The 72,089-nt window shown below is 43.8% G+C and overlaps 1 protein-coding gene across 1 annotated transcript; it reads left to right on the top strand.

Moving 5' to 3' along the window:
* Nucleotides 1–31,944: 31,944 nt before the first annotated feature.
* On the top strand, nt 31,945–60,243 carry Dpt (dermatopontin). Its single transcript, XM_041662711.1, has 4 exons — nt 31,945–32,284; nt 43,551–43,676; nt 55,207–55,314; nt 59,156–60,243. Exons 1-4 carry the CDS (start codon nt 31,980–31,982, stop codon nt 59,220–59,222), a joined length of 606 nt encoding a protein of 201 aa, XP_041518645.1. The 5' UTR covers nt 31,945–31,979; the 3' UTR covers nt 59,223–60,243.
* Nucleotides 60,244–72,089: the final 11,846 nt, after the last annotated feature.

The raw sequence follows: 72,089 nt of genomic DNA, 5'->3' as shown, positions 1-72,089 counted from the left end.
GGTGTAAACCAAATAGTTCTCAGATCATTACAGGTAAAGTACTTGATTTTTAATCTTCAAAAAGTTACCAACTAATATTGTACTTTGATGAAGCACAGCAAAGATTACTATCAGAGAATGAATGTGAAAGATGCCAGGCTGTGGCTTTGCACTCCGCATCAGAGACTTTGTCCCCAGCTGGAGCAACTCTCGAATGTTAAACTAAGAAGAACAGCATAACATCTGGTGCTTGAAAACCAAGGTGCAGTCTAGGACCTGGGAAAGTGAGAGATGAAAGAGTGGGGTGTGCCCATGGCTCTAGTGTACCATCTAATACAGTGTTGGGTGTGCATCAAATCCCCACAGAGTAACAGCCTCACAAAACTAGCCAAGGACTTCAACAAAGTTGCCAAACACATTATCAACAGGAAGTGACAATAAAAAAATGCATTCATAACACAAAGAATTCCTAAAATTCCTAAAAATAGAAATAGCGGTGAATGTACAGGAAATGCATAAAAGATTATGGATTGGAGTTTCTGTTATAAGGCACAAGAGAATATTTGGCAATGAACAGAATTACTTAGTATAAATTGGTCAGCTCTTCCCTGAGCTAACCACATATTCATTTTATTCCGATGTAAATTTCAACAGAATCTTCTGAGAAACTTTGGCAAGTTGACTCCACAATGAACCTCTCAGTTATGATTCACAAATAGTTAAGTCACACATACACACATACACACTCACACGCTCTCTTACACACACACACAAACACACGAAATGCAGAAGACCAAGCTTCCCATAGGAAACAGAAAACACCAGGTACCAGCACAGCAGAGGGTGCACCAAACATGGTTAAAATGAGCATCCTGCAAGAAAACGTATATGAATAAGAAGAAGGAAACAGAAAGGCTGTAAGGGATGGTTTTATGAAAACTGATTTATTTATATTACATATAAATAAACACCTTAGATTCTTATTTCATGCTATATAGACTTCAGATAGCTTAAATACCTAAATGTAAAAGGTGCAACTTTGAGCAAGTAACTGTGACCTCAAGGACGAAAAGGACTTTTAAATAAGATACTATAAGCATAAACAATAAGGATATTATTCTGTAAACCAGTGATTCTCAACCTTCCTAATGCTGTGACCCTTAAATATCAGAGGAGATGATAGCAAAGCTGATAATCAATGAGGTTATAAAATAAGTGCCCATTGATCATTGGGGAAAAGCAGGAAGATGTATAAAGGATTTACAAAGTTAATTCACAAAAAGAGAAATCTGAATGGCTATAGTTAGATTCTTAGTCTTATCAGTAATCAGAAGCATAGCAATTAAGGCAACAGCAATACTCCATCTCAGATTCACTCAACTGGCAAAATTTTAAAAAGTAGAGGGCTCCAAGTTATAAACAAGTTGGAGGATCAGGAGCCTACATTGCATGGTTGGTAGGAATTGAACCAGTCTTTCTGAAAAGTGGTCAGGCAGCCTACAGTGGAGTCTTCTTTGGGGGAGTTCTTACAGGGCTGATGAGATCCCACACAGGGAAAGGGGCAGCAGCCTTGTTTGTACACAAGCAGCTATGCATTGGCAGACGGGAAGTGAAGCTGCCAGAAGTAAGGAAGTCAGAGCACCTTGAGCACTGCACTGGGCGTGGACATGAGAAGGACAATACAGAAGCATAAAGGCTGTTTGTATGCACACTGCTGCTCCTCATTTTCCATAGGCATATGCACACAGCGTGACACACATTAAGCATCTTTAGGGCACACTAAACTCTAAAGGACCGTCATGGAGATGACAGGCGAAAGGAAAATGTAGAAGGAAGAAAAGGTAACTATAAGTTTAAACAGGAGTTGGCAAAAGAGGATGATGAACCAAATCTCTACCTAAATCCAAAATTCTTAAGACAAAAGCCAGAGATAGGCCATTTTGAACAGTCTAAGAAGGCATACTCCTCTCTGCAGGGTCTCATTAGCACAGGGAAACATAGGAGCCCCCAAAGTGCAGAAACGCTGATTGAGGGCCTACTGTTAAATTTATGGGCTGTGTTTCTCTTGACTGGTCCCCTTCAATCCCATGGAGCTCTTTCAAATTTTGCAATGTTGAAAATTAGCCAAGCAGAGAGAGGAGCGAATGGTTTTTCTTTCCCGGGAAGCTAGTGACAGAGATTCTCTGGCCAAGGTAGCCTAGAAACGCCTGCGTGTGTTCTTGCCTGAGTCGTATTTTCCATGTTCTCCTCTTCACGCTGGCAGTAGCGAATGTCTTCACGATGGCTGTTATCCAAAGAACCCGAAGCCAAAGCTCTGCTCTGGGAGAGCATCCAGAAGAATCATTTGGATCCCACGGTCAAGTAGTCCCAAACTTTAAGGAGGACCCAGAGGCTATACAAACTGCTTCTTTGAGCTTTGCATGTTGAAGAGGGAAAGGCTGGGTCCTCGGTGTTTCTGAGGATGGTCTGCTTCCCTTAAGGCTTGCTCCTGCTCCAGAATGCTCAGATGTTTAGGAATATCTCAAAGGCGGGCGATGCAACACCACTTAGAACAGAGGGTCAGAAGAGGAAGATTGCAGATTTGTGTTTTAGACTTTGCCCCACCTCCAAATGGGGTATGAGGATATGTTGGGTAGGGTTTTCCTCATGCATGCTGTGTTTAGGAAAAGGTTGCCATGGGCTCATCTCTCAGCATGGAGAAACACTGCAAGGACCTATAGAAAATAGTAAAACTCACAAAAAGCCTGCTCAGCCTCGTAGTCTATTTTCCGACGTGCCTAGAATGTGTGACTAACCCGAGCGCTTCTTTAAGCCACCACTTTAAGAGTTTTAAAATTTTTTTAAATCTCATTTCATAGTTTTAAGAAAACTTCTAAGTAGCTATTATTTTTTTCCAGTTAACAATAAACACTGTTAGAGAGGTAACCTATCTTGCCCGAGGGGTTGCAGTTGGGACAAACCAGAGCCCAGATATGATCCCGGTTCGCAGGGGTCACTGTGTGCAGCCTCCTCCCACCCCCATCCTGATATTGGTGTTGAAAGCTTCTGCTAAGAGTGAGGCAGATGTTGTTTATGTGACAGATGGAAAACTGAGTTATCCTCAGAACCTCAGTGCTATGAATTGGCTCTAATCACGCAGATGTGATCTGAAAGCTGGTCTCACAGCTACGTGGAGCTCCCATGACCTTGAAAAAGAAAAGCACAGATTTTTTTTTTTAAATTTTAAGTTCCCGAGTTTTAGTTCACTTGCTAATTAGAGAAAGTACAGCAGTACAGCACCCAGCAAACACATGATCTGGTCAATAAAAATTTCCTTCCGCTATCTCTCCATACATAAAGGTACAGTGAGATTTTAGGGGAGAGAACTGGATATCAGAGTCCTTAGGGGAGGGAGCTTAGAAGAATGCTAAGAGACTCTGCAAGGCAATAAAAACCTCTTTTTCCAGTTTCACCAAAGGCCAGGCCTTTCTCTCTGGCTATTTTCTGTGCCATTTCCCAGGTAGAATTGACTGCCCCCAACATGCTATGAGTTTTAAGTCTTTCTTGCCTCTTCTAAGTCTACTCGAAGATTCTGCTGAGAAGGAATCCATGGTTGGTTCCTACTGTGTTAACTGATGAATCCTGACCCTTCTTCCCAGATCTTAGTTGATTTAAGTCAGCTGTAAGAGTATCACCAGCTAGCTAGTGCTAATATATGATGAACAGACATGTGTTGCTCATGATTTTGGAAACTGGGAAGTCTGAGATTTCAGAAGGCACATTTGGCAAGAGCATACTTGCTGTATTGTAAATGGTAGTAGATAGTATTATACCAAAAAAAAAAGAAAGAAAGAAAGAAAGGAAGAAAGAAAGGAAGGAAGGAAGGAAAGGGAGAAAGGGAGGGAGGGAGGGAGGGAAGAAGGAAGGAAGGAAGGAAGGAAGGAAGGGGAGAAAGGGAGAGAGGGAAGAAGGAAGGAAGGAAGAAGGAAGGAAGAGAATTTATCCTATCATCAAGAGCCCATTATTCAGCCACTGGTGGGGACAGAGCCCTCATGAGCTAGTCACCTTTAAGGTCCCACCTCTTTACACTGTTGAATTGGAGATTAAGTTTCCAAAACGTGAACTTTGAAGTTAACAAACCACATAGAATGACATACTGTGCTCACAAATGTGCAGCTAGATGTCTTTGCTTGGCATGGTTCTTCATGAAGGCAGAAAGCAGTATGTTTGCACTGTCAGAGAAGTCCAACAATTGATTTCATTCCATATATTAAGACTGTAGATCCTAAAACGTTGGCTTGTCATTGAAGGCCTTGGTACTGATGCCAGGGTTCTTGCCTGTCTTCTCTGTGTGATTACAGATCTGTGCTTCAATACTCAGAGCCTCAAGTTCATCTTATTTAAAATTAGTATCAAAAGGTTGATATTTTTGAAGTCATATACAATTTTAAAACTACAGTTACACCACAGCTTCAACTCCACTTCAAAACTGCACACATATTATTACCCTGTATTATGCATGAGAAATTATCTCTGAGAGGTCGGAGAAATTGTTGAATACTCTGGATGAATCCATGGAAGAGCTGGGAATACAAAACAAACCTTTATTCCCTTAGTAAAGAACTGCCTTCCTCAACAGGAGCAGCTTGGCTCTGCTCACCTACAGGTAGCCTCTGGGAACCTCTCTGCCTGCTCTTGTCCTTCTTAAAGACACAAACCCGACTGAGGACCCTTCATTTGGTCTTACAATGATCCTTTTGTACTCTACTCTCTATAGGAACATTTTGTCCTTTTGATATTGGTAGGTCTCACCTCAAATCTTTATAGGTTCGTGTGCTATTACACAGACTAAATGATGTTGGATGTCCTTCTGTATATGTGTTGCTTTTATTTGTTAATGAATAATGCCTGAAACCTTTCTGGTAAGCCACAACCTTGTGGCAATACAGAGATTAATAGAAATGGGTTAATTTAAGTTGTAAGAGTTACTTAATAAGAAGCCTGAGCTAATAGACCAAACAGTGTTGTAATTAATACAGTTCTGTGTGATTATTCTGATCTGAGCAACTGGGAACAAAAGGGCAATCTCCATCTACAACTGAATTCTAGGTACACTACAAATTAGTTGGTTGACTATGGACAAGTTACCTAAACCTCTATAGCCATATTTTCTTATGTATACATGTGGGATAACACCAACATCAAATATTTGCTGCAAAAATGAGCAAGATGATATATGAAGATATTTTTATAAAACGATAAAATGTTGCATAAACTGTCACTTGATTTATCAATTACAGAAACAAAGGTAGTTTGAGTGGCAAGGCAGAGGAATGATTCAGACCTAAGGATACCCGCTAGGTAGTAACTGTGGCACTTTATTTATTTACTTATTTATATGATGATGGAAAGGAGTTCCCTATTCCTGAATCTTAAACCTCATCTTTGAGAGAAATACCTATCTCTTCCTTTTAATGTTTTTGTGATGATATCATAAAACTATGTGTTAAAACTCCTTACCTGATGCCTGGGATTCAATAGCTTACGTTGCTGCTGCCATTATGGCTGTCTTTGGAAGCAGAATATTTTCTCATACATTCAAGGCTCATCGTCACTAAAGACAGTATTTTGCAAATAATTTTTGAAAGAATGACTGATTTTTTTAAAAAGTTCTATGAGGTAAGAGGTGGAAAATGATGTAAGTTTTACAGGTCCTAGTCAAATAGCATGCCTTGGTGTTTTGCTCTAGTTAGGGACACCATGCTGTATAGCAGAGTGAATGAACCTAAATACAAACTAATTCTTGGGATCTACCCCAACCCTTTCCTCCACTGCTAAAAAATGAAGAATATGTATTTGCAAAGTACATCTTGTTTTCAAAGGACATGCAGCTTCTTTAGGTCCTGCCAAGCATTAGATGATGAGTTTCATAGGAATGGAATCCACATGTACAGTTCCTGGCATCCCCAGTATTCCAGTAAAATGCAGGCTAACGGGAATGCTCACTGAATGTTTGCTGTTGACCATGATGGTCCCAGAACCCTACTGCCCAGGATTAGGATTACATAGCCTCTAAGGCTTCTAACATAGACTCCATTCTCTTTTCCTCCTTTTTAAATCTTTTGAGAAAAGAAATGCTTGGATTAGCTGAAGGAGCTAAAACTCGCATTGATTATATTAAGTTGCCAATTCTCAGCTAATGAATGAGAAAGGAAAGCGTGGATGGGCATTCAATGTTAAATTAATTAAGTGCACAGCTTGGCCCTGAAGGCTCATCCTACCAGAGGTAATGAATTTAGCCACACAGCTTGTTAGTTCTAGGATCTCATGATATTTAATATTAAGTAATTAAGATTAAAAGGGCATGTCTCTATCTTACAATAGCCCTGGAGGTGATTTGTCTTACTTTTATGCAGCATATCATATCATATCATATCATATTATATCATATCATATCATACAGTCTTCATTTGTATACTAGTCAGGGTTCTCTAGAGAAGCAGAGCTGATAAAATGAATATACAATAAAAATAATGTATTAGATTCATTTATACAATACAGTTAGAGTTGTCAAAAAAACAAAATGGCCGTCTCACCCTGGAGATGCCCAGAACATGGTAGTTTCTCAGTCCGTGATGCTGGCTGTCTCAGCAGTACTGATCTGGTGTCCAAGGCCTTGAGGATTTCTGGGGAGCTGCTGCTGGTTTTCAGTCCACATTAGAAGCCTAAAGAATCTGGTTAAACATCAGCAGAGGAATCGTCAGGGTCTTCAGTACGTACTGGAAGCCCAAAAAAGCTGGTGCTGATATCAATAAAGGAGTTGGCTGTGACAATGATAGGATTGATGAACTTTCCAAAGATTGTGGAAGCCAAGCAAGCAAGCAAACAAATAAACAACAAAAATAAATAAGTAAAATGAAGATTATTTCTGTTGACAGAGGGCTGCTTGTTCATTCCTGGCTGCTCAGATCATGAAATAATTACATAGAAACTATATTATTTAACACACTGTTTGGCCAATGACTATAGCATATTCCTAGCAAGCTCTTATATATTAAATTAATGCATTTCTATTATTTTATACCAGCAAGGTTTGAGCTGGAAGCTTGTATCTTTCTCCTCTGGTGATTGCATGGCATCTCCTTGACTCTGCCTACTCTCTCCATAACTTTTCCAGCCTGGCTATATTCTGTCAAGCCATTGGCTGAAAGCAACTCCTTTATTCATTAACCAATAAAAGCAACACATATACAGAAGTACTTCCCACATCAGAGTTCCTTCTCCCATACCTTTTATCTGGACATCAGCCAGGAGCTGCTGCCTACATATAGGTTGAGTCTGTCCACATTGATTAAGGTAGCTAAACAATCCTCTCTAGATATGCCCACAAGTCAACCCAATGTAGAGAACCTCCCCAATATAGACTCTTTCCAAACTATTCTAGGCAGTGCAAAATTCACAGTTAAAGCTGACCACCACAGTTTGTATCATCATTGGACTCATATCGTCGCCTTATTGAGAGTATGGCATCATGTCTACTTTCCAGAAGGTGACTCTGGATAACAACAATTAACTCACTCACTGGTTAAAGCTGGCACAATCAGGTCACTGATAATCTGTAGTTGTATAATAAACTAGCCTGCATCTTAGTGGCTTAAAACATCAAACATTTCTGTGTCACAGTTTATTTGGGCCACTAACAGACTGAGTGGATTCTGACTGACAGACTGACAGACTGACAGACTTTGAACCAAAGGCATCCAGATAAACAGTTAAGCTTTTGCTGAAGGTTAAAGGGGGTGAGGTCTATTTCCAAGCTTACTGATGGCCATCAGCAGAATCAGTTCCTAGCAGGCTAGAGGCTAAGGGTCTCAGTTCCCTTATTAATGATTGAATAAGAGGATCCCTCAGTTCTTCCCCATGTGGGGCTCTTCACAGAACAACTCACAACATGGCGACTGATTTTTCTTAAAGCCAATGAGAGAAACAGAAATCCCAATATTTTTATTATGCTTAATTCATTAAAGGTAGGTCAATAAACCATGCATATAAGGAGGCAGGAAAACTGAAGGCCATCTTAGAGGTTATAACCATTGTAAAAAAAAAGGATCCAATCTAGTTCAATGTTCTTTTGGATATACTAGGTTTCATCAGCCAAGATACACTATTTATTCAATTCATCAATATTCATTACAAGAACTATTCTTGTCACTAGGGACACAGGCATGAAATAAGGATCCAGAGGAAGCCCACGATAATTGGGTGAAACATAGACAATTTACAAAACTGAGATCAAAACTACATTAAAGAAGATGGCAGCATTGTGGGAAATCAAATATAAGGCATGCAACCCAGTCAGGAGTAGCTTCCTGAAGGGAGGAACTGACTTTGGAGACCAGTGTTGATGGACCTGAGGGACTGGCAAAGACGACATAAGAGAAGTGAAAAAATACTTTCTAATATCCACAAAAAGTAGAGGTTTGAAAGAACATTATCCATTTAACAAAATGCAAACTATTTAGTTCAGTTGTTAAAAAAGAATCATTTGTTCTGGAGTCTAGATAATTAAACTGCATGCAATTGTTCTGAATCCTAATTCCACTGCAATAACATGGGGAACCTTTTAAAATGCCTGCCTGTTGACCAAGTTTTCTGTCCCACCCATTCCTGCATCCATTTAGTTTCAAAAAAATACACAGAGGTCTATATTAATTATAAACTGATTGGCCTATTAGCTCAGGCTTCTTATTAACTCTTATACTAGCCACATGGCTTGGTACCTTTTTCTGCAAGGGAGTCACATCTTGCTTGCTCTGTGTCTGGGTGATGACAGCAGACTGCCTCTTTCCCTCTCCCAGAATTCTCTTGTTCTCATTGTCCCACCTCTACTTCCTGCCTGGCTACTGGACAATCAGCATTTTATTAAACAAGTACAAATCTTTACAGGGTAAAACCATTGTCCCATAGCACCTGCCCCTTAAGTTAAATGATGAAATAAAACCCTCTGCAGTAGAATCTAGAACAGATTCATTTTAATTCACTCTAGGCAGTACAAAGGTGGCATCAGAGTGGAAACTGGTGGCCTTGCTCATGCAAGGGCCTTGCAGAACTTAAAACTTACCAAAACCTTCCTGAAAACATCAAGGACAGTGACTAAATGGAAATTGTGTTTCAGAAATCTTATTTACCTATAAAGTCTGGAAGATGGAAGAGAGGGGAAGAAATGGAAAAACAAGTGTTGATGGTGGGAGTGGTGGGCTGGGGCCCCGGCTCCCGCACAGCTAGCCTTACACCTGAAATAACAACACACTAATTGTATTCTTTTAAACACTGCTTGGCCCATTAGCTCTAGCCTCTTACTGGCTAACTCTCACATCTTGATTTACCCATATCTAATAATCTGTGTAGCACCACGAGGTGATGGCTTACTGGTAAAATCTTAACCTGCATCCATCTTGGAGAGGAGAGCTGTAGCGACTGCCTGGAGAGGAGAGGCATGGCGTCTGCTTGACTCAGCTTCTTCCTCCTAGCATTCTGTTCTGTTTACTCCGCCTACCTAATTTTCTGTCCTATCAGGCCAAGCAGTTTTCTTTATTAATTAACCAATGAAAGCAACAGATAGATACAAGACCCACCTCCATCAAACAAGTGTCAGAGAAGAATGCTATGGCAGTAAATCTAGATTAGAAGTGAAGGCTAGAAATGGTGACTCGAAGCAAGAATAGGGGTATAACACATTCATCACAGGATGAAAGTGAGAACATTCAGGCAATGAACTGTAGATGTGGGCTGTGTAGGGGAAGAGCAATGGGTTGGCTTTTGATTCGAGAAGAAAAGGAGATAATTGTTTGATTCCCATGAAATGGTAGATAAGAAATGAGCAAGGAAATGTCATAGTTTGGGTGCAGTTCAGATAGAATGTTGGGATTGGGGTATCCATTGGGTTCCTGAAATTATGGTCAGAAACTTATAAGAAAATGGGTATCTGGATGAAGTATCTAAGAGAACCAAAAGGAAAAGATACCATCTATCAAGGGGCAGAAAAGGATAATTGCCCTAGGAAGAATGGTGTTTAAGGAGTAGATGTCTCCTATGACTGAAAAATAACAATTTGGGATTTGAAAAGAAGTCAGAAAACTAGACTTGACTGTGATGCCTGAGGCAAAGGAGAAGAGTCATTAAAAGGAGGTGACCAGCAGGGTCAGATGCTAAAGTCAAGAGACTCTCTCAAAAGGCTATGATTAAAACCTTTTGTTGAGTGACAGCTGTGTATTTGGCACCTCACAGTTCTTACAATGCAGAAGTCAGGGCAACACACATGAGAACAAACCTAATTTAAACAAGGACAGCTGATGATGTCACGTATCCAAAGTCTGTGGCGAGAAAACTCCGTGTTCATTAGGATTTACTTTTGGCTGCTCATCATCTAAGAAAGCAACCATTCAAAAAGCCTGTGGCCTTTGAATAGTTCCCAGCAGCAATGACTTCCATCACTTCTTCCAGAAGGGCATAAGTTCTTCAGAGGCTCCCATCACCTCTTCCAGAGGGCGTGAGTTTTTTCCTATTGTTTTTTTTAGGCGCTCATCCTCCCATTCATGTATTCATGAAGGTGTTCTCTTTAAATAAGCTATTAGGGCCTTGCTCGTCTGTTACTCCATCAGTTTATGACTAATTACTTCTGCATCTGTCAAGATTATTCAGAACTCTAATTTTGTTCTGCAGGAGGTTAGTCATTCCATAGAACTCAGTACTAACAAAAGTGAGAAATGCACTTGGCCATGCTCTAACTGCCATCACCCGTATGGTAGGAGACCAAGACTACACTTCAAGCATGATTCATGGAGCACCCATCTCATGGTACAATGGCCCCTAGAGATTGTCTTTGCCTAGCTTGGTAGACAATTTGCTGTGGCTCAGAGTCATGTATTAGATTATATTTATTACTCATTTTATCTACAGCAGCCCATCCATCTGCCATAGAAGAACATTACATCAGTTTGCACTGACGGTTTTAAAATTGGCTTGTTATTACGGACAGCTGTGAGTTCATGTGTTAACTCTCTCATCATCTGACTTTCTCTAGGGCCTTCCCAAGAATCCAGATTGCCATGATTGATCCGCCATACTCAGGAAATCTTTCACATTGCTTTGCCTCTCTCCATCTCCATTCTTTCCCAGGGCTTGAATTCCATCTTTGATATCTGCATTTCTCTCCCATGAAACCCTGGAGTCATGCTCAGCGATAAGACAGGCACACTTCGGTGGAATACCTGATTGTTGATGAATACCAGCCTTTCAATTGCTATAACTGTCCATACACATGTAATATTTCTATATTACTAAGAGGGGAAGAAAGAGCAAGCAAAATGGGCTGGCACACTACCTCATACATTGCTTTCAGTCCCCAAAGTCTTCATTAAGCAGTGACTTGCTCCCTTTTGCTCATAACCGTTAGCCAACCACTCCGCAATTATCAGCTGTGAGCTATATAGAAAACCAATGCAGTAGGAAGACACAGGCAGAGAGAGGCTAATGACTATAGCCGCAATGACTGTGTGCTCACTAGATGCACCAGAATCAGTAGTTTTGCACAAAACTGGCCTACTCTTTCTTGCTGCTGTGAGGTGGCTATGCAAAGCAGGAAACTGAGGCCTATCAAGGTTGGCTGTTCTCCTTAGGTTAAACATTCAGGCAATAACCACTCTGGATTCAATTTTTTCTTGTTTGTTTGTCATATCTGCTTGTTTGTTGTTTGCTTTTGCTCCAGGAATGTGAATTATTTTATTTATTTATTTATTTATTTTGTATAGAATAGTCTGTCTCTGTGTATGCCTGAAGGCCAGAAGAGGACACCAGACCCCATTATAGATAGTTGTTAGCCACCATGTCATTGCTGGGAATTGAACTCAGGACCTTTGGAAGAGCAGGCAATGCTCTTAACCTCTGAGCCATCTCTCCAGCCCCAGAATGTGAATTCTTAATGAATCACCTGTCTCTCAAATGCTTAGGTGGCTGATAGCAACCTCCTCTTGACACATCTGTTTGACACATGTCAACATCTTGCTACTAGATGTATAAAAGGAAGAGCATTTTATATCTGATCTTTTGGTGTGAATTCCTTCTTAATTCTCTCAAAATTTTCTCCATAGCAAGGATAAAACTTAGGCTGTTTAACATGGATAGGTGTTTGAAAAGACTTTTGGAGAGAGAGGCTGGCTCCGAAGAACCATCTTCTACTGGACTATGTTCTGGGAGTCTCCATGGAGGGATGTGGCCAGAGCAGTGGGGCAAAGACAGTAGGGTGCAGGAAGATGGGGTCACTCAACCTGTATAATATACAGGTGTATATGGCAGAGTACAGGAAGATGGTGTATATGGTGGACAGGAAGATGGTGTATTCAGTGGACAGAAAAGATGGTGTATATGGTAGACAGGAAGATGGTGTATATGGTGGACAGAAAGATGGTGTATATGGTGGACAGAAAGATGGTGTGTATGATGGACAGAAAAGATGGTGTATACGGTAGACAGGAAGATGGTGTATATGGTGGACAGAAAGATGTTGTATACAGCACAGTACAGGAAGATGGTGTCATCAACCTGTCAGTAACAAGGCAGCAATTTCTTTCTTTTGAAAACAAATTTCTAAAGACGGAGTGTAGGCACCTGTGAGAGAAAGAACTCCCCACCAGGGTGGAGGCAGAGAATCCAAGCACAAGCTTTTCTTTCATAGCGTGGTTAGGAGTGGAACCTTAGATGGTGTCATGCATTTCTCTGGTTCTCAGTTTCTCTGTTTTGGAAGTTCTAAAACCGTATCAAAAAGCAGTCATGAAGGCTTGAGAAGACAATCTGTGTGACAGTGCCGTATGTCTCTTGATATCACCAAACACGCACTCTGGTACCCTCCACACTCCCAGTTCAGGCAAAAGATACTTTATTTTTGGCACTTTTTAAAAAATAAATCTTTGCTAATGCTATTACTGACATACTTGTCAGCTTACAAACTCTGTCTATTTTCCCCATCACTCTCTTTTATCATATGTTCTTGTCAGAGAGAATGTGTGTAAAACACCTAGAAGGGCTACATGCATTTTCATCAAATGTTAATGAATCCAAGAACCAATTTCAAATAATTGAGTTAAGGGTTTTTGTTTGCTTATTTATTAGACCAGCAAGAGGTTATTTGATTGGGCCTGTAAAATGGCCAGAAAACCTGGCTTAGAGGTGGTCTGATTAATTTTTAGGTAACCAAAGTCCCAAATGCATTCATTATATGAAAGGCAAGAAAGGGCATCATTCGGAACAGCTGTAAACAGACGCGGTGTGTGATGCTGAGGAAGATCAGGATGCAGATGGATGAATGCTTGCCAAGAGCACTAAGCCCTGGGGAGGTTGGGTCATGTAGTAACAGGAGCGCTGTGAGTGACTGGCTATACACCTAGACCTTCCCTGGGAAACTGCATGCCTAACGGGAATCGGGTTTTTTCTGCAGCGCCTTGACAAGAGTACACCACACAAGTAGGAGACTCAGATTGTCTCCATCCCACCAACAGAAAACCAAGTCACAGCATAAGCCGAGTTCCTTAAGCCCTGTGCCAAACTGAGGTTCAGAGGGCCTGACTTGCCTGCGGTCATGTAGACATGAGGAATAGAGATCAGCCTTCCTGGCTACCCCACGCCAGAGCCTTCTGATGCTGGCCCCGAAGACCTTCCTATGGCATGGGAAGGTGGCACTGGCTTGTGGACAGTTTGCAATGAATATATCAGGACTTCAGAAAACAACATGCAGGCCAGGGCTCTAAAGGAGCTTAACCTTGGTAGAAGGCAGCCACTCGAAATCCAGGGTTCTGTTGAGTCCTTGCGATGAAGTTGCTATGGAAATACGAGGATGAGAGGACACTTAGAAGCCTGCTGTAGTTTGGTGGAACCGACTGCTCAAGGACTTGGGCCGCAGCTGGACAATGGAATCTCCTGAGTTAGGACCGGTGTCTTTTGTTTGAACTTCGGTAAAGAGGAGTGAGTTAAAGGAGTATGGCATGGGAGAAACATCAGCTTCGCAGCCAGATTAGATTTGAAACTCACCAAGGATGTTCTTCGAGGAAGGTGCATCCAAGCTGCAGTCCAAAAGCCCCATTATATTCCAGGATAGCTGTGAATATGACCTGATGCAAAAATCATACACTTATTTAAAACATGGCTGTGTGTGTGTGTGTGTGTGTGTGTGTGTGTGTGTGTGTGTGTGTGAAAGAGAGAGAGAGAGAGAGAGAGAGAGAGAGAGAGAGAGAGAGAGATTGTTTGTTACTCCATGGCCCCTTCTTAAGTGCAGCTTTGGAGAGAGACAGAGAGAGAGATAGTTTGTTACTCCATGGCCCCTTCTTAAGTGCAGCTTTGTAGATAACTATCATGTCACTATGTTAAAAGTAGAGTTGGGGTGGACCTTGGAGTACTGTTTCGCCTCTGTGAGCCCCAGTTTCTCAGCTGGGAAACAGTAGTGTTCTGATCATCCTTGCAGGAAAGCAATGAAAGCTAAGTACGAATGTGGGTTTCAAATGCCAGCAGCATAGCAGTCCCTGGGTAACGCCTCTTAGCTTCCATGTCTGGCTTTGCCCTGCTGGAAAGGCCAAGGCACAGGAAGTGCTCTGAAAGCCACACAGCTTGCTTGGAGAGTTGCCTTGGCCCAGGACGGCGCAGGGGACCTGTTGGGACCGGTCCAAGCCAGTCTTTGTCTTTGAGGCTCTGTTACAGGGGAATGGTTCTGGTTCACTAACTGGTCGAGAGTAGTTTTTACCAGGCTTGCTGAAAGGAATGAGGCGGTGGATTCAGGTACTGCTCCTGGAGGCCAGAACACTCTCCAGGGTAGGGCACTGGGGACCACCGCACCCACACTGAGAGCCGCAGCCAGCAGGGTGGTTTGGCGTGGTCCCAAAGTACTGGGTGGAGAGGTGGGAAGGAGCAGACTTCTTAAGGTCGCTGGAGACTTTTCTGACGTCATCCCTAGAGCCCGAGGTTGTGCTCCCACTCCACCTGTGCCGGGTCGCTGATCGTACTGCTAAGCAGCAGGCGCTAATGGTTAACAGCTCCCACACCAATCACAGCTTCTGTGGCACTAGGGCCTTGGTGCTTTTTCCTCTGGAGTCGTTAGACGTTCTCAATTGTCAGCATCCTTAACCAAGTGTCCTCGCCCTGCTAAGCAATTGCTGCCCCACAGGGGACTCAAGTCAAGTGCTCTCTCTTAGAAGCACACGGATAGGTTAAAAGTCTGTTCTACTGGCTGCTTCCCGAATGACCTCAAACTCCCAGGATTCCAAGGGGTAAAATAAAAATATTATTCACGTGTACCAGAAATCAGCGAATAAACGCACGGAGAGACGCAGTTCCCTCTCCCATAGTCGCTAGCTGTCCCATAGCCGTCTTTCATACAGTTAGTGGTAGGGGCAGAAAAGCAGAAAATTAGGAAGATTGCACGACCAGTGAGAAATACCGTGTGCAGAATTCCGGAGATGACCTTCAAAGCAGTTAGCCTGGACAGATGGCCACTGTTACCAATAAAAACGAGTCCTTTCTAAGGGGCCCTCAGCTCCAGAACTACATTTTAATGAGGATTTTAAGCTTGGTTCTCATATGGCTCAGGGGTGTTGGTGATAATTTCATTCATTCCACAAATATTTTTGCTGCCTACCATGTGCAAAAGTTTTCAAAATAAAATAACTGACACATTCAGACTAGTGTGGCACATACATTTTTTTTTTTTTGGTCAGCCAATTGGAATTATTTGAAGTAAACCGAAGAAGCCTGTTTTCCTGTGCACTTTCCACGTGTTCTCTTCCTGTTCCACCCCAGCTTGTTCCTCCTGTTATCATTGTCTTGGTTCAACTCAACACAGGTGTGTTCTTAGCTGTTTCTCTCTCTCTCTCTCTCTCTCTCTCTCTCTCTCTCTCTCTTTCACACACACACACACACACACACACACACACCCTGTGTGATCTTGTTCACACCCTTTATCTTTGGGTCCCCCAATGCTCACCTCAGGTAGCTGTGATAACTGAATAGAAGCCCTTACCCCACATCCCCCTGAGTATGAGCCACTGCAGGCAGCAGCATTTATAGGATGGAGGAGAACAGTTGAGGACTCAGCTCCTTGGTCTAAGGAGCTGAACCTTGCAGAATTTCAGCTACTGAAGTAGAAAGGTATCTCTACGTCTTCCCTGACAAAACCATGTGATAACTACAGAGAGGAAATGTGAAAGAATGATGCTCCAGATGCTGACGTGGACTGGGAGAATGCAGGACTGGGTAATAGGGTCTGAATCGTTTGTAAGCATTGCATGTGGTGGTCCCCACATGTATCCCAATACTCAGATGGCTAAGGCAAGATGATCTCAAATTCCCAAGTTCAAGGTAAGTTACCTAGTGAGTGCCATCAAAGTACATTATATTTTCAGATGAGGCAGTCACATCCTGCACAGTGAGCATGAAGAATTTTTAAGAAAAAAATCATCAGAAGGTGTTCATCTTTTTCACTCCAAATGGAGATGTCAGCCGCTGTATGACTGTGCCGTTATCTTGCCATTGTCTCCTTCTGTTAAAACAGCCTGTACCCTGTCCATCTTCCTCCTACCTGACCTGTCTCACACATGACATGTTGGAGTAATAGTTAAAAGGCTCCAGGCCACTAAGTACATTTTTAGGACAGAATCTGATGGAGTCAACACTGCATCTTTTAAGTGGCGAGTCCTTGAATTTGTTTTCTTGAGTTTCTGAAGCAATGGCCGTATGGGAGTGGCCAAGTCAGGTCATGGGGCTTCACAAGGGAATCTCAGTCCTCATCAAAATAAGATTATTGTGTGTATATTCAGTCTGTGGTCAAAATAGCTCCCCTAAGAAAAATGCTTTGAAATCATAATGCAAGCCAAAAATGGGATTCATTAGGAAAAATGATTTATAAATACCGAGAAAGGAACCTAAGGGTGGTGGCTTTAATTTATTTGATGAAAATTTTATCATACAGCATATATTAAAACTCAAGAACTCAAATTTCTTTCATCTTTTATTCTTATACTCTTTCTGGAAGGTCGAATTCAAAGCTGATGTCTTTGAGGTAAGATGCCAGAGTCTTTTTGTCTTACCACCTCTTGGCATGAATTCATTGTCAAGAAATATTATAAGAGAATGGTGTGGAGGGGGGACCCACCACCTATGGCTGATCTCAGGGTGAGACAGCAAGTGGAGAAGCAGCTTAGCTAAGATTCCACTGGATTTGGGCTACCGTATCTTTTAAAAAACAATGCCCATACCACACTCACATACCTTCCTCCTAACAGTGTTATTACCAACCCCTAAGGTTCCAACAACCACCCCATTTTCCCAGTGTAGAACCTTCCCAAGATTAACCTGTCAAGTTTGAATGCCTAAGCAACTTGCCTAAGCTTGTATATGAGCATCAGGCAAGCCCAAACATAGACAGAAGTCTATAAACTTCCAAGAAAGCAAGAATTAGAGCTATCTGCATGTATGTCTGTGCATAACAGTGCATGCCTGGTGCCCACTGCAGGATCCCTTGGAACTAGAGTTACAGAAGGATGTGATGTGGGTTCTTGGAATTGAATCCTCTGCAAGAGCAGCCAGTGAGCTGTTCTTTTCACTACTGAGTCATCCCTCTCCTCAGTCCCTAAACTTAGTCTCTTAACATATTTCTTTGGCTGCAAGTTATAATTGGTTCTTTAATACTGAAGAAAGGTTGGTGTTATGGTGGTAAAATGCTGCATCTTCTCAGGATTGGTGCTGTATGTGCACTGGAGTAAACCCTGCCTTCCCCCCCCCCCACTCCAGTCTGTACACAGACATGGTATTTAAGGCAAGTGTTTGGGCTCCTTCTATGAAACCTTGAGGAATCACTATCATATTGTGTTGTGGTTCCATGAAAAAGTCCCCTTCCAAACCCCGTCCTAGCTTCTGAAACTTGAAACTACAGTTCTCATCCAATGGGGCTTCCAGATGTGAGACACTTGCATATCGGCATCTTGTATAACAACAAAGAAAAAAATCAGCAACCAATAAGAATCGGGTGTGAGTGGAAACACACAGAAGTTTAAATTCCACCTTCTTCCCCCAGGAGGCCATTCCCATCCTTCTCGCAGCCCGACAATGGGAGACTTGCCTGCACATGTAAACATGGATTGTAGTGAGTCCATTGCAATCACTCATGAATGCTTCACTGATGAAGGTTCATTTTATATGCACACCATGCACAAGGCTTTGCCTTCGACTACGTGAGAGTAAGTGAGATTGGGTTTGAAAGGTTAACTGTCAGCTCTTGAGTGATCTTGATGGCTTTGTTCTGGCAAATCCAGGAAAAACTGGCAAATCCATGTGTATTCATGCTCATTTAGCAGCTTGTTTAACATTATTGAGTCTAGAAGTTGACTTAGTCATCTTAGGCCGGCACACACCCTTTCCCGGTTATCTCCATTGGAAGCAGAGGTTTTGCAAGGATGATTCATGCTCTTCTCATTCTGCACCAGTTTCTTGGCCACCTATCCCAGTGCAACTGTCAAAGGTGGCTTGCTTCTTGATGCTCAAGGTGCTGTTTGGGGGACATTGCCTCTTTCCTTCCAGTTACAATTTCCAAAAGGAGCGTTCTGTTTTAATTTTTCAGTTCCATTCAACGCAACAACACGTTTGAGTTTTTTCCATATGAGGAACTTGTAGCTGAAACAAGCAGTTTGGGAAAGTTTTACAGAGAGGACTGATCTTAACACACCATAGTAAGACACTTTAGCATTGCAGAGACACAGAGACAGTGTTCTCAGCATCCTAGACAGCAACTGCATTTGGAATGATTGGGGAAATCTACAGAGAAGACGATGCCTCTCAGTGGAGCGCTTATTACCCAACGCAGGCAATTTGGATCATCATTACTCATGTGTTCAGCATTTTCATATGCATTTTCTATTTTATTCTCAGAATCATCCTATGAAACAGACGCTGTTAGTACAAATACTTTACAATGAAATAAACACTAACTTAAGAGTTCCAATAATTCCACCTACCAAAGACAGATCTTACCAACTCCTGAATCGCTCTTCTCACTCCGCCACATACCTGGTTGTCAGAGTAGGTTTCTAAGAGGCTGGAGATGGAAGATTTCTAGCCTATGACCCCATGTTTTCTGGATGGACAGGGAAAATAGACTTAGAGAAAAATAGGCAAAATAATCTTGAGTACTGGATATTAATGCCCCACTTTTTACAATTGAGATTCAAGTTATTACTTGCTTGAGACATCAAATAACACTGAAAATGGGGATTTGATGTGAAGTCCCAATGATTAATTTTCAAACTTTCTAGACCAATATACAGAGAAAGGAAGGCCCCTGACCTGATCAAAGAATTCCTGGTTCCTAAGCTGTGATTATACTGTCAGTTCCCTGGAAGCTAAATGAAAAGCCAGAATGACATGGACTACTATGTGACTCCTCAGTGCTGTGGAAGACAGAGACAGAGGGCTGTTGTGCCTTGGTGACTGCCAGCCTAGTTCTAGGTAGAGAGACTGCCTCACATAGGGAAGGAGCAGGGACCAGGAGGGTGACAGAGTAGGACACCTGGCACTCTCCCCGGGTCTCTTCACACGGGCACACACACATTTCAGTCCCAGAACTGATGAATGTTAAAGGTGTGAAGGACCTCCCATCTCATTCCGTCCTCTTAGATAACAAACGAGAAACCAAGCTCAGGGACGTTTGGTGACTTACAACTTTTCAGGGAAGGGGAGCAGATTGTTTAAATCGCTCTCGACATTAGTAACAGCTAAGCATGCAGGTCCTGCAGATCACCCTACTCAGAAAAACTCGAACCAAGGAGATACAGGAGCTCTTTTCCTAACACTTGAGGTATTTTCCCATGTTAAAATCATTCTCACAGATATACTTTAAGAATATGCTTTCCAGAAGAAAAGTTCCTATCCGTCACACTATTCATCAATGTGATATTGCAAGCCACACATTGGGACAACATCTGTGAGGGTCCAGCCTCAATGAGCTCACACATTCCAGGGTAGGAGCATGAGGGTTAGAGTTATTAAGCAAGAGGAACAGAGACATGAGAGACATAAAGGGCAGAAACGCAGAACAGCACCGGGAGGGAAATTCAGTGAATCCTGAGCCACCCGCGTTCATTTTTCACATGCTTATATACTTCACCCCAAAAGGGGAGGAGTGAGGAAACAGACTTCATTAATATGATGTAAGAAATAGTATTGAATTCTTTGACCTTTGGTCCAGGTGGAGCGGATCCACCTCTATACCCACAATACTAATCAACCCCATCCTAGGTCAGGATCTCTTGTTGCCAACAACTTTGAAAGAGTAAAAATAAGCTCAAATTCCCTGACCTTTAGTCAAGGTGGAACAGGCTCCCATTTGTGAACACCCATAATGTGACAGATATCTGGGGAAGCGACTCAAAGCACCAAGACAAAGCCTGTAATGAAGGGAAGCCTGCAAAGGCATTGTAGCCATCCTGACTTTCCACTGCAGCTCCTAGAGATCCCTCCCATACTGGCCGCTCTGTCTTCCCCTGCAGTCATCAGTGACGCCTACATAACGTCTTCATCCCAGGGGGTTGGGGGATCTGCTATGGCTATAGTGCTTGGTTCCTTTCTGATTGACTGTGGAGCAATGCCAGCTCTTGCTGGTCACGAACTCTATTGCATTTCCCAGCACAAAATGACACATGTTACCCAGCTTACTGTACTGAGGCCTGGGTCATTCGGAGGACTGGATGCGATCGTGAGCAGCAGGAGGAAGGTGGTATGGGGTAGAACACACAGCTATGCAAACAGCACCCCATGTTAAATCCAGGTATTGGCTGCTATCAACAGATTTGATCACTGGATTACGTCAAACCTTCATTTGACCTTGTAGAAAGAAAACCAGAAACTTTTTTTTCTCTTTGTCTATGATCACTGGGATTTCACAGAAGGACTTTGAACTAATACCTGTCAAAATAATATTAACTCTTTCTGGTCCTGTTTCACTAATAACTTTTTGCACGTGCTCTTTTCTCTCTCTCTTATTCCAATCTCTTTAAAGAAAGATATTCATGAAATTGTTAGGTTGTTCCAGATAGATGAAGAGTCATTGGGGGAATTCTCATCCTCAATTAATATCATAACTTAGTTTTTTTATGTATTACATAAAGATGACATTAACATTATTTGTCACTTATGATGTGCAAGTCCCCTTTGGAGCAGTTTGCATATATTGGCTGATTTAATTTCTCACAACAATTGCATGAAGTAGAAATGGCTGATTTCACCATTTTACAAAGGGGGAACTCTGAAACACAGCGACGTTAGCTAACCTAGCTAAGTCTGCGGCAAGAACAGAGTGTCAGTATTCTCTTAGGGATTTCTAACCCCCATGGCTGGCGGTGAGAACAGAGATGAAACACGAGGCCACACTCAGCAGGCCCGTCCACTGGAAGTCTGGAATTTTCTGGGAGGTTTTCCAAGTGTCTTCAGAGCCCACTCGTGTACTTCCTTCCACCCTTTACCCTCCTTGACGTGTGGTCCTCCGCTCCCCAGAGCCTGCCGCCCGTCACTTTGTCAGGTTGTGTAGTTTCTCAGCTCAGGAAGCTGAGACACAGCCGGACGTGGGAGAATCGGGAGAAGGGGTGGAGGGAGACCAAGAAGGTAGGCAAGGGTCAGTCTGCCAACTGTGTGGTCATACAGTCGAACCTTCTGGGATCAAGCTGAAGTAGTTTTCTTGAGCTTAAACCTCTTGGCTTAAAACAACTGAAACTGACTCTTTTTTTCCATTCTGGAGAGTATGAGTGTGATGTCCCAGGGGATGGGGATCACCCTCCCGCCAGAGACTCCAGGTAAAATTCTTTCCTTGGTGTTTCATCTTTGACTTATCTCTCCAATCTCTGCCTCAGACTCCCTACCATCCTCTGCTTTGTGTCTCTGTGTTTCATCTCTCTTTCTGTAAGAATGTGATCAGTGACCTAAATGACATTTCCTCAGAGGCTGTTAATCAAACACATTGGCAAAGATCTTTATTCCAAATAAGGTCATATTCTGAGTTTCTAAATCAACGTCAATTCGGAGACGATGCTGTCTAATCTAAGCTCACTGCACCAGGCCTTCTAAAGCCATCAGTGTTATTGGCTGTGATGACTTAAGTGCCACAGAATGCTCCACACTAGTGACAACAAGGACAACTGGCACTTCTGGTGAATCAAACTCCCAAATGAAAAATTCTAAGACTATATTTATAATTCATTTTGTGAACTTATCAGGATAAAGTGCCATGTTAGCTGTGAAGGGCTGTGCATTGTAAATCACCTAATTTTGGATGTCTGGCTGAAATGAGCCTTCGGACATACCATGCCTTTGCAAAAGAGGTACTTTGACATATAAACCATCTAAGTAAGTTAAGGTTGCCTCTGTCTACTCGTGCACATGTTCACATACACACTTTTTGAAAGGTAGGGTTTACATTCCTGTCCAGTTGATATTTTTCTCTATATGAAGCCAATGGCTGTTCTGGCCAACAGGGCTTAGCCCTTTGTAGTCTTCACCCCATGAACTGAAATGTTTCCCCTGAAGCCGTCTCATTTTTGATATCACCACATGGTGTGCTTCATTGTTGATAATTTTTTCTGTAATGTCACTAGCCAGAAGGCTACATTATATCAACCCTGCTTCAGTGACTCCTAAAAGCATCTAGGAGAGGAGGCAGATATGAATTGAGGAAAGAGGAGGACAGCGTGTCTTTCCTTCACTTATACTGGCCTGTCGACTCATCCATGCAAGAAGACATCGATCCAGCATCTATCGTCAGTGTGCCAAGCTATGAATTAAGTTCTGGGAACACAGTTGTGCACACAAAAAGTATATACCCCTCTTTCAAATGGTGTACTGTCTAGCCCAGTGGGCAGTCTCTGTTCAGATAGTCTGGAGTCACTTGCTAATGAATGGTAAGTCAGAACGTCCTTGCTTCCAGAGTTACTTCCTATTCTGAATTTCACATCTTGGTAGACATCGGATAGAATTCACCCCTTGCTCCTAAAGGTATCAAGAATTCATATGGCCTCACAGGTCTGCGGACAACTGATATTCATTGAATGTCAGCAGTGTCCTAGGAACAGTACGCTAGCCTGAAAGACACAGTATTGGCCTCCTTGGAACTTATAGCCTAGTGAAAGGTATCAGATGTTATCACATGATTTAATAAATAGGTAGAGAGTTGCAATTGTGATAAAGGCTCTGAGGGAGGTTTCTGCAGAGGGGAAGGCTGATGGATTGTCTGAGTAAGGCAACTTAGGAAAAATTCCCTGAGGACAAAGCTAACGGTAGGGAATGTCTTGGGGACAGAGGGAAGATATATCTATATATTTATTTCTCTACATATCTATATACATATTCTAAACTTTTTGTTTAGAGACCAGAGAAGTTCATCATAGCTCTCATTTTCCAGGTTCTGCAGGAGTCTGTGAAAGGGGGCTGGGAAGATGCGCGTGAGTTTCTAGAATGATCCCCAATCATCTAGAGATGATTTGTTTTGAGAGCCCAAGCTTTGTGTCCTAAAACACTTCAGAATGGACCCTGTCCCCTAGCTGGGTGGCCTTGAACAGATTTTCCCTTTAAGCATCAGTGGTCTCATTTGTAAAGTCGGGGTGACATGTTTCTTGAAGAATTAAGGGAGTGACATTCAATAAAGCAGGTGTAGAAGTGTGTATAACAGTCAGACACACTAACAAGCAGGCAGGTAGGCACAGTGTGTTTGGTTTGGGAAGATCTCCAGGCACAAGGAAGCATGGCCTAGTGGGAAAGACTGACCAAAAGTGTTATGATTGTGGTGGTTTGAAAAAGAATGACCCCATAGGCTCATATGTTTGAATGCTTGATCTTGGTGGATTGTTTGGGGAAGGATGAGGAGCACACGCCTTGTTGGAGGAGCTGTGTCACTGGGTGGGCTTTGAGGTTTCAAAAGACCACCCCAGGACCAGTCTCCCCGCTACACTTCTCTGCCTACAACGTGTGGATAAGGGCTATAAGTTCTCAGCTGCTCCAGTGCTGCTCCTGCCTGCCTGCAGTCCAGCTCCCTGCCATGATGGTCATGGGCTCACCCCCTGAAGCTGTAAGCCAGCCCCCATTCATTTGTAAGTATCCTTGGTCATGGTGTCTCCTCACAGCAATAGAACCATAACTAAGACAAGGATGAAGCAGATGGATTCTCTGTGAATTTTTAGGAAAACATTTTACCTTTGGCTTCTTGGAGGGACATGATTGCAACAACTTGGATTTGAAGAGATGCTATAAGAACCGAGTTTTAAGGTGAACACTACAAATTCAGCTCTAACCGTAAGCACTCCTTTAGTCCGCATGTGGCAGGGTGAGAAAGCAGGGCTGTGGGAACCCAGTAGAAGTACTCATGATGGAGGGTAGGCCTGGGGACCACACCTAAAGCTGAAGGAAGAGATTCCTAGTCATTGCTAATCAGGGCTCAGTACAGAGAGAGCCAGGAGAATTGCAGAATGACTCCCGAACTCCTGAGTTTCTATTTGACGAAGCTCCTGATGGCTCAAGCCCACCCAGGAGCCAGAAGACATTAGAGCATAAGAGGCAACACAGAAAAGTCTCCCGGGCCCAGCCCAGGAAAGAGAATAAATCTAGAAAGCAAAGAAAAGAGGGAGTGTTCGTTTCTGTTTTAGGGACTGACTGGCTTTGTTCTGAGCACTCTACATGGATTGTGGCCTTCAATTTTCCTGATGATAGTAAAGCATAGGCATGTATGTGTGAGTGCGTATGTACATATAGACACACACAGAAGGGGGAGTGCTGAAATTTCTACGGCAAAGCAGTAAAAATGTCTTTCTTGCTTCAGCTTAGGTGAAGGCAGCCTCCTGGTGTGAAGCGAAATTATTTGCTAGGTGTTAATATTGCAGCCTTCAAAGGAACCGGGTTAGAAAATAGGACTCGTGAACGTGCAGGGTGCTGGGCTCCAGGCTGCTGACAGAGATGGCAGGCGGCAGGCTGTGCCACTGCCTCTGCCACAGTTCTCAGTTCTGCTCTGTCACTGCGTGGGTGGCCTGTGAGCACAAGGCAGGTGGCCTGCTCCTGAAAGCCACACGAACGTCTGTACTTTGACCAACAGCAGGGACACAGGCAGAGGAGCCGTTCCCCCTTCTGCCTTGTCCTGGGGGAGAGCAGAAACACTCTCAGGAAGCAAACACACACATTGGCCTGTGCTCTTAGACTTTAGGATATCTAACAGGTTCCAGCTGGAGAATTTCATTTCAGTAGGGCTGACCTGGTAATCTAACTGTAGAGTAAGGCATGTGAAGGGCTCTGTGACTTTAATTCTTTGCATTTTCTTTTTTTTTTTTTCAAGTGAGGGTTTCTCTGTTAACAGCCCTGGCTGTCCTGGGACTCACTCTGTAGACCAGGCTGCCCTCAAACTCACAGAGATCCACCTGCCTCTGCCTCCCTGAGTGCTGGGATTAAAGGTGTGCGCCACCACTGCCCGGCTGGACTTAATTGTTTTGAGTGAACACGTAATTGATGTAGAACTGGTGAAGACAGGAAGATTCTCTGGTGATCACGTACAATATTTTAAACCCACCGGTGGGAAGTACAGTGTTGATGAGATGTGGAAGAGAGAAGCTAGCACAATGGGAGAATGCTCACCCGTCTTACTTCAAAGGTCATGACCATGAAGGTGAGTCTTAGTTCAAGGGTAAGCCAGGTGTGATCAGAGTACACTAGAAACAGGGGAAGGAGACAATCTCATTGACATGATGGAAACACCGGCCTTCCTTGGGGTGAACGCTTCTTCCACTAACTCCCAGCCCTCACCACTTTATCTGTAGAATAATCAGAGGGTAGAAGTTGGTAATTATATGAACTGCCTCTTCCAAAGCTAAGATGGACCCCGCTACAGGAGATATTCACCTAGTAACGAAATGTCATGTCCTCTGAGAAACTTGTCTAATTTTTTGGGATTGATAACCAAAGCAGTGTGGGAGAAGGTTCTGAGATCTCAGGGACTAGGGACGTGAGTCTGTGTGTGCACAGACCTCTTCACCCGTTGTTCTTCAGCTGTGTTCTCTGGTGCCTGATACACACACACACACACACACACATATACACACACAATAAAAGATATTGTTATAATTTTAACCATTTTTAAATTTAAGCTATTTTAAAGACGACTTTGAATTAGGAAATTTGTCACAGAATGACATCGTATTAGTGCTTTCTGCTTGAACAGCCTCCCCGCCTGCTCTCCCCACTTTGGAATCTAGATCTCCCTGCCGGACATACTGTCAGCATGTTCTCTTGTCAGCATGAGCTTCAGGTTGAACCAGGCATTCTGATCTCTGGTGTTCCATTGGAAACACTACAGTTCCTAAAGCAATGATTTCCACACATCTGCACACATCTCTGGCTCTACTCATCCCCACAGACCCCAGCCATCTGATTAAGCAGCGAGTCACAGGGACGTCCTGCTCCAGGCATCTCAGCTCACCTGACTTGTTATCACCATTTGTTCCAGCACTCTTAGATAGTCTAGCTTTTTCTCCTCCAAGAAAATGGTGTCTCCACCTACCTGCTACTCCAGAGCCTCCCGTATTCATGGCTGCCATACTCTCCCTTGAGTTCTCAGTCCTTGTTTTCCCGACGGCTGTCTCTAGAAGATTACTCTGGGAGGTCACACTCACCCTGCAGTTACTTCTCTGCGTAAGGATGCCCAGCTGCACTGCAGAACCCTAGGGATGCTTGGTACCCTGATGTGCTTGATGATGCCCTTAACCCCAGTGCCTAGTATTTCTTGGAAGTCATGATGCCAGCTTTCATTTCTATCAAGATATACAGTTTGTGAAGTCTTAGAAAGACCATGATTTAATAAGGTTCTCAGAGCAATATTTTTTCTTTTCTTTTTGAGATTATACTAAAACTATACTCTTTCACCCTTCCCTTCTGCCCTCCAAACCCTCCCATGTATACTGCCTTGCTCTCTTCAAATTCATCACCTCTTTTCAAAATTGCTGGTACATGCAATATTTATATGTATACACATATTCCTACATATAACCTGCTCAGTCTGAATAATGTTATTTGTACGTATGTTTTCAGAGCTGACCATTTGGTACTGGATAACCAATCAGTATGCTCTTCCCTGAGGAAGATTATTTCTTCTGCTCTCACTGCTCCTTGGTTGCCGGTAGGACCTTGTACAGGCCTCGTGGGCTTTCCTTTATCTACTCTGCATGTCTATTGTCATTGTCCTTGTTCATCTCACATGTGGGCAGTCACACTGTTGAGATTTCACCAGTGTCACATCTGACAATCTAGGAGACACGGTATCACAGCAAACTCCCTGGTTCTCTGTCTCTTACAATCTTTCTGCCCCCTTTCCCGCAGTGTACCCTGAGCCTCAGGTGCAGGAACGTTTGGTAGATCTACCCACTGGGCCTGGGCTGCACAGCTTTACATTTCGGTTGATTGTATATTACTGTAGTGGTCCCCTCTCAGAACAGTCTCATGGTGACGGACAAACACTACAACTATCTCCCATCTTTCAAATGATAAAACAAAGCTTACAGGTTTCATCTAACTCAGTGATTCTCAACCAGAGACGATTTTATACCCCAGGAGACTTCTGACAATTTTGGAAACAACTTCTGGTTGTTTCAGTGGAGGCAATAGGAATGCTACGGAAATCTTAACGAGAGAGGCCAGGCGTGAGGCTCCAAGTCCCACAACATGCTGGAATAGCTTCAAAGCAGAGATTCATCTGATCCAAAGCAGAGGGAAAACATGGAGAAAACCTGACGCAAGGTCATCAGGCTCTCTCACGGGGCCCCATTCTCTTTGGGGCTCTGGGCAGTGTCCCTGGTGCGACTGTGACTCTTAAAGTACCTGGGGTAATCTAATCTCCTCAGTAAGAGAACCAAACTAATTCATTCAAGTCTCTCTGTGCAATGTTCTACCTGTATAAATGGAGGCAAGTTACCATTGTTTTTATAACTTTGTTTTTCTCAGCCACAAAATGGTTATCTTCTAACTGCTGGAAGAGTAATTGTTCAACACGTGGAAAGTAGGTAATAAGTACATAGCCGTCTACCTTCCTCTCCAGCTTCTTAATTCAGTATCAGCGCTCCCGATTCTCATGTCGCCTCCACTGTGCTCAGTTTTCACCTCACTGGTAGCTGTTTGGACTAAACCCAAATGCTCGAATGTTGAGTCCTACAACAGAAGAGCAATGGATCATGCGAAAAGCAACCGCCAGATCAGAGTGAATTCAGGTTCCAAAAACTGTATTACCAAAGTGCCTGTGCATTTCCACAGCTTTTATAGCTCAGGCAATGACAAGTGCTGGCGAGGATGTGGAGAAACTGGAACCCTCCTCTGTTGCTGTCAGGAATGGAAAACCATGCAGCTGCTTTGGAAGACTTTCTGGTTGTTCCTCATCAGGTTAAACATGGAGGTGCCGTTCGCCCAGCGTAAGCGTCAACAAAAGGAAACAACCCAATGTCTGTTGCCCTTATGAATGGGCAAGCAAAGTTCTTATGTCCATACAGTAGAATAACGAAGGAAGCACAAACACACCCCATACTTGAGTGAACCTTCAAAACCTGAGATGAAAAAAACTCAGTCCTGAAAAAAAATCACATTTGGAATGATTTTACTTAAATTTCCAAAATAAAAAAAATCACAGAAATAGGAGGAGATTATCTGTTGCCATGGGCTTGAAGGACTGAGGAGAAGTAGTGATCATGAATGGGTCCAGATTTTCTTGGTGAATGATTAAAATGGCCTCCATCTGATTGTCAAAATGGTTATGAAACTCTTTGACTATATATTTATGGCCATTGAATGATATACCTTAAGTGGTGGGATAGAGATTAGATCTCCATAAAGCTATTGATAAATAAGAAATAGAGAAAAAGAAGCAAGAGGAGCTGGAGAAAAGACTTGTGTAGTGTTTTGGATGTCCCTTGGCTATATCTCCTCAGAGCATCCTGAGTCATTAGGAGTGTGAGGGGGAGAGACCTCACCTCGCTTGCTTCACCTCAGCTCTCTCTGACCCAGGACCTTTAGTTATGATTATAAATTAACTTAAGTCAGATTAATAAGAGATAAGGCACACCAGTTTTACTAACTTTGTGTCTGTGGGAAATTTCCACAAGACTGTAAAGTCCAGAAAACTGTCCAAACCAAGATGCTTTTATACTTTGCAAACAAGGGTAATAAATCTTAGGGTAGAGATAGACATAAGAGAATGACTAAACACAGGGAAACTGTGGGGATCAAATATATGGAAGAATTCAGTGAAGCAAGGCTTGTCTGCAGTTCCCACTGGCTCCTGGCTCGGAGCTGATAAACCGTCGTCTGTAAAGAGTGATTAATGTCCTGTCATAAGGCAGAAGGGAGAAAGGCAGAAAGTTTCTCTGTGTTTGAATATTCTTCAGTCCAATAAATGTCAGTGTTCTAAGAGGAAATGTTTTGGTTTCCTTCTGTTTCCAGGAGAAGATACAGTCCAACAGCGGTAAGCCTGGGCTCTGAAGTCAGGATGACTAAGCGGGGTCAGATAGGATTTGACATTGCTGTAACGGGGTTGGTAAGGAAACTGTAGAAACACAACTGCTGGGTGAGGAGGAGGACAGTTTACTGTGGTTTGTGCTGTCTCTGAGCTCTTGATGGGCAATGCTGGGCACTGCTCACGAGAATCAAGGTGACAAAGACTCCTCAATCCTGGCTGCACAGGAGAGCCATGTGGGAGGGCCTTAACGGACGGGGTCCACTGGGTCTTGCCCCTGAGCTTCTAATCCTATTGGCCTAAGAATGACGCAGACCACAGCAGTTTTCAAAATCTTCTCAAGTAATTCCAAAGTGCTGACAGGACTTAGGAGCATTGTGACGGTACCTTAGAAGTCAGAGAGGCCATTCGAAGCTAACGTGACGTCAGGTGCCAGCACTGGTCAGTTACATATAGAAGTGTAAAGAAAATGGACTGAGAATAAAACCAAGGCTAACGTACTCACTCCTTCCCTTTATTTAGTAACCATGAATGAGAGCAAGTTAATACTTGATATACTTTGTGTGTGTGTGTGTGTGTGTGTTTATTCTCATGCATATTTTCCTTTCTCATTTAAGGCTACCTTATCTTCAGTCTAGCATGAATGTCATCAATAAATGTTCTATAGCTAGAACAGGGTGAGATTTATAGCATGATATTTTCTGGGGCGTGCATCTCTTTTGAGAAATAGTTGTTAAGCATAGCCCTCACACACACACCTAAACGAAGCAGACAGACCATTATAAAAATCCACAACTGGACAAGATACAGAGAACAATTGGATGTGACACACTTATAACACAATTGACACACTTATAACACAACCCTTACACTGAAGGCTCAGGGAGCTTCATGGAAGAGGGAGTGAAAAGATTCCAAGGACAAGAAAACTAAGACATCTGCTGTGAGACAGTGATTTCTGTATTTGATGGGGAAGCTGCACCCATTAAATCTCAACAATACTGTCACCTAAACAAGACTTGCACAATGGGTAAGACCAGGTGAAATGCCAACGTGAATGGCGGATGTCTCACAAGTTCCCTGCCCCTAGATGAAGACCTACAGGCAATTAATGGCTGCAGAGAGAGGGAGACTCAGTCTTCTCCTGGATGAGTGTAGACACAAAACATTTGGAAACTTGTGTTTCAGTATAGCACTGGGTCCCCTGCAAGGCTACAATCCTTCCTGTCTAGGGAAGAACTATATTTTAAGATTTTTGGAGTTTCAGATATCATTGGTCAACAACTGTAATTGCAGAATGTGCAATGAAAGCTATGTGAGCAGTGGGCACTGCTGTGCAGCTAAGAGACGGCCATGGTGAGTACGGGCCCTGCTGTGCACCTAAGAGACAGCCACATGAGATTTCTCTGTGTGGGAATGTGTGTGTGTTTCTCGAGCTTCTTCTTCAGCTCTTTTTCTTATGTTTGTTTGTCTGTTTTGTCCTATTCTGGTTTGCTTGTTTTTATTTTATTTAACTTTATTTTATTATTGTTGTTTTTTTTTTATTTTTTAGGTTCTTATTTATATCCTAATGAGAGAGAGAGAGAGAGAGAGAGAGAGAGAGAGAGAGAGAGAGAGAAATAAACGGTGTAGGTATAGGTCCCATGCTCCCAATTTACTCAAGGGGCATTTAGGTTATTTTCAGGTTCTGGCTATAACAAACAAATCTTCTATGAACATAGTTGAGCACATGTCCTTGTGGCACGATTGAGCATCCTTTGGATATACACCCCAAAGTGGTATTTCTGGGTCTTGAGGAAGGTTGATTTCTAATTTTCTGAGAACTCGCCACACTGACATCCAAAGGGGCTGTACCAGCTTGCATTCCCACCAGCAATGCAGAAGTGTTCCCTTTACCCCACAACCTTTCCAGCATAAAGTTAGGACTTCTAACCACAGACCTGAAAACTGATATAACTGCTTCTACCTCAAATTCAAAAACCTTCAGCTAAGAACTTGAAGGAAACCAGGCACACAGGTTTGCAGGAATCAAAACAGTTGTGTCCCTTTAACTTGACATTGTTTATATTTTGAAACCACTATGATTCTAGATGGCTATGCTGGAGATCAGACAGGGCTGGCTAGTGAGGAGGGGAGTGGGATGGAAGGGGATACACACTGCCAAGATGGTCCTTCCTAGGTGTTTCTGAGAAGACTGGAGCAGCTGGCCTGGATCCTCTTGTGAGGTGATTCTCCAGGGAGTTTTCTTGATTTACATGTTTCTCGCATATTCCTAGAATTCCACCTTAAAACGAGCTGGACGCAAGCGAGGCCAATTTCTCAGCGTGGAAAAGCTTTTGCTTGAGCAATGACACACTGCAGTTGGATGCAGTTCGCACACATCTGGAAGCCACATGTCAGCTGCGGCTGTATAAAAGTCAGCCCCGACAGCTTAGGGTGACTTTTTTTTTTTTTTTGCCAAAAGTCGGGCGGCATGGACCTCACTCTTCTGTGGGTGCTTCTGCCTCTGGTAACCACAGCCTGGGGCCAGTACGGGGACTACGGGTACCCATACCAGCAGTACCACGACTATAGTGATGATGGCTGGGTGAATCTGAACCGGCAAGGCTTCAGCTACCAGTGCCCCCACGGCCAAGTGGTGGTAGCTGTGAGGAGCATCTTCAGCAAGAAGGAAGGCTCTGACCGACAATGGAACTATGCCTGCATGCCCACACCCCAAAGCCTTGGGGAGCCCACGGAATGCTGGTGGGAGGAGATCAACAGAGCTGGCATGGAATGGTAAGGAGCAGCCAGTGCACTTGGGATAGGGCGTTAGTGCTTGTCCTCCAGGGAGAAATTTGGTCCTCGAGGGTTAGCATTGCTCTATGCCTGGGCATAGCCTGAACTTACTGTTGCATGCTCTCGTGGGCAGGGCTGGTACAACGTAGATGACATTGTGGGGTGAAAAACCAGAGCGGGATATGTCCATGGAAGATGGACTCCTCTGTGGTTATACTCCTTCAAAGGCCATCCCTGGGCTTAGTGTGGCCTGTGGGTCAGGCGTGTGTCTGTAGAATATTTATCGAACCGAAAAAAATTGAAGTTTCTTAAGGAACTTATAGTAAGTGAGCGTTGCTGTGACATTGGAATGGTGTTTCCGTTTGGCAATGGTTTATTGTTTTCCAAAAACATTTACTCCAGAAGAGTAAAGAAAAAAAAAAAACAGCTGGTTCCTCAGCACATAAGAGTCTTAAATATTGATTCAGAGCAAGTGATTGGGCAGAAGGGTCTGAGACATAGAAGCAGAGGGGAATAAAGTCAAACAGCTCTCTGCTGCTTTGTGGAAAGAGAGCTGTGAAGTTTTAGTACTAAGATTTCTTTGTGTGTCTCTAGCCTTCTCCTCCTATTCTCTCCCCTCCTCTCACAATTTAAAGTGACCTCTATTGCCAGGATACAGTTTTCCAAATATTTTTTTATTTTAATTAATTTATTTATTTATTAAAGATTTCTGCCTCCTCCCCGCCACCGCCTCCCATTTCCATCCCCCTCCCCCGATCAAGTCCCCCTCCGTCATCAGCTTGAAGAGCAATCAGGGTTCCCTGACGTGTGGGAAGTCCAAGGACCACCCACCTCCATCCAGGTCTAGTAAGGTGAGCATCCAAACTGCCTAGGCTCCCCCAAAGCCAGTACGTGCAGTAGGATCAAAAATCCAATGGTTTTTTAGAGGTGCTCTCCTGCCGTCTGCCCTTTAGCCTAATCAAGGAGGATTAGGTCCTAATCGATGGAAGAGAATTGGTCCCAGCTTGTGCTTCTCATGTGACAGTCCCAGCCCTGGTATTTGATGAGAAACTGGTCTCAACAGCCAGTGTTGGCTAGACCAGTCACTCACAGCTGTCTGAATACAGCCCTAACTTTAGGGCTTGGGGAGAGGGTGGAGTCTGACCCGGAGAGAGTCAGGCTGAGGGAAGAGGTAGTCCGAAGGCTGCCATATATGCTGTCTGCCCAGCAAGACAACTGTGAGCAGGGCTCCTGCAAGACACTGGTGGAGTGGAGGACTGGAAGGGGTCAATGTAAAACCTTCGTAGTGACAATCCCACCACCCTTCCTGACGAAAATGGCTCAGGTTAGTGGAGCAGCTGGACAGAAGGGGGCGTCTGTAAAAAGTCTCATTTATTGAGAGCTTCAACCACTCATCATACCAAACTTAACACAATTATCTCATTTAATGCTTAAAATGAGCCTATAAATCATGCTGTGGGTATCCAAACTCTGGTCGAGAGATAAGGTGGTTTACCTCAGCTAGAAAGACAAGCCTTGGATCCAGGAAGTCTCGGCTTTAAAGAACATATCCTGAGTCTGCTGCCTCCACCTCAGGTGGATTCTTGTCAGCAGAGCCTGGGGCCCAGAAGCACAGGCAAGCTGGTTTGTCATCCTGGGAGAAGGTAGGATCTCCAAGACCCCAGCAGAGGCCCAGCCCTGGTGAGGAAGGTGTCAGTTTGTTTTCAGCTCCTGAGGAGAGGACCTGCCAGCAATTACAGGAGCAGGTACAGACCAAGGCCACCTGGACAGGCTTTGTTAGGCCATCCCCACGTAGTCTCTCTGTCTCTGACAAACAGATTTAATGATCCAAAATTCCTTCAGACACAGAAATGCCTCAGAGACCAAGCTTTTCTTGAGGACAGATACCAGTGTCTCTTAGCAGCCTGGCTCATTGCTTGGCTTCAAGGGTGGAAATGACCTAGTTGCAAATGTCTGTCCAAGTCACCCACCCCAGGGGACCATCATGTAAATGGATCCTCTTTCTAACTCGGTTGTTAGAGCACAGAAGAACAGTGCTTAGTGGATATTGCTCAACCCAAAACAGGAGAGGCCTGCTCTAAGGCAGGGCTGGGGTTTGGTTCTGGTGCTAAGGACAAAAAGCAGTGTGACTTTAGCCCCTCAGGTATCTCTCTGCTGCCTCCTTCCGAGGATGAACCCGCAGACAGGTTCCACCAAGCAGCTGCTCACTTCTGAGTGTGTTTGGCTTGTGCTTGCATTCCCTTCATCTCAGTGTTCACCCAGCTAAGGAGAGAAGCTAAATGCTGTCTAGTTTGAAACGTGGCCATTTGCGATTGCTTTACCATGACCTCACAAACTATTTGAAGAGAGGCAAAAACAAACAAAAGAACTGATTTTGTTTGTTTGTTTGGTTTTGTCTATGGGGGACCAGTGTGAAGTTGACAGTGTCTCTCCCCTCCCCTTCCCATGCGTTTTTGATGTTTGGACTCTAAGCTCTCCGCTTTTCTCCTTCCACGCTCCGTTGTCTTCTCCCCATCTCCACCAATCACAGGGCTAGAAAGTCAGGACCGTGCAAAACAGTTTCTCCACCACATGTTCCAGATGCCCCAGAAATGGTACCAATTACGCCCCAGGCACTTTCTCCTAGACGATCGTGACTTTATGATCAGACTCCAGTCTCAGTGAAAAATTTGGAAGGAAAGAAATTGCTCACAGGCTGGGGAGCAATTACGTGTCGCCCCCCACCCCCACCCCCTGCTGGCTGCAGGCTGTTCCTCTGTGCTGGGGAGGCGTTGTCAGTGAGTTTTCTGCAGTTTGGCTGTCTTGTGTAAGTAAATTAGCTTTCAGGTTTATTTTAAGAGGGATAAACACAAACTCGACAAGACACAGGATCTGCTGAAGAGAACTTGCTCATGGGAAGCCATCTTTACAGGGCGCTGCTCTCAGAGCTGAGTGCTGCTACTTATGGTGTCTATGCGGAAAGCCTCTGCTTCGAATAGGGCATTCCAAAACAGGGTGTCTGTTTCTACCAGTGAAATTTCCAGGCGGCCTTACCTCGTCCTCCATGACTATGTTTACCTGGAGGTGGGGGTATCAGGGTGTTCTCAAGGGGTTCCTTTGACTTTGGATGGTGTATAGTATAGGATGGCGAAGTCTCATGTGGAGCGAGATGAAACTGGAAGCTGTAGTGAACTCGAGTTGTCCAAGGGTGTAAGGTCCTCTGAGCTAGGATTCTCCACACCCCACAGCCATATTGTCCCTTAGGTATTCAACTCCTTCTGCAAGGGTGAGAGGAGAAGTAAAAGGCATGATGATGCTTCTAGGAGAAGAAGAAGGGAATTCAAAACTAATCTGCATTGAAAACAAACATCTAGAGCTTTAACATCCTGTGTAAGGGCAGTCAATAGCAATTTAGTGGCTATGGAATTTGACAAAACTTATTCTGGGCACTTATTCCAGGTTTATGTGAAGTCTGTATGTGGAGGAAGAGTGTTGTATTATAGTGTGTCATTTCTGCTCCCTGTGCTTCAGAGAATCTGCAGGGACATTTTTAAAGCATCTGTTTGATTAGAGCTGAATTTTCAAATTAATTAATCAATGACAATCGACATAAGTGAAAGGAGAAGGAGAGACAACTATTCCACAGGGCTATGTCAGCATCGGTGTAAGTCAGGAACTTTGGTTTTCACAATCTGCAGTGTGCTATGCTGCGCAGAGCCGAGCAATCATTCCAGCTCATGGTGCTCATGTGTTCAAATGCATAGCACTCACTTCCATTAAACCAATGTCCTTCATCCTCTACACCCTCAGTATGTTCTGTTTCCTGAATATACTTACTGCTAGATCTGTATTTCCTTATTATTTCTTTCCCTCATTAAATATAAGTTTTGGAAACAGTGTTGCGGGAGGTCCTCCCACTCTTCCAGCCTATAACTGCTGAGATACCAGCCCATTGGGGCGTGGTCTCTCTCCCTTTAAAAAAGGGGGCGTGGTCTCTCTCCCTTTAAAAAAGAGGCCACTTCCCTCTCCTCCCTCTCTCTTCACTTCCTGCTCCACCGGTGACTAGACTCCCTTCCTGGTTGTATAGAGGGCTGTTGCCTGGGACAGTGATCTGTAAGTGTTTTCCCCTTTAAATAAATACCACCCTATTAATCATAATTCCAAACTGGTGTGGCATTGCTTGTGACTTACACCTTCAACTTAGAAATTTTATCTTTTCCCTTCTGTGTTCCCAGTACCTAGAATAATGCTATCACATAGCAGGCCCCCAATTAATACACACTGAAAGATCAAATCATTCTAGTTGGTGCTTGAGACAGCCTGAATCCCAGACAGTACCTCCACCACCCTCAATGAAGATTTTCTCTGAAGTAAACCATTTTGCTTATGTCTTTGATTTCTGGTATTTCCAAATTTAAAAGGCAGCATCCAGCATTTTGTTTTGGCTTTCTGTATCCACTAACATGCAGGGTGGTCTTTTAAGGTTCCCAAGAATCTCTAAAGCATGTATAGAGCATGGTTGACATGCACTCTTTTCACAAGATGACTCATTATTACATTTATATTCTCCTATAATTTTGTTTCAGTAAACTAAAACATTTCATAGTAAACTCTTTGTTTCAAAGGCATAAGGACTAAGTGTTCCATAATATCGTGGCTTGACTCTTAGGTCAATAAAATGACATTAATGGGAAAACTGATGAAATCATCATAATTTCTAGAGTTTAGAGTTCTGTTAATATTATTTCTCAGTATTTAGAAACATGCTCGAGTTATGTGAGGTTACTCTGGAGAAGCTTGGTGAAGGACAGATGTGAATCTTATCTTTAAACCTAAGCTTATTTCAAAGTGAAAAGCTAAAAACTAAGAATTCAGGCTTGACTTGTTTGATGGGAAATTCAAAGTAAAACAGAATGTAACAGTATCCAAGAATCCCAAGACTAGAAGGGGTGTGAAGAGAATGTAGAACCATCTCCTGACACCACCAATTAGAAATGAAAGCTCAGAGTCAAGCAACTGAAAAGCCAATGACGTCATCACACTAAGCAAAAGTTGGATGACCCATGCCCTAATTTGCGTGGTGTTGGAGCTTACAGCCTTTACCGTTTGGGCATTTGTTTGCCCATTTAGTGGTTGTTATTATAAACTTTGCTGGACTGTGAGAATATGAAGATTAGTAGCATAAATCCGTGTCCTTGAATTACTCACAGTCCAGTCTTGTTTGGTCTCCACAACAGTATTGGGAACACTCAGTGGAAACTGAGACTCACTGAGACAAATCACACACAGTTGGTAAGCTACAAAGCAGGGGTGGCAGGACACGTGGCTTTTGAAGTGTATAATTCAGTTAGACTCTAGGAATAGTAAATGCGCAGCTTTAAGCATCTTGACTATTCATCACAGTGTAATAGCTATTGAGGGGGCATTCGACTAACAGGTTAAGAAGTATTCTAATAACTGACGATCATGAACCCCCACAGCTAATTCCATTTGCTGTTCTTGCACAGAAACTTTCAGGATATAAGGACATCTCATGAAATAACGTGGATCTCTTCAGAGGCCCTTTGTAATCTCTTCTGACTGCTTTTCTATAATGGATCATTCCATCTGACAGGTTATTTCGGCTTCATACCCAGTAGACAGTCTAGCAGGCCTTAAACATAGAGTCAGGAAGCAGAACTCATATCCAGGAACAGCAGGAAGAGCAGACTATATACAGCTGGGCATTATTTACAAAGACCACAGCCCCATCATTGATGATGAGGGGTATGGTATTTGCCTTCAAAAAGCATTGCTACACTGGGAGGCAGTTGGATGAAGACGATTTTAAATGAAACGTGTGATGGTTGCCTCAATATATCACAAGGAAAGAAAACATACATCTGAATCACAAGTGTGGCACTGACTAGGGAACGGAGGCTGGAACTGCCTTACTCTCTGGTATGCTCTCTCTGAGGCTGTGCATGTCTCCTTGAGGGGGTTCAGCTCTAACGATTTCCCAAGGAGGCCCCAACGATTATAGGTTAAGAAAATCCATAAAGCCAAAGTTTTTAGTATTAAGCAGCTTTATCCTCCATCTAAGTTTTTTAATATTTTATTTTATTTTTATTTTTTTATGTGCATTGATTGGTGTTTCACAGGCATGTATGGAGTTACAGATAGTAATAAGTCGTCATGTAGGTGCTGGGAATTGAACCCAGGTCGTCTGGAAGAACAGTCAGTGCTCTTAATCACCAAGCCATCTCTCCAGCCTCCTAGGTTTTTATCCGTACCCATTACCTTATCATAACTTTACCATGTCATGACCTTGCCACCCCTGTCCAGTTTCCTATTTCTCTGCTTCTTGTTTGCACTGTCTCCGCCATCAGAGCATCTGCCCGTCAACACCAGTGCTTTAAGAAGGAGAGCAGACTGCGCACAGAGTAGACTCTTAATGAACACTTTTTGAAAGATTTAATGGACGCTCTAAAGTTCTGTGGACTGTGTTTTAAACAGCAAGTGATAACCAAAGAACTATTCCAGGAAAAACAAAATTAAAATTTAAAACTTGGTTCTGTGTTATAATTATCCACTTTGAGGAATGGAAAGAGATTTGGGAAAGTGAGAAGGCGGTATCACCGGGTCCCTACAATGCAGGGTGTCTACTGCTCTTAGTCCATCCGGACCATGGGGCTGGAGAATGTTAACAGCCCATAAAATACATGCGTATTGATGAAGTGGGGCAAGACAGACATGACCGGACTATCCAATTTAAAAGTATTTTGAGCAGCACTGACCAACATATATCCTATATCTCCTCCTATATCTAAATTAATCCCATTTCCAATGCACTGAGATACTGGGCTTTCTACGCTTTTGAACAGGGCTAGCAGAGACCAAAGGAGAAACAAAAATTCCAGAGAGAACTTACAAAGCAGCAAAGAAAAGATGTCCTCCCACCTCCTACCTCCCACTTCTGACTTCTGTTCTTCTTCTCGACCATCCCAGACTGGATAATAACAGAAAGTCCGGCTGAGGTACCGACAGAAGCAGAAGGACAAGAACGGCTGTGTTGGCTTGTTTTGTATGTCCTTGGAAGGAGCATGCCTGAAAGTGCTGGTATAAAACAAGCTCAAGCTATAGATCCTTTTCTATTTAGTTACTAGCTTGACCACACCCATTCAGGTGCACTTCACTGAGTCCTCACTGTGACGGAAATGACGTTCAATACAATAGAGCATGTTCGGGTTAAGTGGGAAAGAGACTCCCCACCTGGAGATTCCATAATTTCTGTTTTACCATTGCAGACATAAGGGAAAATATTCCGTCTTTGCTACTAAGGCGATGGTTTTGAGATAAATCATTTCCAGAAAGGCCATTTTCCTACAAACACGTCTGTAAACGTCGCTGTTACAGAAAGAGTAATAGCCTCATGGCTTCCCTTCCAGAAAACTTTCAGTCTCAGGAAGAGCACAACTGATACTGCTCTTGGTTTTGAAGCTGAAATTGATTCTCAAAGGGATCCTGAAAAAGAATGAGAGGATGGTCTCTGAAGTAGGATAGCAGACCCACGTGTGCCAGGGGAGCATTTCCTTGGAGTCTGCTGAGGACTTGGGGTCAATGTCACAACTCAGCAGGAAAGCTGAGCCTCGGAGCTGATGCTGTATTCTGCAGACCATTCAAAAGCAAAAAGTCTGCACAGAGAAGGGCACCAGAGTCTCGCCATGCCATTGTACTGCTGTTTCTTTTTCTTGCTTGAGGTGGAATATGTTGAACAATACAGAACCTTCCAGCTCCCTCTCTCAGCCTTGTCAGTTGCCTTCACCTCTTCTCACCTGCCTTGTCCCTGGGCCTGCAGTTCTGCAGCTGTGCCCAGTGTTGACATAAGCTTTGTTTTATAAGAAGCGATTGGAAAGGTGACTGAGAGTATAAGTAGTGTATGAATTACATAAAATGATACCCATTTTGCACCTTCATCCCCCAACAAGGCTGTTCCTGAAACAGAAGATAGAAACAGACAAATGAACCATTGCTCCAATTTCCATAGAAACTACTTAGAGGGAGTTTCAGAGCCTTTCAAAGACTCAAATGGTAACCCCTCAGGAGTTAAGTCTGCCCCTGATATCAGGATATAGCTGGTCAAACATTTACTGGACAAACCTCAGTCATTACGAGGGATACAAAATAAAAATTAAATGACCTTTTCCCAAAGGACTGTATAGAGTGGCCAAGGCATCCAATCTCAGTGAGCTCCATCCTAGGGGCACAACAACTCAGAGAATGTGTGTGATGCTTCGTGAACACTCTACAAGGGAGCAGCTCTCACAAAGTAGACTCCAACTCACTGTGTAGACTATACCAAAGCAGAACACTAAGTGATTTACAAAGCATTCAAACCCCAGCATGCTCGGAATTTCCTGTGCATTGTCTTATTTGGTTTTCAGAGAAGTACAAATATATGCTACGATTATGCCCATTTTACCGAGGGAAAATCTAGGTCATTGGATGGCTTGACGTCTGATCTGCGTGGCTCAGCTAACAGTGGAGCAGCAGTCCAGAAGCAGAGCCTATGGTTCGCTCTGTCATGTCCATCTTCACACTGTGAGTACATACCCTGACCAAGGCCCAGTTCTGGAAGGAACAATTCCACACCATCAAACTCACAACAGATCCGCACTCCCAAACTATGAAGACCATCTAACTGAAGTTGGGGAGAAGCACCATTGTTTGGCTACCTTTCTCCAAAAGTTCTGGGGGCTAGAAGCATGTAGGGTGCAATTGCTCTTCACATGGAAGCTTTATCTGAGGTGGCACGCTTCTTACAAGGTCATGGGCTGGCTGTCAGCAGAGAGACGGGACAAATTTGTGAAACTTGAATTGCCTATGGAAATGGGTCTCCATGAGGCAGGTCAGCTTATCTCCCTACACTCATTTTACTTAAGGGAGCCCACCACTGTGGGAACCCTTCCTTGTAGGGATCTGAGTACACAAAACACGGTGGTGGATAAAACCACATCTCAGATGGGGAGTAAAAGGTTCTGTTATGGAGGAAGGTGGTTGCTTAATGATGGCAAAACAGGAAATCACATAGAGTTCCAGGGTGTTCTGTCTTCTCTCTTTGAAGACCTTAGGGTTTGACCATGACTCTTAGAGCTTAAATTGGTTTCCTCATACCCATATACCTATACTGATAAGAAATTGAGATGAGCCAGGCGGTGGTGGCGCACGCCTTTAATCCCAGCACTCGGGAGGCAGAGGCAGGCGGATCTCTGTGAGTTCGAGACCAGCCTGGTCTACAGAGCTAGTTCCAGGACAGGCTCCAAAAACTACAGAGAAACCCTGTCTCGAAAAACCAAAACAAAAAAAAAGAAAGAAAGAAAGAATTTGAGATGGCTAGAGCCACCTAGAAGACACACAATATTGCTTTTCTATCACACTACGACAACAGTAATCCATGGCACACATAGAAGGCCATAGTGACTACAGTCTTGAGGTATAAAGGGCTAGATAATCAAAAGCCATCTGTCTCAATTTACATATTGGGTTTCATTATTGATCTCATAGAGCTGAGTTCTCTACCCTGAACTTCTTGCCATTCCTGAGAAACATGGTTGAGCAAACATCCCACCTACCTATCAATTTCTTTCTTATCACAGTGTACACTGGTTAAAACAGAGCAGTAATAAATTGTTGGATGGTTGAATGGATAAAAGTGTATGTTTGAATATGCACGTGCATAAATGTACACATAAATGATAAATGAATGAAAAGGACAGATGTATGAGTTAATTTCCAGAGATGAAAAAGAACATGTCACTTAGATGCCTCAGTATTACAGTTCATCAAGGTCTCCCTCAGTAGTCAGCATAGGGAACTCATTACCCCCTTTTCATATCTTCTAGAAACTTAGTTTTGTTTGGAAAATAAGGTTAATCTACCAGCCTTTGTACTATGTACCATCGGCCACTGTCTCCTGTTTCACATGAGAAGGGATAGATTGATGGTCCAGGTGCCTAGAAAACTGAAGGACATGGAAGTAGCTGAATACCTGATTTGGAGGGGCTTGTACTATGATTTGAGTATATTCACTAAAGTTCATATATTGTAAGCTTGATTCTTGAATTCATGTGTAGATGACATTTGGACATATGTCCTTTGAAAGGTAATAGGAAACAGGTAAGGACCCCATGATGGAATTAGTTGCTTCATAAGCAGGGAAAGAAAGACCCAAACTGGCACATTTCTCTGTCGTGACCTGTGATGCCCTTCACCATGTTCCGATGCAGTAAGTAGGTCTTCACCACATGCCAGCACTAGGCTCTAGGACTTCCCCACCCTCGGAACTGTGCGCTAAACCAACTCCTACTCTTTTTCTGGTAATCAGTTAGAATAACAAAAAACAGCATGTGGAAATTTACCAAAAACTACAAAAGCTTCCCTGCATAAGGCGAGGAAGCTCCACAGCCAGGAGGAAAAGGTAACATCATCCCAGCAGAAAGTATGTGATTAGGGGAAAGGATGGAAAGAGGTGCTGGAGATGGACTGAAAGGGAAGAAACCTTACTATTCTTCACTAAGGGAGATGCCTTAAAGATGAGAGGGGTTGGTACCAAGACCAGCCCTATAGGCAGAAGAAGGTAAAACTTCCCGCTAGCGAAGGACCAGAGTGGAGGGCTAACTGTAATGGAGGAAACAGGACTGATAGGGCAGGAAAGTGTCCCTTGGAGACAGTTTGAACTCGGTCTGCGGATTTTCTGTGGGGATTTTTTTTTATGTCTCTGGCACCTCTGTAGGTTCTAGAGGGGGGAGTTCAGAGACCCACTTATAAGGCAGTAGAAAGATTTCTGGATATACAGGGAGAATGCTAACTATGATCCTAGACTTCCCATTAGGTTCCCCTGGAGAGTCACTGTATCTATCTATATTTTGTGTGTTGTGCTGGGAGACAGTGAAATGTTTATTTGGAGCTCAACAATTCATCTTCATTCTGTGTCAGCTTTCTAGTTTAAATTCAAGTAAAACGGCTTATAGCATCCTGATTTGTAAAATTCATAAATATCTGTTCATCTAACTGTATATTTATGGAGAGTCGTCAGGTGCCAAGTCTCCTAAACTTCCTTCCACTGAAAGTTGCTGAGTCATTTGAGCTTTAATGATGAGCATGTGGTTTCTACTCTACATATCTGTCCTTTGCATCAAACAGAACAACTTGTAAAGATGTGAATCAGGGAGAGAGTGTGTCACTGTGTCAGGAGGGTCTGAGGAAGGGGTCTGCATCTATCATTCCCCTGATGTTCTCTTCTCTTCAGGTACCAGACTTGTTCCAACAATGGACTGGTGGCCGGATTCCAGAGCCGATACTTTGAGTCCGTGCTGGATCGGGAATGGCAATTTTACTGCTGTCGTTACAGCAAGAGATGTCCATATTCCTGCTGGTGAGTCTGGGAGCTAAACCTCATCCCTCGTAGCTCCTGGGGGTGGTGGGAGCCTATGATGATCTGGTCCTTCAAATAAGTCCAAGGTATCACAAACCAGCTTGATAAGAAGCAGCTAGAATGAATATATAAGAGAATTAACGGCTGAGGAACACTCTCGTACTGGAAAGGGTTATCCAACCCAACATTCTCATACCTCTCTTTTACCATAAGAAAGAAAGAACAATGCAGGAAGGCAGTGACTGGTCAATCGCCCAGCTACTGAAGGCTGCTGACTCCTGCCCATGCCTTTTCCTTCTGCCATGATAGCTTCACCACACATTCAGGTCTATTTGGGACCCATATTCCTGCAGCACCTTCAGGAGTAACCAAGTCTCTCACGGAGCACAGTCTGATAGAGAGTTGGAGACAAAAAGCAATAGCAGCAACAACAAGGTGATGCTGGTGTTTCCTGAGTCACCTGGCAGCCACAGTCTGTGATGTCCTATGTCCTTCTCTCTCCCTGAACTGAAGCCAGGTGCTTCCTGACCTTGCCTTCCAATTGTCTAGGAGAGTACATGTACATGTGCTTACCCCACTAACTCACACCCGGTGTTAACAACAGAACTCAGCCCAAATTGTTTGGTCCGCAAACAATCCAGGCATTTAAACCTTCAACATTTGAAGCTCGGCTCATGCAAGCGATTTGTCTCTCTGTAGTCAGATGTTTGGGAGGATAGCCCAAGGATCTATTTGAGCTATGCAATTGCAATGCTACTCCACAGACGCCCCAGAGGTTCACGATGTCTCTAGAAGCCCACAATCCCCGCCCTTCCCCCCAAAAAAGGTTAGCAATTTTCCTCTTGCTGTAATGACAGTCAGTTCAGGACTCAAAGTCAGCCAGTGTCTGAAGCAGCATGATAGAGCAGAAACCTCTAGCTCCAGCAAAGTTCTTACTCCACCCCAGCAGGTGTGTGCCAAGGGCTGCTGACTCAGCAGGGGCAGATCCTGAGCTGAAGACGAAAAATCTGCATGCTGTACTGGGCCCAAGGAGGGTTGGTAAAGGAAAGGGAATCCTGCTACTGTTCACTGCAGTCTCTGCTGCACGCCCTACTGAAACTGCCCTATCTTTGGAAAGGCACATTTGCTTCTCTGGAAACCTCAGGGCACTGCTGAAAATGATGAAATGGTGGTGATGTTTGTTTACTGTTTCCGTAAAAAAAAAAAAACAATGAAAATGACAGTTTGCCATCTGGAAGGAAAGCATACTTACCAGTTTATGCAAAAGTGTATGAAGAACGTCCAGAGTCTTCAGACTCCCCGAGGACACCCATGGGCATGCTTCTCAGAACCCCTGAAATGCAGGTTAAAGTTCAAAGCCCTGAAAGATCGTTGAGGTTGTGGTGAGTCCTCACACTGTAATCACTTGTTAGCCAAGGGGCAATCCAGGTACCAGTCTGCAAAGAGAATTTGGGTTCTAAAGCAGCGAGGGAGACTAGGGATGAACCCATCCCCCCTTCCTATCTGCCAAGAGAATGGCTCTTCCCACACTGCAGTGAGCATCCTTTCTTTGTAGCAAGGCATTCCAAACCAGTCAAAAGGAGAATAATGTATCTAAATAAGCAAGTGAAAATAGTCATCAGCCTAGTGATGTATTTACCACATTCACAAGATTGTTATTATATTTTTTTCAGTTTCCAAAGAAATACATCATAGATGGTGTCAGTGTTTGACTCAGAGGAGTGTTTGCAATGTGTAGTTAAGAGGGTAGGCATCCTCAGGCAGTTGAGGCTCAGATGTAGGTAGCCCTGACCCTTCACAGGTATATAACACACTGTTACAATCTATTTATACTTGAACGTTTCTCTCCACCTAGACTTTGAGAGCCTGGTATAAGAAAAAACTTGGATCTTTGTATCCAGTGTCTGTCTTGCACAGTGCTTTTGATCTTAGTCTCTCTCTCTCCCCCTCCCTCCCTTGTGTTTGTGTGTGTGGGGGGGTGTGCACGAGAGGGGGGGATGAGAGAGAGAGAGAGAGAGAGAGAGAGAGAGAGAGAGAGAAGAGAGATTGAACCCTGGGCAGAAGTTTCTTGCTTTTTTGCCGTGCTGGGCTCCAGCATTCTAGTCAAGTGTTCCAGGTCTGTTCCACATTCCCAGTCATAAGTGGTTTCTTAATATCTGTCAGCTGGGGGTGCAGTTAAGTGATTCTGGGGGACGTGCGGAGGAAGGTAATTTTTTCCCAGAAAATAGGTTGTTGTTGTTTTTAACTTAAGTAGATTTTTTTTTATTCTCCATCCCCACCTTCTCACTTCTGCCTTATAAGCTCTGTGCTCATGGAGATCTTTGTGCTGATGCGTGCGAAGTCATTTAAAAAGAACTTTTATTTCTGTGTGTATATATGTGTTTGCGTGTGGATGAACATGTGTTCAGATGCAGGTGCATATGATTTTGGATGATCAATATCTACCTGGGATATAGCTCATAAGGAGACATCATCTTGTTTTCTTTGAGAGTCTCTCCCTGGGACTTGGGTCTTACTGTGTTTAGTCGAGACTGGCTGACCAATGGGCCTCAGGTAGCCTCCTATCTTGGTTTCCCCAGTGCTGGTATCACTAGTGTGAGCCACTGTGCTCAGATTTTGACCTGGGTGCTGGGGATGAAATGCAGGTCTCCATACTTATGTAGGAAGCCCTTTACTCAACCTCTCTCCCCAGATCCCACATCCTTCTAGTGACATCAGGCACACCCCAGACTCTCACATTTGGTCAATTATGAAGACTTTAGCTGACCCCCTCCCCCCAGTTTTCTAGGGAGATCATAGGAGCCTGTCATTGTTCACTGGCTGTGATCACACAAAGCTGGCCTGTTTTAAAGTAGTAGTGTTCCCTCCACTTTCCCAACAGTAGCAGGGGCCGTCTAAGGGACCTTTCAGGGGCAGACACTATCCAGAAACACCTGCCAAGGCCTAGCATGCCTTGCAGAAACCAGAACACGTGAAAGGAGTTGGATGTGCAGAGGAGCAGGGGTTGCATTGAGTCGTTCTTCCCCAGGAAGAGGAAGAGTGATCTGGGATAGCCACATTTCCACCACAGCGAGAAGCCTGAGGTCTCTGCCAGGATGAGTGAGAGAGCCCGCAGTGGCTGTAGCCAGACAGTCATGGCTGCTGCCTGGAGTCCTGGACAAACAGAACAAGAGGGAATGGGCTTAGGGCGCAAGGCTTTCAGACATTGAGCAGATAAATGCCTGGGGCTCCCTGGCCTTAGAAAGTCTGACTGACCACAGAGGTTGAGAATGGACAAAGAGACGGCTGGAACAAAGGCAAAAGCCCTGCCTTCTCAGGCCTTCTGTATTGTGTGTCAACACTTTGACACTGATGCTTGAAGCTTCTCCTGTTCAATTGGGTGCCAAGGCCTGATAAAGATCAATCCTTGTGTGCCGAGTTCCGCTATTGATCTAATAATGTCCCAGACTGCAGCTGTCATCTGGGTTGCTTCCCCATAAATATTACATGCCCTGTCTCTCTTTAGACAACTCCCCCTTAGATGGAGCTCATCACTTATGATACTAAGAATGTAATGACTATAAAAATATGCACAGGAACAGAGAGCCTTGATAGTTAACAATGGTCAAAATGAGATGGGCAACTTTTCTTGAACTGACATAAACATTCAGGTTTCTTAAAATTTATCCCCAAGCCTCGGTCTTCAGTGATCTTGCACTCTGCATTCCCAACCCCCAACTTCTCATTTTCCCTCACCCACCCCAGGTCCAGAGGTATCACCATTGGTCAGAATCACAAGGTAAGGAGAGCAACATCACAAGTCAGTTCAGAAGCAGACTCCACAAATGAGGGCTTCAGTGTGATTGACTCTACCTCAGACAGCATAGCGTCAGAGCTGAGAGTTCAGCCGGTGGCCTATGGAAGTGGTGCATTTTCTGGGGAGACCTCGAAGAAGGGGCAGGATGAGCATGCGCTAAACACCGTAGAAGACAGCTTATGACTCACTGTTCGAAGGGTGTGTAGACACTTCAGCTGGATCTTTAAATTGCCTGAGTCATGGTGCTATATTATACCTTTCTAAAATGAATGAAATCCCAAGGTCATACATTCTCACTTCTCCAGCATCTCAGCACACTGCCTGGCCCCTAATATAAAAGCTGTCCAAAGAATACCTACATCCTGCAAGCCCTCAGAGCAGTTGGCACGGTGAGACTGACACTGGCAGGGTGGCTTTTTAATAGTTGATAGAAAGAAACCTTTCTTGTGGTCATTCTTCTGCTTGATCCTCTTAATAGCCCCGCATAGTGAATTGACAACAGTGTTCTACCACCCCACAGCAAAATGCTGGTAATCTCTGCTTTGGAACCTTCTCTTACAACACTTTAATAGACATGAATTAAATGGCAGAATGAGCTACATGAAAGGATAAACCATTCCTCCTACTTTTTCTTGTTATTATTGTTATTTGTTTTGTTTTAAAGATTTATTTAATTTAAGTGTGTGTGTGTGTGTGTGTGTGTGTGTGTGTGCGTGTGCGTGCATGCTTGTGCACACGAATATCCATTAGATTCCTTAGATCTGGAGTTATAGGAGGTTGTAAGTCACCCCATATGGGCTCTTGGAATTAAACTTTGGTCCTCTTCAGGAACAGTGGGAGTTCTTAAACACTGAGACATCTCTCCAGTCTCTGGGTCCGTGTTTGGTGCAAACTCTATGTCTCCCTGGCTGGTCTGGAACTTACTTTGTAAATCACAGTTTCCTCAAATGTTCAGCAAACATTTCCTGCCTTAATGTTCTGGGAGTGCTGGGATACTCTGGAAAGCTCTCTGCAGCACGCGTGTGAAGCTTGTCAAGTGAATGTCTGGCTTCTCTGCAGTTCCAAACATTTAGAGACTCAGAAATATTCTAGGCTAGAAAGAAAACAAATCATCACCAACCCCCAGATGCCTGTGGTATTATTTGTTTGCTGGGAACCAAGGTACTGTTCTGATTTCATCCTGAGAAGAGTCTCCTTGGATATTGCAGCATCACTGAAACCTGGCAAGAAAGCGCATTCCTGTTAGATGCAGACATGCCATTACTAATCGGTTCCCACTGTACTGGTTGAATATATAAACGCAGTGCATATTTATTTAGATGAGAGAATCCAAATTCGTAGCCCAGTGGTCTGCAAACAACAAACACATGTCACCAAAGGAGCCACAAGCCTCCAGAGACCTTCTGCACTCATCCCCTGCCCTCAAGCAGCTCCAGCTGCTGCAGGTTACAACCCAGTCAGTCTGCCAACTGGGTGGAGACCATGCATCCTGGGAATGGAGGGTTTTGAATTGAGCAACTATTTTTCTCTCTAAATGTTTCTTCTTTGGATCTAAGGCTGCTTAGTAGGCTTGTTGGATTATCTATTTGGACACCGTCACCTGTTTAAGTGACCTTCACATCACCTTTCACCCTGGCTTGCCACGGCAGTCAGACTGAGACTTCTCCACCCCTGACCCCACCCCTCCTTGTGTCCAGGTCATAAAGCAGAGAACAGCTTTGCTGAATTCTTGGACATCTCTAGCCCACAACAAGATTCGGTCAAGGAGAGCCTTTGTCTCCCCCCTTTCACTGTGAATGATCCAATCAAGAGAACATTTAACTCACAGCCTGTTGTTCAGATATTAACGCCAGGGGAGGTTTGTTGGCAAGATCATTCTTGTGATGCAGTGTTCAAGAATCACCTCTTAGGCCCTCCATCTGGGAGTCTGTCATCCCACCCTGCTTGAGTGGTCTCCTGTAGCACCTTTCCCAGAGGCCTGGTGAAGGGGAAGTTTCCACACTGAATCTCCTGAGCAAGCTAGGAGCTATAATTGCAGAGATGGAGCTACCCACATCTTAAGAAAACTAGCCGGAAAGCTACGTTTTAAATGAGTGCACACTGAGTTTGAAGGTTCCTCTACTTCACTAACAACCAGCTCCTCACACTGCACGCACTCCATCTGGCAGACACAGTTCCTCTGAGCTTGAGCAAAATCCTTTGTCCCTTTCATCAGCCGTAGTGGCTGCACAGTTACTGACCCCTGTTTATGATGTCGATGTCTGTTTGCTGCCTGCATATCGGAGATGCATCTCTTGTGTTCAGACTTCAAAAAACAGAAATTCCAGGGATATGGCTGATTGTCTAGGAGTCGGTTCACCCAAGTTGTGAGCTACTTAGGACAAAGCAAACCTCTCAATGACAGATAAGCCCACTTCCATCCACTGGATTCTAGAAGCCACTTTCCTTTCTTCATTCATTTAACCAGTCGGCTACTGAAGGTGAATGGATAAGAAATGACTTCAATTCATAGAGTTAGGATAAGCTCCTAACAGCGAATGATTCTGTTGCTCTATCTATTGATATCTTCCCTGTGCTTGTGGAGAAACTGAGGTACAGAAGCTGTCATTTTCTTCAAAGGAGTGAGCTTGATTCAAAGAGGTCTCGCTAACCTCCAGATCCCTTGTTATTTGTATAGTGCACAGCTACCTGCCTCTCAATGCAGGAAGAAAGTAAAAGCACAGATCAAACAGTAGGCAAAGCTACCATCTACAGCTAATGGTGGGGGGAAGGGCTTGGCTAGTGGAAGGGAGAAGTTGGAGGTGAAGCTGTCCTTGCTGATGTGCAGGTTAGGGTAGCCAGGAGATAATATGGCTGATGACAGTCAACAGTAATCAAAACGAATGTGACTGCTCACCAGCCCTTGAAGCACCAGCTGGAGGCTCACTTCCAAAACAGCAATTTGAAAAAAGTTCAGGGACTTTCCTCTTCTAATTTAAGTCCCAGCCATCCCGGGAACTATGCTTCCCCTGTGTGGTGATACATATCTGAACTGTTTGAAATATAAACCCCCAAATGCCACAGAGGATAGACATGAACACTGGATGTTTGTCACAGCCCAAGTCCCCAGATTTCAGTCTGTCTACACCAAGAAGGGCACTTATGTGACTCCGGAGGACATGGACTCTTTCACGTTGTGTTTATTTTTATTGTTTTTACACATAAGACCATTTGGGTTTTTATCATTCTGTCTTTGCAAGAATAGTTCAAACAAGTCCCGATGTAGCATGAATTAAGAACGTTAGGGCACTAACGAAGTCATCTACCCTGTAGTATCCTCCTTCCTTATTGTTGCCTGGGAAGGCTTGGTCATGAATAGACTGTGATGTTTAGGAATGTTCCCGGTGACTTCCTGTCAGAAACTAGTATCTTCTTTGATCTAAGTGTGAAAGGTAAGCCAGTCTTGACACAACAAGTCTATACTTGTTAAGTGTCTCCTCTATCCCCTTGAAAACTAGCTCATAAAAGATATGTATGGTGTCCCATGGACCAGTGATGCTTTAAAGAGATCTCTCTGCCAGTCACCCTGTGACGTGGTTAATTGAGTCCATTTGCACCTGCTGACAATTTCTGTGGTTCAACTATCATGGATGAGAAAGTCCTGTGTCAATCTTCCTTCAGTTCAAACTAATTTTTGGCTGCTCATAATTAAGGCATCATTTAATTTCTCTCTATCTTGTTCATCCCTATCTGACACGAGAAGTTGTACAATGCTCAAGATACAATGTTCTCCAAACTTTGGAACAAAAAGTGAGCAATAACTATTTACTGAAAGTGGTAGGGGGAATGAGCATACACACATGTGGATACACACATGAACACACACATGCATATACATACATGCACACACATGCATATACCTACACTTAGTGATTTTTTTTAACTGAAAGAGAATATGGTCCCATATATTGCTCAAGAGTACTTTTAAAATAAGCTTATTTCTTTAATATATTGTCCTCCCCTTTATCCTACCAAGCCTCAGGTTTAATTGATTATTTTATCTGGGCTAGAAATATGAGACAATACTCTCTGTGAGGGACTTTGCCAAAAAGCTGTCTGAAACTACACAGTAATTCATAAGAAAGCTGAAACCACACTGAATTCTCTCCCACCCTTAAGGAAGCCAAGACCATGTCCAGTAAAACATGATCATCCTGTTTCTTTGTCCTCTTTTAACTTTCTGAAAAGTGTGAACACTTTGTCTCAGTTCTAGCTCTGTAAGTTTAAAGAAGAACTTTTACTAGGGTTTTTATTCATTAGGACATTGTGTGTGTATGTGTGATGCCTTTAAGAAATAAATGAGCATATAGCTATTGAACTAAAAAAAATTGGAATGCTAGGCTGAATTGAAACAGAAATTCTTGCTATCGGCGGTGTTTGGAAGGCTCACTCTACCAATGATGGGGTCCTTTTCTACTTCCGCATTTTTGGTTCCCAGCCTCCTTTACCATTATCCTAATCCAAGGTTCTGGAAGAAAGTGTGAACTCAGACTTCTGATTTTATGATGAAAACAAAACAAAACACAACTGAAAATCAAAGCTAAGCCTACCTGGGACCAAGATGGAAACATACCAGGGACACACGCCTCTCCCTCCCATGGAAGTTCCAGACATTTGGAGGACAGCCGACTCTGCTACCATAGAGAGGCTTCCTAGGAAAACTTGCCCACCTGAACAGAAGACCCCACCTGGTCTCTATAAAGTGAATAATGAATCCCCACCAGAAAAAAGCATTAGGGAACTGTTTGCCCCTCTGGAACCTAGTACTCATTGGTGTTTATTTTAAATGCAAGCTTTTCTTTCCCACTTTATCCCAAATGTTTGTTTTTAACTATCCAAGTGATCTGGGAACAGAGCAAAAGGTCGATGGAAACAAGAGCCAACCAGTTTGAGTAATTGGGCAGAGCCCAATGCAATATTGCAGGAGCAGAAATAAAAATGCTCGGTAACTAAGTTTTATGTGTGTGTCTAAATGCTGCCTTTTAAAGTTCTAGAATATGTTCTATGAAATACAGAAAACACTCTCAAAATCCAGCTTTATTCTGCCTGTTCTCAACAGCCCCCTGGGCAAGCTGTCCTATACCTGTCCCCGAATCTTCAGACCACAAGCCAGTGGGCTCCAAATGAGGCCTTATTAGGTTCTTTGATGAAGCACTTAGCTAGATTTTTGTTGTTGTTGTTGTTGTTGTTGTTAGACAAAAGAAGTGTTGTTTCAGGGTCTCTTTACAAGCACAAAAGAGATTTAAATTTTTCCCTTCATAAAATATCAAGTAAAAATACATGTAACCATTCCAGGTGAGGCTTGGTATCTAAGGAGGCCTAGTGATGATGTCTTCAAAGAAGACAAAGTAGAGAAGAGAGTGAGCCGTGCATGATGGAGGAAGGTCATTGGCTAATAAAGGAACTGCCTTGGCCCATTTTATTGGTTAGAACATAGGTAGGTGGAGTAAACAGAACAGAATGCTGGGAGGAAGAGGAAGTGAGCTCAGACTCCACAGCTCTCCTCTCGGGAGCAGACGCCTCAGAGAGACGCCATGCTCCCCGCTCCCGGGAAGATGCACGCCATGAAGCTCCAACCCAGGATGGACATAGGCTAGAATCTTCCCAGTAAGACCGGTGCTACAGAGATGATAAGAAATGGGCTAGTCCAGGTGCGAGAGCTAGCTTCGAAGAGACTAGATAGAAATGGGCCAAGCAGTGTTTAAATGAATACAGTTTGTGTGTTGTTATTTCGGGCATAAGCTAGCCAAGCAGGCGGCCGGGGTGCTGGGAACGCAGCCCCACCGCTCTTATTACTACACGTGCAGGCCAGGGAATGACTAAGAAGAACCCAAAAAGAGAGTTTAGATTTCTAAGTCCCACTTCCCCTGGGCTGACCTTGGTCTTGCCGTACCTAAGCACTCCTTGTAGACCTTCCTATCAAACCTTCTGATTTGTAAACAGGGATCTTGTGAAAATCCTTACGGTCTTGAGAGAGAGGCCATTAACCGCAGAGAGGGAGATCATCCTATCTTCAATACTCAATGGCCTGGCAAACCCAAATCAAGTGGGATTACTGACACTCACAAATGAGCTGCTTGCTGAGCAGCCCTGGGGATACAGATGGAATTCAGGAGTGGGAGTGCATGTGTGTAATCTTGGCCCTTGAGAGGTAAAGGCAGAAGCGTGAAAAGTTGAAAGCTATCCTAGCTACATAGTGAGCTCAAGGTCTGGTAGGCTACGTGAGACCTGTCTCAGAAAAAACATGCAGTCTTTGTTTTCGTTTTTGTTTTGATTTTTCTTTATGAGAACCAGAGGACTCTAAATTTGTTCCAGGATTGATTCGATCTTTGAGAATAAAAGAGGAAGAATAAGAAAAGGGAGTGGAGGCGCCAATGCTGGTGGTGGTGGAGAATAGTATTTAATGATTGCCTACCTGCCTTATGTAATTATATTACACATACTTTCACTAGCTGCAGTGAAAATGTACAAGAGAACTTTCATTTTAATAGATCAGGAAACCAATTAAATTACTCTCCAAAAGCCATTTATTTATTCAGAAAATATTTGCCAAGAAGCAGGAATTATTTGAGCTGCCAGAGAAACAATGGCCTCAGATAGAGCTGTATCTTTGCAAAGCTCACATTTTAGCCAGCTATTTTAAACATGATTACTGTTATTAGTCATGATAAGAAATGTGTGTTGGCCAGGCAGTGGTGGCACATGCCTTTAATCCCAGCACTCGGGAGGCAGAGGTAGAGGTAGGTTCGAGGCCAGTCTGGTGTACAAGAGCTAGTTCCAGGACAGGCTTCAAAGCTACAGAGAAACCTTGTCTCCCCCCCCCCCCAAAAAAAAACCAAAACAAAATAACAACAACAAAAGAAATTGTTAAACTGTCACATAGTATCTACACATAAGTGCATATATACACGTGAATAAAGTTTTCACACATAGATTATTGTAGGCAATGCACCAGTGACCTGACACTTTCTGTTCTGTCGAGTTCTTTTTGAAGCTGATATATCAGTTATTTTTCTCATTGCTATGGCAAAGGCAACGAAAGGAAGGAAAGGCTTATTTTTTTTTGCTCACAGTGCTGGGGTAGAGTCCATCATGGCAGAGAAGTCATGGCAGCTGGAGGTAGAGGCAGCTCCAGATTGTATGCAGTCAGGAAGCAAAGAGGGATGAATACTGATGAACTGCTTCCATTATTTTATTTAGTTCAAGAGCCCAGCCCGTGGGATGGCACCATCTACATTTAGGGTTGGTCTTCCTACTCAGTTAACCCAATCTAGAAAATTCCCTTACAGACAAGCCCAGAGATTTGTCTCCACAGTGGCTCTAGACCCTTTTTGGTTGACAATCAATAGAAAGCATTAGAGAGCTAACCATAATAAGTTCAACTGATTTTATGATCTAATAATGAGTCAGGCATGATCCAATGTGAAACAGGCTGACTTGAACAGAATGGAAATACTTCAGCATGCCTTCAAAGACTGGGAGCCTTCTGCGTGTGTTCCAGTTATAGTTGCTGCTACTGCATGTGCTGAGTGCACAGGACAATGGTTAGGGAAAGGCAGATGAGAAACGGAAGAAGACGCCTATCATTTGGGCTTGGCAGAAACCATCTAACTCCAGTTCTGATTGCCCAAGATCTTCCCCCTCTCCTTCACGTGAGCCCTCCATTTGCTCCAACCGTTTGTTCTCTCCACACAGGCTGACAACAGAATACCCAGGCCACTATGGGGAAGAAATAGACATGATTTCCTATAACTATGACTACTACATCCGAGGAGCAACAACCACTTTCTCTGCAGTGGAAAGGTGAGGAGGGTCACCCCTTTTCCAGCAGGCTCGAGGCTAGAGATGTGAGGATCCTGACTGTGGGTATTTTTACTCGCTGACCTCCATACTCTAGTTTCCTACTTAGTCAAGGATTAACTGTAGGTTTGGTTAGGTAGCAGGAGCCAGTGAGAAGTGAGAGTCCTCAGGATCTGCCTCACAAGGCAGAGTGACCTTTCCAAGGAGGACAGATATCAGCCTACTCCACAGCAGAGTCTGGAACTTGATAGACATCGGTGTCCCTTGATGGTCTGAGCAATCCCTATACTGGGCTTCAGAAAGGGTTTGGCACAGCAAGAACAGGTTAGAACAGTTGAAAGTGTTAGGCCCTTTCTAGTCCTGTGCCTTGCTGTGTGCTCCCTGCTTAGAATTGTAGGAAGGGAGAGAGAAAAGAAGAGGAGGGGGTTGGCAAGGAAGAACACACAAAATTCATTCTCTTGGTACGCTCAGTCTGTTAGAGCAAAACACTGGAGCCTGGACCATTTATAAAAACCAGAAATCTATTCCTCACAGTCCCAGAGACTGGGGAATATGAGATCAAAGAAGAAACAGATATATGGTAAGGACTGCTATTTGCTTCAAAGATGGGACCTTTCGCTGGGTCCCCATACAGCAGATGGACAAGACAGTTGCACTGAACCTATTTACGAAAGCACTAATAGCAGTCACAAGGGCAGCATCTTTTTGACATAACCAGCCTCCACAACCCTTACCTCTTAGTACTACTTAGTACTATGACTACATTGGACACTTGTTTACAGCACACAGATGTTGTGGCAGACATTAATATGTGGACTATGTGATCTAACTAATCACATCCAGAAATGAAAAAAGGAGTAACTCATTCCATGATGAAGTGGCAATCTTTCATGAATGAAAAGAAGATTTGAGCAACACCAACCTACATTCCCAGCCCATTCCCACTTCTCCCGTTATTCTTTTGTGGTCCTCTCCCAAATACACCCAAACCATAAGAAAACAAAATTCAGAATTCCTGTAGAAATGATGTTCATGTAGACCTTGTGGTTAGTTCTCTATTATCATGAAAAAGTATAGAGAAATTCAAACCTTAAGAGTTGATGTGACTACTTTTAATCAGGTGATAATGATGTCACACAAAAATGAATTCCAGAAAGATCACCCACTCGGGTTTTGCAAACCTAATAGAGCTGACAGCAAAATCTCATTAGCTAACAGACTATGAGCAATTTGAGTGCCATTTATCTTTTGTGTCTATGCTTTCAAATGCAGTTACATCTCGATTAACTGCTGTTAACTTATTTAATGTGGATTGTAAGTTTTAAAAATACAAAATAGCTTTGGAAAAGCACATTGTATGTCACAGGCTCCACAAACAAATATTCTTGTTTCCCAACAGGAGAACACCTCAATTCTCATATGCAACTTGTTTTTGTTAGAGATAGGATTTTAACTTACTTAGTTACCCATTTCCTAACATCTACAGTTTCAAAAAGAAATGGGGCTTAGGGTAAACTCACCCTACTGAGGAGAAACAATTGAGTGGTGTGCCGTACAGCAACTATATTTAAATACAGACCCAAGAACTCAAAGAGCACGAAAATCTAGTGTCATTGAACAGCAAAATGTCTGCCAAAGTTCAGAAGATAGTACCAGTGTCCAGTGCTCCTAAAGATTCCCCAGGTTAAAGAGGAAACTGGTTCTGAGTTTTCTGGTTAATAATATAGCAGGAAATGAAAACAGTAAAGAACGAATATCACCCAAAATTGGTGTGAAGTATTTTTCGGCAGTTGAAACAGCCAGTTCTTGCTGGCTTGGAAATGATTAGTCACATAAATTGTATAGACTCACTGAAGACTGAGATATGGTGTGTCTGGATTGTTTTAAAATGAATCCCTCCTCCTGCCAGATTTAAAAAAGGAAGGAAGGAAGGAAGGAAGGAAGGAAGGAAGGAAGGAAGGAAGGGCGAGCATGGAGCATGCCCGTGTAATTTTGCTGCAGTTCCTAACATTCAGTGGCTTGAAGGTCCACAGTTTTCGTTTCTTCCTTTCTGTTCAGGATGTTATGCTCGCCCCCACCTCCACTGGACAAATACCTTCAGAGCAAGGGCTTCCCTTCCTTGTGCAGCTCATGGAAGTTTCCTCCTGGAATAATTTCTACCCTGGGCAGAGACGATTCTTTGTTGCAGGTGTCTGTCCTGCGAGTCTCTAGGTGTTAGGCCAACCCACTGTTACACCTTAAACTCTTTGAAGCCATTGACAAATATACCATGGTAGCCCCTGAGCCCTAGTTGAAAGGTACTGTCTGGAAGGGAAAACAGAACCTGGCTGGACCCTTTGATTCTTTTAGGACAAAGTCTAAATTTCTCCCAGTATCTGTTAACTGCCTCTTAAAAGAAAAACACAAATGCTGGGCCACAAGATCTTCCTTATCTTCTTCCTGCATAGATATGCACGTCTTAGCTATGATAATTAAATTCACTTAGAAAACACACACAGCACCAGCTTATTAATCATGTAAAGCACGCTGTATCCCCTGTGGATGATTTTACGAGAACAAATATCAGTGCACAGCTCATTCCCCTAAGTCCTCAAAGTTGTGTGCTGGAGAACAACACTATCCCCAATAGCTTTGCACAGACAAAGCTGGAAAAAGCTGGAAAAACATTCAGAATTGGGAAGCCGGCCTTGGGCTATTCACTTACCACTCCCATCCCCCGCCCAGAATAGCATGGTCATCCCCACACACTTTACATTCAGAAGCTGGATGCAGGTACCACCTGCTGTAGAGTTTAGAAGACACCAAGATAGACACCTGGAGGATGGAAAGGGGAGGAGGAGAAAGGACTGTGTTTGGAAGAAATTGCTTGGTTGGCTACGGAGCAAGTAGTCTCACACTTTATTGGGATTATGCAAAGTGCACGACAGCTGTGTCCTCTGATGGCATTACAGTCACCTGGCATGGGAAGCAGAGTGGTATAGGAGAAAGCAAGATTTGAGGCCAGCACACTTGAAATCTGATATCATCACCTATCACTTGTAATCCTTTAAAGCAATCTTAGTTCACTGAGCCTGTTTCTTCACAAAACAATGAGTCACGGTGAAGATTATTGAAGGAACACATAGTCGTAGATCATCTAATGCAGGGCTGGGCACATTGGAAGCACAAAGGGCTTCACAATGACAACGGTGCCTGCCAGTCCCTGCAAGTGGCTGAAAAAGGAACATGGTCCTAAGCTCAGCAAACACATGTACCCACACCCTGTTTTTCAAAACTGAGCAGTTCTATACCCTCTCAAATCCATCCCATCCCTTAAACAGGCCATTCCATTTCCAATAGGGGAGAAGAGCAGGTGTCCTCTTTCCCACTGGAAGGTGTCTTGAGTTGTCACCACTCACCTTACAAGTGCCTTCAAAGGGGAAACACAGTGCACCTCCTGTATCCCACGTCATGGAGAATACTGACTCGGTAGAAAGGAAGGGTTGGCGGGACAATAGATGGCCTTTTAGGAGGAAGTTTTTTTTTTCCCCCCCGCAATGAAATGGAGACGGTGCTAATAAATGCTTTTACTCTGAGCCATGAACTTGTAAATCCTGGAGGCACCTTGGAGGTTCAACCATGGAGAACTAACCTCCGGCCATGAATAAGAGCCTCCCTATGGCCTATAGCCAGTAAGGGGCCAACTAACTTTACAGACCCACTGGTTGCCTGGAGTCGTTATTGCAAAGTCTTCTAAGAACAAGGTGAGGTGCCCCTGCTGCTCTGAGATCCTGCCAGAGCCTGTCGTCAAGGCTGTTTGCCCACAGCGACTCCCACTGATGTTCATCCGGTTCTCCTCCCACAGGGATCGCCAGTGGAAGTTCATAATGTGCCGGATGACTGACTACGACTGCGAATTCCCAAGTGTTTAGATTTGCCGCCTACAGAGGCCCGGGTGAAGGGCGAGGGGCCGGGCGTCCTGAGGGTTTCCTGTTCCGCAGGCTAGTATAGGTTAGAACATCTGCCGTTCTTTCTTTCGCTCTCTTCCCTGAGATGGGAGCTATGGCGTCAGCTGCCTGGGACTTTCTCACCACGATTACACATATAAACAAACCCACAATTCAGCCTGGTTTCTCACTTTCAACACTTTCCATAACAACCCTCTCCAGTTGCTGCTGATGGCTTCCTTGCATACTGCATATACAGCGCCCAGAACACCTGCCAACGCTTTGCTGCTGTTCTGAGCGTCAAATTCAGCTTAGAGAGTTTGGAGGGAGGGAGAGAGAAGGGAGAAGTTGAGATAAAGATTCTCTACAGTTAAGTCCATTTGAGTGACACCCAGAGACCTCACCTGGGGTGGAGAAGCACTCTCTGTCTTAAGGGAACTACCCACTCCCTCCTTCCGTGAGGGTCACAAGATACATAGAAGTCCAAGTGAAGATCCATGTGCTCTGGGAGAGAGGGGACTTGGAGGTGAAAGGGGGAGGTGGGAGGGTTTGAGGACTGAGCCGAGACGTCAGGCTGAAAGAACTTCTTCCATTCAAAGACGTATGTCAACACACCCAAAAATGGAAATGAATAAGAGGGCCAGGAGAACCTGTGAGAGTCAGTCTCAAGATAGAAACAGTGGAAGATGAGAGAATGGGAGTCTGGTTAGGAACATGGGGAGACAAGAGTGACCAGGAGAAAAGGGATCTTGGGTCATCAGAAGCTTGGGACATGTCCAGTATTCTTAGGAAGGCTGGCGTATCCCCACGAACCACAGGAGAGCTGATGGCGCCTATCTGGACTGGTCCTAAAGGATCCATTCCCCTTTCCCATGTAGCTTGGAAGTGAATTCTGTGAGGATGACACTGTCTTTCTCTCTCTCTGGTGACATCTCTTTCCTTAGCCACTTGTACCTTCTTTCTCACAATAAAAATAAATCAATAAAAGTATCAATATTCACTATCAATATCAAAGGTCATTTCGTGTCCTCCTCCCTCCCCTTTCAGTCATTCCTTAGCTCATTCTGAAAATACAGCCTCACGTTGTGGTTTGGGACAAGGCTTGAAGAACATAATGATGGCCATGATATGATGTGGTTGGAGGAATCAGATAATTAAGACACCAGGTGCCAAGCGCTCATGTCATGTGAGGATCGGACAAAGGATGGGACCACGTTTCTCTGACTCTGAATCTAGCTACTTTCCCCTTGCTGTCTCTCAGTTGTTCATACACCACTATGTCACATGAAACTGTAGCCATAAGAAGCTCATATTCCCTTTACCTATACCACTTGCTTATTCTTTTCTTACCTCTGCTACCCTTCCCTCAACCTCTCTCTGAGTAGGCTCAGGAAAGCAACTAGAACAGCAATGCCAAGGGGGTAGGTACGCTTGGCTACACGCCCCAGCTAGGTGGTGAGATCATGACTCTCAGCCAGCAGAGGCTACATTTCCTGCAGCAAGATCCCAGTGTCAGGATGGGCAAGAGAGAACTAAAGATGTCCTCCTCTGTCTTAATTCTTAAGAACTTTTTAATAATGTGTTTTTGCCGAGTTCCTCTATTTCATTGCTGCTGCTTCTCTGCAGTTTTAATTTATAATGAGAAGCTTCCTGGTGTTATTTTTCACAGAGGGTGCCATTAATATTTCAGCAATTGCAGTCCTGGTGCAGGATGACAACCAGGAAATGGCCTTAGTTGGGTACGTGTGGAGCCCAGCGGGAAGGGAGACAAATGGTACTGATTGGCATACACGGTGCCCTCATCCATGGTGGCAACAGAGAACTGGTGGGAAGATGGGATGTGGGGCGGAGAGGCCTGTGGCTGGGAGGACGTGTCAGGAGACGGAAACACACAGTCAAGGAAAGAACAAAAGGCGATCCAATAACAGGAGACCATGCCAACTGAAGGAAAGGAACTTCTACAAAAAGAAAAACCACCCTTTGTATACAATCCAAGGACTGTGACAGGAAGATATCACCAGCTCGGTTTGGATATGGATCATTTACATTTTATATTATCTGTCGATCAGCAAGGACTGAGCACCCAAGTCAGGAACGAGTCCCAGATCTGCTGAGGAGGCGTTGGTGTCCTAGCTCCCTTCTTTCTACTAACCTTCTCTACATTTCTTGAGCATGAACCCTGCCTTTTCTAGGCCAAATGTCTAAAATGTGGACATTTATCTAGGTCAGTGGTTCTCAGCCTTCCTAATGCTGTGACCCTTTAACACAGTTCCTCATGTCATGGTGACCTCCAATCATAAAATTATTTTTGTTTCTATTTGATAATTGTAATGTTGGTACTGTTATGAATTGTAATATAAATATCTGTGTTTTCTGATGGTCTTAGGTGACCCTGAGAGTCATTTGACTCCTCAAGGGTACAACCCATAGGTTGAGAACCACTGATCTAGGTATATTTCTTAAAATTTCAGAATCCTCTGCACTCTTTTACAAATGATTGCTAAGGGGATTCCTGAGGCATTTTCTTCTGGGTAAAGCAGCCTGGCACTGTGGTTGAAGACAGAGGTCCTACCCCAGGCTCTGGCAGAAAGACCTATATAATAATACTAGACACATCTCCAAAGCCTTGGCTTCCTATGTCCAATGAAGAAAGAATCCCTGTCTCAGGAACCTCACAAGATACTGCCACTTAAAACAAGGTGGGTAAAAGGAGAGCAAAAGATTCCCATTTGTCAGGGCCTGCATGTACTAAGGAAATAGCAGGCATTGCAGCGAGAGAGGAGGAAAAGTGATGCTGAGGAAACAGAGTCAGATCTGGCCTGCCTCACTGAAGGAGTAGAAACACTGTGGACTATGGACATCACCCCAGACTCTGTCAATCCCCAGCACCACAATCTTGGCCAAATTACCTATCTCTTTTGATTCTATTTCTTTACTCATAGAAATAATAATACCCACACCATGGTCTTGTTACAAAAACTAAATGCAATCACATAATGATTGACATGTAAGAACCCAGTACATGCAGCAAAAGAAGAGAATAGTGTGCATTATACACACTAATTTCCAATTTCATGGAAAGTAAGGTCTGAATAGGAATTGTATTACTTATTATAAACCAGCCACTCAGTAAGATACAGTTCCTACATTTTAGACTTTAAAATTTAGAGGACCATGAACTAAAAGAATGAGAAGGCAGCATTGTGGTCTAGTGGTTATCATAGCCACTTTCTAAGAGTCAGAAAAACAAATGAAATACTATAGATCAGCTTCATAAGGAAAGGGCAGATGACATTTCAATAGAGGGTAGTGAACGGTTAAGATGAGGAAGTGGCATTTCAGATGACAGAAGCAGCATGATAATAGATATAAAGCAACCTATGAGCTTAAAGAGAATTTTCCAAGAAATGGGCCTCACCCAATGGGTCTTGGAGGCTCAGTATGCAGCCATAATGCCCTAAGAAAGAACTGGTAGCTCTTACCAACACTATAAGGCATGCCATTATTTATTTTTTTATCGAGATTTATTATAGTACCCTGAACTCTTGGTTCATTGGCAAGGGATTGGGTATTGCACACACACACACACACACACACACACACACACATTTTTGGGAAGGAGAAAGCTGATTCCTCCCACTCCTGCCCAGACCACCAAAGCAGCAGGATGTGATCTGCCCCACTGAAAAAAGGTACTAAACCACACGGCTAACATAGATCAGAAAAATGGGTTAATCAAGATGTGAGAGTTAGCCAATGAGAGGCTAGAGCTAATGGGCCAATCAGCTTATAATTTATGGAGACTTATGTGTGATTTTCTTTGGGGCTAAACAGTTGTGGGGTACTGGGCAGGACAGAAACCCAAACAAGCAGGCCCGATCCTTTCATGTTACAATTATTTATTTTTTTAATCAAGATTTATTATAGTACCCTGAACTCTTGGTTCATTGGCAAGGAATTGGGTATTGCACACACACACACACACACACACACACACACACACAAGTACACATGCATGCACACGTATACACATGCATGCACGCGCACACACACACTCAAGGACCATCACACACTTGTATGTGCGCAATTTTACTGTGTGCTCTCTTCATCCTGCTTCTTCATCCACACATTTTTGTCTCTAGACTCCATTTCTTTAACTCAGACATAAATTTGACAGAGTGAAGCAGGGAAGACAGTGGGGACACAAAGAAATTAGAATGACGTATGATATGTGTGTATGTGTATATATGTGTGTGTGTGTGTATATATATATATATATATATATATATATATATATATATATATAAAGAAGCCATAATGAAACCCTTGTATTAGGTGCTAACCTCAAATATATTAGAGTAAATTTTTAAAAAGATGTCTGTGACAGATGAGAGGGAGCCACTAATTATTTATCCAGTACTAAGTGCTCAGCCCTGAAAACATATCCATATGAACAACACTAAGCGGACTCAGCACAGCAGGCTGTATTTATACGTTTATGTGCATGTATAAATGGAACAAGAATAATTAGATAAAAAAGAAGAAAGCGATTGAGATTTAAAAAGAAAGAAAAAAAGCAGGAGGGTTTGGCGATAGATGAAGGGAAAACAGTGCACCAGGGAGCAGGATATACTAATAGGGATTGAAGGTGATCAAAGAATTCGATATGCCAGCCTGAAGTGTCACAGTGTAACTCATCTGTTCATTAGTAAACGACAGAACAATGGAAGCAAATATTGAGCATCAACATTTCCTTGGTGCCTCCAGAAGAATGCACAAATAGAAAGGAAATAGAGAGAAGGAAGAAGACTTAAAATTCTAGCCACGTCCATCTTCTCTATACATTGTTGTTTACGGATTTTTACTGCATGCCGGGGCCTCTCTAACACCACACCTACAGAGTCTTCTCTCCTATTCACCAGACAAAGCATTGCCCAGTGAAGGCCACAGTGAAGCAGTTATTCACGTCACGGTGGCCATAAGATCAGCTGTATCTGCCTTCCTTACAAAGCCTCTCTGTGTTTTAATTAAATTAGTTCTGCTGAGTTGTTTATGGAAGCCATACTGTTAAGGACTTGAGTGTCTTCCTGGAATCCAGTCAGTGTGGAGGAGTAAGTGGAGCCGTTTGCAGAACCTGTGTGTACTGGCTAGTTTTGGGTCAACTTGACCTGAGCTGAGCGAGCCTCAACTGAGAAACCACCTCAGGAAAATCAGGCTGTAGGCAAGCCTGTAGGGCATTTTCTTAATTAGTGATTGGTGGAGGAGGGCCCAGCCCATCGTGGGCTGGTGGTCCTGTGGTCTATTGGAAAGCAGGCTAAGTAAGTCATGGGGAGCAAGCCAATAAGCCTCACTCCTCCATGGCCTCAGCATTACCACCAGGTCCCTGCTCTGAATGAGTTAAGTCATTGTAAGAATAATAATCTATTCACACAGCCAATATTGTTATGAGATTTACAGGTTTTTTGTTTTTGTTTTTGTTTGTAATCTTAAAAACTGAAAACCAGGGGCTAGAGAGACAGCTCAGCTATTAAGAGCACTGACTGCTTTTCCAGAGGACCCAGGTTCGATTCCAGCCCCCACATGTCAGCTCACAACTGTCTGTACCTCCGGGGTCTGACACAGACATACATGCAGGTAAAACACCAATGTACATGAAATAAAGCATAAATAGTCAAAAAGAACAGAAAACCAACCGAAACGCTATCAATCTTTAAAAGCACTTAGAAGACAGCACAGTGCTGGCTAGCTATTCAAACCCTTTGACTTGGGGCCTCCTTGCTTCGGTCACCAGACTACATGCTTGCCTGCTCAGCTTAGTAAGTTATGCACATGAATGACTGACTACCAGTGACCAAAGCTGAAGAGAAGTTTCACAAAATGCAGAGCTGCATGACCCAGTGGATAAAGTGCCTACCCAATGAGTAGGAGGACAAGGGCTCAGATTCCTAGAACCCATGCAAATACTAGGCTGGTATGGCTGCCTACCTTTAATCCCAGCGCTTGGGTGGCAGAAAGGGGATTTCTGGAGCAAACCAGCTGGCTACGGTAGCTAGCTTTAACACAGTCCAGGTTCAGCAAGAGACCCTGCCTGCTGTGGTGAAGAAGACAACAGTTGAGGAAGAAAAAAAACATCTATTCGAGGCCTCCACACGCATGCGAGCCTACACACCTGCAAACGTGCATGCATGCATGCACCCCATACATACAATACTGAAAGCATAAATTATGACATTCCTTGGAATGTAGCTTTCCTGTCCTGCCTTGTTTTTCTTTATACCTTTCCTCCTTCCCCAGTTCCAACATTTACCATTGTATTTCCCATCAAAATAAAAGTCATTCTAAATCCCACGAAACAAAAGCTGCGGCCGGCTGCCAAGAGGTTCAGCCCTAGGCCAGTGTTCCAGCTGAAAGGTGACCATCTGTTTGCTTCGTGGAAAGAATGAGATTATAAAAACCAGATCCTTTCATCTAACTGGTCGCCTCGTAGGCTGTCATTTATTATGCAGAATTACCTGCTCTTTCCAGTTTCTCACTCTCCCCAGAGAGAGCTGAGCCAATCACGTGGCCAATGAGAAACTAGAGTCTAAGGCAGTAACGAGAAATCCGCTCTCTGCATTCCCCAAGTTTAATTCTCAAGCACAGACTCAGCTCTCTTAGGTGGTTTTTCTAGCTCTTCCGGACCTCAAGTCCCTCCCTAAGCTCTCTTTTTGGACTGCCCTCTCCACCTCTCTTTACCTGAGCCTCAAAGGTAGGGTAGCTTCCACAGAGCCTAGCTTTTTTCACCAAACAAAATAACCCAAAACACTGAAATCCAATTAAAACGCTTAACTTTAAGTTGTGCTTGTGAGAGGCCACTGAGCCCTGTTACGCTCTCGACTCTGCCTTTGTGTGACCTCCTGCCTTTTCCTCTGGAACACAAGCCTGGACTCTCAGAAGGAGCCTAGTTACCTCTGTGAAGGACAACGGTTACGGTTAGAAAGCAGTTGTTTCCAGTGTTTTCTGAGACCTATCAGAGTCCTAAACAATCAGTCTCTGAAAACTGGTGTCGCCGCGGTCTGGCAGTGCTGAGGTTTCGTTAAGAGGTAAGGCATTGTGATGGTGCAGTAGTTCTGGGAGTTCAATGCCCACCTCTCACTCTTTCCCACCATCGTTAAATAGTGATAATTACTCATTCCCCCACTTTAAAAGCTGTTCACTAGTGATAGGTGAGTTGGAAAACATGACAGTCAGGTTGTCACAGACTTGGAAAGCATATGTCACCATCCTCAATAACTGAGTGCCATTTTTCTCTTATGAATGAAAAGTCATATTGAAGTGAGAATCTAAGCAACCTTTGGTGAAAATGAGATCAAACCGCATTGAGTAATCCCCAAATAGACTGCAGACAGAAGGACAAAGGGGCTCAGGCTGACGAATAATTGACACATGTGAAGAGACTTCTAAAATTAACCGCATGTGTTTGCGCACACGGGGTGTGGGGCGGGGATAACGCCATAGAAGTATGAACAAAGTGTGTTGGGAGACTGGAGGAAGAGACGGAGGAACTCGGAGAGGATGCTTACAGAGAATGGAACACTGGTACACTGGTCCCGGCTGGTCCCGGCTGTTGCTGTGGAGAGACCAGGTCTTTTCCTTTGTTTACTTCATGGTGTTATAATTACTGTTTTGTTTCACTTCGTGTAGTTTGTCAAGACAGGATCTCATTCATCCCTCGAGCTGTCCTTGAACTTGAGACTCCCCTGCTCCCACTTCCTTCAGGCTGGGGTTACAGGGGTACATTGCCACCCCCGACTGCTATAGAGCAGCTTCTTCCACAGAGGAGAAACAAAGGAAACAATTCCCACTCATAGCCCTCCTCCTGAAATCATCAGGCTCAATGGGCACCATTGCTATGTGTATACTGTAGGCCCAGGGCTGCTAGGTAGACCTACATGTGAATTAAGTTGACTCTGCAGACTCCAAGGAAATGGTCCCTTGATTTCACACATCTAAAGAGTGAAGTGCTTGGCTAGGTGTCCGTGTTCTCTGAGGGATCTCTGGCTCAAAACCGCATGTTACCCCTCTCCCAGGCATTGGCTTCATTCCACATCTGAGATGTGCTTTATGGATGAAGATTTCAGCCGGTTCAAGAGCCACATTAATCAACCCATTATTTTTGTGTGTGTGTCTGTGGGCCTCTTTCGTTGGCAGGCTTACGGGTGAGCTCATTAGCCCGTACCCCACAGAAAGATGTTCTTGGAAGCCAGACATGCGCGTGTCACACCAGTCTGTTCCCTGCCACAAGAGAACACACCATGCGGATTGGTTCCGCTCTCAGGCTTCCAGGAGGAAGCTGAAGCCTCTCAGTATAAACAGTACAGCCTGTGCTGGAGAAAACCTTCACAGGAATTCACCAGGGGCAGGCGGGCTCTTAATTCTCCCCACTCGAGAAAGGAGTAAACCTTGAGAAAATTCCCCGTGCCTTGCAGAAGGGGCCCGAAAAAGCAGAAAAGGCAGACAGAGAAACTGTGGACTCAGCCGTTCCCAGACAGACACCACTGTTAGTCATAAGCTGATAACCGAACGTGGATGTGTCTTCATGTGGCGAACAGCAGCAAGACGTCACTGATCCCGTCCATGTTGCAGGCTCCAACCAAAAGAAGCCAAAAAGCACATCGCATGCTTTTTCTTTTCTCACTGAGAATTTTTTTTTTTTTTTTTTAAAAATCTCAACAAGGAGACAAGAACTAAAACCCAGGAACGTTAATGAATGACAGAGGCTTCGGGACGTCAAGCGCACAGGCATGAAACAGAGGAGAGTGAGCTGTTTCCGAGGTGGGTGGATCTCCACAGGCTGGTGAACAAATGGTAACACAGCACTACAGGTGAAGGAAGAAGGGTCTGAAGGGTCGTGCCAGTAGCTGAGCTGCTTGAGCAAGCTAGGGAAGGGAGGGTACTCTTCCACTCACGACAAGAACCTCCCGACTCCCGACTCCCGACTCCAGCTCTCAGGTGGGAGACGAGTGTGGGAAATGACCTAGTCAAAAACACAGTGACAGATTGAGGATGTCAGGTGTGAGAACACACATCCATAATCTCACACCCAGGAGGCTGAGACAAGAGGATTGTAAGTTTGAAGCCAATGTGGGTTGTGTACCTAGACTCTGTTTCATAAATAAATAAATAAGTGGTTCTAGGATCTGAGCATGACAACACAATCCATCAAGTCCCTACCTGGTGATTCAGTGAGTGGCGGGAAGAAAAATATCACATGCATAGTAGGTGCTTGTGCCCCTGACCTATCCCTTGTATTTGGTAGTTATAACAGATTCCAGACAGGTTAAGTTATTTTTATTACTTTAAATTTTTGGCAAAATAACTTGCATACCTAACCTAAAGGAGGGAAATAGCCTACTCCATCTAATACAGCCTCTGCAGACAGGTAGGCATACTGCCACTTTAGAAATGGACTCAGCTCCTTGAAGCAGGAGGTAAGCTGCCCGAGCTCACATGCCAGTAGGCATGGACTTGAACTCAAGCCTTCTAGTTCCCCAAAGTTCAACTGTTTCTGCTGCACCAACTTGGAGTTGAGTGTTTCCTCTGTGAGGAAAGAGAAGTACTGTCTCAACTGCTTTGTGCTTCTACAGCCAAGTACACAACAGGAGGAAATGGGTGACTTGTTTATTCTAATAGTGTAAATGTTGCCCTTGAACAAAAGGAACTGGTGTGGTGCGGTCATCCGGAGGACGCAGCTCAAGGTCTGTAGAGCCACCTGGGTGGCCTGCAAGTCCTAGGGATGCTATCCCATTTTCTCACATTCTCATGGACCTTGCCTAGCACAACAACACCCAAACAATTTACTGTCTTCGGTGGCAATGCTCTGATGGTTTATCTTCTAAAAGGATTTCTGAGAAACTCGGTATAACCCAAGCAAGCAGAACGACCGTGACAACCAAGACAATAATTGCCTTTGCTTGACTCCGGGGCTCTCCACGCAGACTCATGGCCTGTTCATCTTTGCAATGTGTGCTCTGTGAAGCTTTCTGCATAGAGAAGTGCACACTCAGTAGACTCCACTGTCCTCTCAGCTGAGGAGACCCCAGGACACTCAGTCCGTCGGCAGAAATGTGCTATTCTGACCATCAAAGCTCCACCTCATCTCACTCCACACCATGTTCAAGCTTATCTTGAGGGTGCAGATTAGCTACAACATAAGCTGTGTTGATCTCTTGTGTTTGATAATATAACAGGTTTCAAACATGTAAGTTTTTCTTATTATCTTTACTCTTCAGCAGAAGAATTTGAACACCTAACCTAAACAAGGGAAAAAACACATTCTGTTATTAGTCCCTGTGATCAATTCTCTTCCTAACTATGAAAAGGTAAGGGAATATTTACAATAGCGCATCCTTGAGATCCTTTCCCCTGGAGCCATTCTCTGTGGCCACTGATGATGTTACCCTGACTTCATGGGCAGCTTCAGCTTCATGCACACTGGCCTCAGTGGACTCAGAGCAGGTCTCTCCTGTGGCTCTAAATATATGTAACAAATAATAATGATGACAATAATGAATTAATTTTGCACTTAGATGAGTCTCATCTAGAAACTCAGACCTTAAAGATGGCTATCATCACCCCATTTTATAAATGAGGAAACCAAGAATGAGAGCTTCTTTCTCAGGAAGATATACCCTACACATCGGAGCAGAATTCAGACTCAGGATTAGTGCAGGACACAGTATTCTAGTTTAGCCTGTTCTGTCCTCACACTCCAGGATAGACTGTGGCATGTCGCCTTCTTTAAGTCATGCCATGGGCTGCTTGGTGACTGTGTCTCTCCCCGCCTCTGGCTCAACCACATGAACATCAAATCAATTCAGCTTCAAAGCTCATTTAAAACTTGAGAGCTAGCCGGGCGGTGGTGGTGCACGCCTTTAATCCCAGCACTCAGGAGGCAGAGGTAGGCGGATCTCTGTGAGTTCGAGGCCAGCCTGGTCTACAAGAGCTAGTTCCAGGGCAGGAACCAAAAGCTACAGAGAAACCCTGTCTCGAAAAATAAAATAAAATTAAAAAAAAAAAGCAACAAAAAAAAACTTGAGAGCTATTACTTTTTCTCTGGACACACACACACACACACACACACACACACACACAATCCTATTGAGGAATGAGTCACCTAACTGATTACTAGTCTAGTATTTCTCATTCTCTTTATTTATATTCTTCCAGTCTGTAACCTTACACCGTTGTTTTTATCCTCATGTCCCCAAGCTTTGGTATACCTGTACCCTTATAGCTTTTATCACAGGACTCAAAGGAAAACAAGTAGCCACTCATCTTCCATCTTTTCAGAGACTCGTGCTTAATCTCCTCCCTGGAGCAGAAGCCTGCCTTGCCGTGGAGCCCTCTGGAGTACATCCTGTATGCATCTGTGTATGTTCCTGTGCTGTGGTGTCAGGAGTTACCGTCCTCACCTGCTGAGGAATTCCTTCTGTGGAGCCTTTCACTGTCTGCCATTGCAGCCCAGGTGCTTCAGTTCTCGTCTGCAAGAAATCTAGCCACATGCTGGAGAAAGAAGCATGTTCTATTTGTTCTGCATGCCTGGCTGCCTCTCCTCTCACACCTTTCCTGCATTATTCTCGGGGCTATACTTCCTGGTTCCTGAGGCAAATTCACAGTCCCTCACCTGTGCTGCCGGACACCTGGCTATATCAGCTTCCTGGCTCTTGTCGCACCTCTTCGTTGTCCTGTTTGGAGAGGGATTAAACGTTCTCTTTGTTTGTCCCTCTGTACCCAGTGCACAGAATATAGTGGATACTCATTAACTAAAAAATATTTAAAGAATTAGCAATGAGCATCTACGGAATCATGGAAAATAAGGAAAGTAAGGACCATCACCTTTGTGCCCCAGACAATGGCAACAGCTTTCTGTCTAGACTTCTATCTCCATTCTTGCTAATGTCTTTCAATCTAATCACTAGACAAGGAGTTTATTGCGGAGAAATAGCGTGTCAGACTTACCTTTGTACCCCTGATAGTCTACATAATTCCCAATAAATGCCCCTTTAATACCCACTGAACTAATAGTATCTGACAATATAATACTGGGTAGGCATGAAAGCAATATTTCAAAGTGTTGCCAAGGACAGCAAACTTTCAGATAAAAATCAAGCCCTTTAGCAGACTTTAGGCTTGATGTATTCCAGAATGTTAAGGCACTTAGCATTTTATTTTTGTATTTATTTGTTTTACAGTGTATGCATGTATCTGTGTTTCTGTGTGCGTGTGTGTGTGTGTACATGCCGTGGTGTGCTATAGACTTGTTGGAGTTGGTTCTCTTCTTCCACCACACAGGTTGTAAGAATCACACTCAGGTTATCGAGCTTGCTGACCTAGCTCGTCTTGCCATTTCTCCTTAGACGTTCCCAACTGTCATCCAACAGCTGATGGGAAGAGATGCTGAGACCCATAGCCAAACATTAGGTGGAGTTCAGGGAACCCTACAGAAGAGAGTGAGGAAGGATTGTAGGAGCCAGAGGAGTCAAGGACACTAGGAGAACATGGCCCTTAGAATCACTCAGCAGGACTCATAGGGGCTCACAGAGACTGAGGCGACAATCACGGAGCCTGTAAGGGTCTGAGCTATGTCCTCTGCATGTATGTTATGGTTGCATAGCATGGTGTTTTTGTGGGACTCCTAACAGTGGAAGTGGGGGGGTGTCTCTGTCTCACCTGCTCTTAGGAACCTTTTCCTCCTACAGGGTTGCCTCGTTCAGCCTTAATATGAGGGTTTAGTGCCTAGCCTTATTATAAATTCTTACAACATGTTTGGTTGATATCCCTGGGAGGCTTCCTCTTTTCTGAAGGGGAACA

Source organism: Microtus oregoni, unplaced genomic scaffold, assembly GCF_018167655.1.
Source record: "Microtus oregoni isolate MIOR12 unplaced genomic scaffold, Mior012 000013F_ref0000133, whole genome shotgun sequence".
Lineage (NCBI taxonomy): Eukaryota > Metazoa > Chordata > Mammalia > Rodentia > Cricetidae > Microtus > Microtus oregoni.
The sequence above is the reverse complement of the archived record's forward strand: the minus strand, read 5'-3'. Positions and strand labels throughout refer to the sequence as shown.

Coding starts and splice junctions, on each gene's coding strand:
- Dpt (XM_041662711.1), top strand. CDS start 31,980: ATGGACCTCACTCTTCTGTGGGTGCTTCTGCCTCTGGTAACCACAGCC. Junction 43,677..55,206: donor AGATGTCCATATTCCTGCTG/GTGAGTCTGGGA, acceptor CTCTCCACACAG/GCTGACAACAGAATACCCAG. Junction 55,315..59,155: donor ACTTTCTCTGCAGTGGAAAG/GTGAGGAGGGTC, acceptor CTCCTCCCACAG/GGATCGCCAGTGGAAGTTCA.